The 72,089-nt window shown below is 39.3% G+C and overlaps 2 protein-coding genes across 2 annotated transcripts; both read right to left on the reverse strand.

The window, feature by feature from the left end:
- Window positions 1–18,611: 18,611 nt before the first annotated feature.
- Window positions 18,612–20,241, reverse strand: LOC104246794 (UDP-glycosyltransferase 91D2-like). Its single transcript, XM_009802680.2, has one exon. It carries the CDS (start codon window positions 20,191–20,193, stop codon window positions 18,724–18,726), a length of 1,470 nt encoding a protein of 489 aa, XP_009800982.1. The 5' UTR covers window positions 20,194–20,241; the 3' UTR covers window positions 18,612–18,723.
- Window positions 20,242–33,083: 12,842 nt separating this feature from the next.
- On the reverse strand, window positions 33,084–35,109 carry LOC104247075 (putative UDP-rhamnose:rhamnosyltransferase 1). Its single transcript, XM_009803020.2, has 2 exons — window positions 34,517–35,109; window positions 33,084–34,029 (listed from the first exon to the last, which is right to left on the reverse strand). The coding sequence occupies exons 1-2, from the start codon at window positions 35,080–35,082 to the stop codon at window positions 33,204–33,206; spliced, it is 1,392 nt and encodes a 463-aa protein (XP_009801322.1). The 5' UTR covers window positions 35,083–35,109; the 3' UTR covers window positions 33,084–33,203.
- Window positions 35,110–72,089: the final 36,980 nt, after the last annotated feature.

Genomic DNA, 72,089 nt, shown 5'->3' on the forward strand with positions numbered 1-72,089 from the left:
CTTGTGAAACTTGTCCTTGATCTTGACTGGTTCTTCCTGCAGACTCTGATCTGAATCTTGATGCTCGTTAGCTGCAACTGCTGGTTCATTCTTCTTCAGCTTTTCGGATCAAGGCGGGACATGCGAAGCTCGTGAGTTCAATCATATCTTGAACAGTCCACATCTTTCTCCATATCAACACTTTGAGTTCATTTCTTTTTGCTCCTTTTCTTCTTTTATTTATTTTGGATTGAGACTCATTCTTTTGGTTGTCTCAGACCTTGTGCCTCGAGGCCAAACCTTCTCAGACACCAAAACAAACAAACGAACAAAAATTTTCTGCCCCAGTTTTCACTAGGAAAATTTCGTAAGTTATTTGTAACTAAAATCTAAACTTTTTTTTGTTTTTGTTTTGAAAGTGGTAAAATAAGGATTGCGTGTCTTTAGGAGGAAGAGATTAGGGAATGGATCCCTTTATCTAAAATAACCTCGATTAGGGAGTGGATACCCTATGTTGGCAAAAAGGCGACTAGGGAATGGAGGCCCTATGTCTAAAAATCTCAACTCAGGGATTGGAGCCCTAATGTTGGAAAAGAAAGGCGACTAGGAAATGGAGGCCCTATGTCTAAAATCTCAACTAGGGATTGGAGCCCTAAAGTTGGCAAAAGGCGACTAGGGAATGGAGGCCCTATGTCTAAAAATCTCAACTCAGGGATTGGAGCCCTAATGTTGACAAAAGGCGACTAGGGAATGGAGGCCCTATGTCTAAAAATCTCAACTTAGGGATTGGAGCCCTAATGTCAGCAAAAAGGCGACTAGGGAATGGAGACCCTATGTCTAAAAATCTCAACTTAGGGATTGGAGCCCTAATGTTGGCAAATAATGCGACTAGGGAATGGAGGCTCTATGTCTAAAAATCTCAACTCAGGGATTGGAGCCCTAATGTTGGTAAAAGACGACTAGGGAATGGAGGCCCTATGTCTAAAAATCTCAACTCAGGGATTGGAGCCCTAATGTTGGCAATAAAGACGACTAGGGAATGGAGGCCCTATGTCTAAAATCTCAACTTAGGGATTAGAGCCCTAACGTTGGCAAAAGGCGACTAGGGTATGGAGGCCCTATGTCTAAAAAATCTCAACTTAGGGATTGGAGCCCTAATGTTGGCAAAAGGCGACTAGGGAATGGAGGCCCTATGTCTAAAAAATCTCAACTCAGGGATTGGAGCCCTAATGCTGGCAATAAAGACGACTAGGGAATGGAGGCCCTATGTCTAAAATCTCAACTTAGGGATTGAGGCCCTAATGTTGGTAAAAGGCGACTAGAGAATGGAGGCCATATGTCTAAAAATCTCAACTCAGGGATTTGAGCCCTAATGTTGGCAAAATGCGACTAGGGAACGGAGGCCCTATGTCTAAAAATCTCAACTCAGGGATTGGATCCCTAATGTTGGCAAAATGCGACTGGGGAACGGAGGCCCTATGTCTAAAAATCTCAACTCAGGGATTGGGGCCCTAATGTTGGCAAAATGCGACTAGGGAACGAATGCCTTATGTCTAAAATCTCAACTCAGGGATTGGAGCCCTAATGTTGGCAAACAGGTAAAAGATTGATTTTGGGGCTTCTAAACTACCTTTTTTTTATTTTCTTCTTATCTATTTTCTTTCAATTCATTTTTTAGTAAAAAAAATGCAGGAAAGAATTTGGAGGAGACTTCCCTTTTGGGTTGATTATTGTTGCTAAGCTATTTCTAGCGCTTGCACATTTCTTTTTCCATTTTGGTTACACCTACTTCTTGCACTGTTGCTTTGGATTGCACCTGTTTCAATTTTCAAATAAAGAACAATTGTTAGTTTGAAACGGTGGTCGGTTTTGTGGCCTTCATTGTTTTTGATCGCTTGATCTCGGCCCAACTCTTTTGGCGAGAACCTCTGCCGCTTGCTGACTTTTCTTAAAGATTGGTCTCTCTCCTAAAACCGAGGAACTCAACTTTTCAAAATTTATCATGACGGCTCACCCGTATAGGGCTTTGGCCCTTTCATTTTAATCTGCTTCTAGGGGCTTTTGACTTTGGATTTCTTTTCATTTTCAATAACTCTGATTTCAGAGCATCGACTATCATGGCCAGTTGGGATCGACTTGATGCACCCACTGAGGCTGGGTACTTTTCTTTGGACTTGGCTTTTATTAAACAAAACCCTGTAAAACTAATCTTGCCACCTTTTCTTTGTATTAGTTTCGGAACAGAGTTAGACCGAAAGGGATTCAAGGAAAAGTAAAAAAAGGACAAGAAAAAATGAATTTAAGGAGAAGCGTCCCTTTTGGGGGAAAGAAGGACTTATCTGGGGTGCATGCAGACTTCAATAGACATGACATGCTTCTTGGACTGGATACCCGATATGCACAACTATCCAACTCATTGTGAACCACATCTCCAAATCGAGAAACCTGGCCAGGACTCTTTCAGTGGTGGGGGTGTCTTCTTTTCGATCGACGGCGCCCTTTGCGGGTTTTCGCCAATTGACCTCTCTCATTTCTCTTCTCACCATCGCCTGATAGTACTCTTTACGAGTTTTCACTAACCAGGCTCTCTCATTTTCAATTTTTCTGCTCATCGTCGCCTTATGGTGCCCGTGTGGGTTTTCACCAATAAGACTCTCTCATTTTATTTCTATCATTTTTATTGCATCGGATCCAAGTAGCTATATTCTCTGATCTTTGAACATTCTCACCGATTGATCAAAAGGACTTGAAAGGATTTGGGTAAAAATGATTTGGATCGAATTACAACTTTGGAACCATTCAAGCGGGATTATCGCAGGACCATTACAACATCTGCCCCAATTTCACTTTTGAGGGAATTTGGATTTTTATTTTGGTGTGACTGAACCCCATAGAGAGGCTGCCTACGTATCCTTTCGGAATCAAGTCGAACGTAGTTCAGGAAAACATCTTTTTTTTTCATTTCTTCTTTTTTTCAATAACACTTTCAAATTCCAAAGAGGGCAATCAAAGAAGAGTAACCGACACAAATGGGTTTGCAAAGGGTAGATAGTGTTTGGGTAGCGAGAATAAAAGCCTTCGTCCTCCCAATCGGACAATGTTGTTGTTACAGAAAGACTAAACATAGTACCTTTTGACTGCATCCGCATTTACAGCTGCTTCAGGATCATTTCCTTCGATATCGCCCAGATACAATGCTCCTCTCAGCAATATCTTTCTGATGACGTATGGGCCCTTCCAATTAGGAGCGAATTTTCCTTTTGCTTCCTGGTGATGGGGAAGAATACGCCTTAAAACGAGTTGCCCCACTTTAAAACTTCTAGGCTGCACTTTCTTGTTATAGGCACGAGCCATTCTTTGTTGGTACAACTGCCCGTGGCAGACCACAGCCATTCGTTTTTCATTGATCAAGGTTAATTGTTCCAGACGGGTTTTAACCCACTCATTGTCTTCAATTTCGGCTTCAACAATGATTCGGAGAGAGGGGATTTCAACCTCGGCGGGTATTACGGCTTCCATGCCATAAATCAAAAGATACGGGGTGGCTCCAATTGATGTGCGCACAGTAGTGCGATATCCCAACAATGCAAACGATAACTTTTCATGCCACTGCCTGGAACTTTGAATCATCTTTCTCAAAATCTTTTTGATGTTTTTGTTTGCTGCTTCAACGACACCATTGCCTTTAGGCCGATAAGGAGTAGAGTTCCGGTGCATTATCTTGAATTGCTCACATATCTCCCCCATCAAATGACTATTCAAGTTTGCAGCATTGTCTGTGATAATAGTTGCAGGAATGCCAAAACGGCAGATAAGATTGGAGTGCACGAAATCTACCACAGCTTTCTTGGTGACAGACTTGAGAGTGATTGCTTCAACCCATTTTGTAAAGTAGTCAATGGAAACTAGTATGAATCTGTGTCCATCTGAGGCTTTTGGCTCGATTGGCCCAATGACGTCCATGCCCCAGGCAACAAATGGCCAAGGTACAAACATGGGATGCAGTTATGTGGGAGGTGCATGAATCAAATCACCGTGCACCTGACACTGATAAACACTTCTGAACGAAAGTAAACAGTCCTTTTCCATGGTCATCCAGTATAGACCCGCTCGAAGGATTTTCTTTGCTAAAACATACCCATTCATGTGGGGCCCGCATACTCCCGCGTGTACCTCATGCATGATTCTTCCAGCCTCTTTTGCGTCAACACATCTTAACAAATTGAGGTCCGGAGTTCTCTTGTACAAGACATCCCCACTCAAAAAGAAACCACTCGCGTGCCGTCTAATGGTTCTCTTTTGGTCTCCACTGGCTTGCTCGGGGTATTCTTGAGTTTTCAGAAACTTTTTGATGTCATGGTACCATGGTTGGGTATTTGGTGCTGCTTCAATTGTATTACAGTAACCATGCCTTTCCCGGATTTGAATTTCCAAGGGATCTATGTGAGCATTGCCTGGATACGGCAGCATTGAGGCCAAAGTAGCAAGTGCGTCGGCTAATTCGTTGTGACAACGAGGAATGTACCTGAACTCTATTGACTTAAATCGCTTGCTGAGGTCTTCCACATGCTTCTTGTAAGGGATAAGCTTAACATTTCGGGTTTCCCATTCTCCTTGGGCTTGCCGGATAATCAGATCTGAGTCTCCCATGATCAACAACTCTTCGACATTTTGGTCGATTGCCATGTTTATACCCATAATGCAAGCTTCATACTCGGCGGTGTTGTTTGTATAGAAGAATCGAAGCCGAGCTGTGGCTGGATAGTGCTGACCAGTGGGTGAGATCAAAATTTCCTCAATTCCAACACCTTTTGCGTTTACCGCCCCATCAAAGAACATTTTCCAAACATGAGTGTCTTCAGATATTGCCTCAACTGAATTTACTTCTTCATCTGGGAAATAAGTTCTCAAAGGTTGGTACTCATCATCAATCGGGTTCTCAGCCAAATGATCTGCTAATGCCTGGGCTTTCATTGACGTGCGAGTGACATAGACTATGTCAAACTCCGTGAGCAAGATCTGCCACTTTGCTAATCTCCCAGTGGGCATTGGTTTCTAAAATATGTACTTTAAAGGATCCAACCTGGTTATGAGGTAGGTGGTGTAAGCTTGCAAATAATGCCTCAGCTTTTGAGCGACCCATGTCAAAGCACAGCAAGTTCTTTCCAATAAAGTGTACTTGGCTTCATAACTAGTAAACTTCTTGCTCAGATAGTAAATGGCCTACTCCTTTTTTCCGATCACGTCATGTTGCCCGAGGACACAGCTAAAAGAATTTTCCAAGACGGTCAGGTACAAGAACAGAGGCCTCCCTGGCTCAGGTGGGACCAAAACTGGCGGATTTAACAGATATTCCTTGATTTTATCAAAAGCTTCTTGGCATTCAACTATCCATTTGATTGCCGCATCTTTCTTTAACAACTTAAATATGGGTTCACACGTGGAGGTCAACTGAGCAATGAAACGACTGATGTAATTCAATTTTCCCAACAAACTCATAACATCTTTCTTGGTTCTTGGAGGAGACAAATCCCAAATAGATTTTATCTTTGTTGGATCTAACTGGATGCCCCTCCGACTGACTATGAATCCCAAGAGTTTGTCGGATGGTACCCCAAATGCTTTGGCTGGGTTCAGCTTCAAATCATATTTGCGTAGCCGCTCAAAGAATTTTCTCAAGTCCCGAACGTGGTCGTCCTGGGTTTTGGATTTGATGATTACATCGTCCACATACACCTCTATCTCTTGGTATATCATATCATGAAAAATAGCAGTCATGGCCCTCATGTAGGTTGCCCCGGCATTTTTCAGACCAAATGGCATGACTCTATAACAGTAAGTGCCCCAAGGTGTGGTAAAGGCTGTCTTTTCTGCATCTTCTTCATCCATCAACATCTGGTGGTATCCTGCATAACAATCCACAAAAGACTGTATTTCATGTTTGGCGCAGTTATCAACAAGGATGTGGATGTTTGGCAAAGGGAAATTGTCCTTGGGGCTTGCTTTGTTCAAATCTCGGTAGTCAACGCACACCCGGATTTTCCCATCTTTCTTTGGCACAGGAACTATATTAGCCAGCCATGTGGTGTATCGGACCACTCGGATCACTCCCGCCTTTAACTGTTTTGTGACCTCTTCTTTAATCTTGTCACTGATATCAATTTTGAACTTCCTCTATTTTTGTTGGATAGGGGAATAATCGGGGTAGGTTGGCAACTTATGGACCACTAAATCGACACTTAATCCTAGCATGTCATCGTATGACCAAGCAAACACATCTTTGAATTCAAACAAAAGTTGGATCATTGCGTCCCTGGTTCTTTCATCTGTATGAATGCTTATCTTGGTTTTTTTGACTTCTTCAGAGCTACCCAAATTAATCGGCTTGGTTTCATTTAAGTTTGGCTTAGGTTTATTCTCAAATTGTTCCAATTCTCGATTTATTTCCTTAAAAGCCTCTTCTTCATCATATTCCGGTTCTTGGTTCATTATTTCACAGTTAGACAGCATGTTTGGATCTGGGCATGAAGTCCGCAAGCATGGCATGTTATTTAAAGCCACATTATTAGAGCTGAAAGAAAAAAGAGAAAAAATAACAAAATCAGAAAGAATAAAGAAGGATGGACGATGAAATATGATTTCATTTCTTTGAATTTGAAGATAACAGGGTTTACATTGGAAATTAAAAGACAAGAAACTAAAGAAAAACATCCGAGTTACACCCTGACATAACTCGCGATGCAGAAAAAGTGGCAGGACAGGTCTACCGGGTCTCCTGCCTGATTGGGAATGGAGTAGCCTTCCAATTCTGCAGCTTGGCATTGGGTCCCATATACAGCACCTCAGCGGTGCTTGAGCCCTCCCCTGGCTGGACCATGTGGGTTTCATATAGTATCTTCCTCATTGCCCCACAGATCTCTTCAATCTCTTTTGCAGTAAAGGCCTCATCCTCTTCTTTCTTCTGGTATTTTGGCTTGACAAATGTTCTGTACAGATGCGGAACCGGCTGAGGCAAGACCCAACCATCATTCTTTCTATCATCTGCCCATCTTATATCAGCTGGAGTGGGTCGGAAGCCTACCCCGAAGAACTTTTCACTGGTGGGCAGGGTGATAAGTTCAACTATCCCTTGCAATGATTTCCCAAGTCCCTTCCCCAGTTTGAAGCCATGTCGGATCATTTCTTTGGCTACCATGATTGATGCATTAGAAAGTAAGGGTTGGGGGAAAGGGTTTCCTTCTTTGTACTGGTTTGCAACCACAATTTCAAAAGCCTGATAAACTATGTGCTCACTCCCCTCTCTTGCTTCAAGACATGGGACTGATGGGTCCCGATAAATTGATTGCTCATCTTCTCCGTGGACCACGATCTCTTGATCCTCATGCTCGAACTTCATCATCTGATAAAGAGTAGAGGGTACATCCCCCGCTGCATGAATCCATGGCCTCCCCAAAAGAAAGTTGTAGGATGTGTCCATTTCTAGAACCTGGAAGGTTACTTCAAAGTCTACTGGGCCGATGGTCAGAATTAGATCAATCTCTCCAATTGTGTCCCTTTTGATGCCATCGAAGGCACATACGCAGACATTGTTGGGTCGGATTATTTCGGTCCTGATTTCCATGCGCTGTAGAGTTGAAAGTGGGAAAATGTCTACTCCAGAGCCTCCGTCCAACATAACCCTTTTCGCGTAGTGCTCTTTGCATTTGACTGTTAGGTGCAGGGCTTTGTTATGTGCGGCCCCTTCTGAGGACAAATCATTTTTGCTGAAAGTGATCTGGTTGATTGCGAAAAATCTTTCTGCCATTCTCTCCAACTGCTCTACAGAAGTTTCAACAGGCACATATGCTTCATTAAGGGTCTTGATCAATACCTTCTGATGTTCGGCGGAGTTCATCAACAAAGCCAACAAGGAGACTTGTTCGGGAAATTTTCGAAGCTGGTCAATCACCTCATAATCTGCCATTTTCATGTTTTAAAAGAAAGCCTCCGCTTCTTCGGCACTCACGGGCTTCTTAAGTGGGAAGCGCTTTCTAGTAGCGTTGTTCACCTCTTCCAAATTGGAATACTTTTCAACAGGGTTATTTTCTTGAACTTCTCCTGGGATTTCTTTGCCCTTATAGGTCACCACCGTTTTGTTGTAGTTCCAGGGCACAGCAGTAGGATCTTTCATGGGCTTCTGTGGCGCACGTCCAATAACCACGGGCTCATTCAGCCTCGATGACTTAATTGGCCCCCGCATCACATAAGCCCCCTTGGGCACATACATCTGGGTTGTTTTGTTTAGCTCGAATCTCCTGGGAGGACTCAATGTCATCTGCTTTTCTTTACGGCCTTGAGGGACGTAGAGAACAACATCTTTGGGAGGCGTTGCCCCGGTCTCAACTTCAATTTTCTTCTCTAACTTTGGAGGGGTGGTTTCTTTCTTTTTCTCCCCTTTATCTTGCTTCGGGGCTGCTTTTGGTTTCTTTTCTTCGTCAGCAATGGCAATGATGGCCTTCAATGCTGGGTCAAATTCCTTATCCTCACAAATTATTCCAATTATCGGCCCATTGTTGTAGGCTGGCAGTGAGTTGTTGGTCACATTGGGAACATATTCATCCCTCAACACTATCTTCCTTTGTTCTATCAAGTTCTCCATGGCTCTCTTCAGAGTCCAGCAATCATTCGTGTCATGCCCTTCTGCCCCTGAGTGATAGGCGCATCGGGTACCGTCTTTATAAGCGGGTGATGCTGGGTTTTGCCTGGTTTGAGGAACAGGCTGTAGCAGACCCATTTGAACAAGCTTTGGTAACAGGCTGGAGTAGGTTTCGCCAATTGGGGTGAAATTTGGCCTCTTGGGCGGTTCATGAGGGTGAAAATTATTTTGTGGAGGACGAGGGTTGTAGTGGGTTTGGTAAGGAGGTTGGTTTCTAGGAAATGGAGCTTGATTTCTGTTGGCTTGTTGTTGTGGCCGGACATAAGGCTGAGCATTCATGACCGAGTATGGCTGAGGAGTATAGGCCAAGTCTTGGTGAGGGTAATAGTGTTGCGGGGACCTTTCTGAGATTAGGGATCTGGGAGTACAGATTCTCCTTGCACCCGACACTGCCATGGATGTTTCTTCCTTTTTCTTTCCCTTTGCTATTCCTCCAGACCCACCCTGAATGGCTTGGGAGGTAGCTCTGATAGCGGATTGACTTAGAATTCGACCCGTTTTCAGCCCATTTTCAACCATTTCGCCAATCTTGATAGCTTCAGCGAACGGTTTACCCATTGCGGACATCATATTTTGGAAGTAGTCAGATTCCTGAGCTTGAAGGAAAACTGTGACCATTTCAACCTCATCCATCGGAGGCTTTACCCTGGATGCCTGCTCACGTCATTTAATTGTGTACTCTTGGAAGCTTTCTGAGGATTTATTTTTCAAGTTTTTCAATGAATTCCTATCTGGAGCAATATCAATGTTGTACTGGAACTGCCTGACGAAATCTCTAGCAAGATCATCCCAGATGTACCAGCGGGATATATCCTGGTCCATGTACCACTCAGATGCGATGCCAACTAGACTTTCTTCGAAATAGGCCATGAGTAGTTCTTCCTTTCCGCCGGCTCCTCGCAGCTGATTGCAATATCTCTTGAGATGAGCAATAGGATCACCATGCCCATCGTACTTCTCAAATTTTGGGGGTTTGAATCCCAATGGTAGGTGCACATGAGGGAACATGCATAAGTCGGCATAGGATACACTTTTCTGTCCACTCAAGCCTTGTATGCTTTTGAGACTCTGTTCCATACTCCTCATCTTCCTCACAATCTCTTCTTGCTCAGGAGTTTTGGTGGTCTTTTCTTGCCCCGCAGTGAACTCAATTTGGGGTGGTTGAGGGTAAGTATAAGTAGGAAACTAAGGAGGTTCCACTGGAAAAAATGGTGCTTGAAATGTGAAGGAAGATGAATCAAAGTTAGGCCTAGGTAAAGCAGATTGTGCCGTAGCTGAACAAGGTGGCGCGGTGAAAATGTTTGAAGCCGCACTTGAAGCTAACACCTGGGGGCGAGACTCAGAAGGTGTTCCAGCAAAGTGGGCTGAAATGGTAGGATATCCCAGTGGGGTATTTGGATAACTTATGGGAATGTTGGAGGTCCCACTTGCCCTAGGAAAAAGCTCAGGGAATCTAGGGATCGCACTTGGTGGTTCTTTTCCATTGGCCCAGGCGCCCCACATTTCCATCATGCGGAGACGCAGAATTCTATTTTCCTTAGCCGTTGCTGACTCAGAAGTTGGGATGGCTGAGATCGGACTATCCTCTGGAATAGGAACTGTTGGCAGAGAAATTTCCGAAGACATTTCAACGCTTCCTTTTGACCTTGTGAAGTATGAATGTGAAGCCAGACTACCACAAAACCAACCACCTTACTATAGAACCTTTTCAATAGTAGACAACAAACCAGTTAGTTTGAAGCAATTAACACATAGAAAATCGCACGTTGGGGTGTGATGCACCTATACAGTTAAATGTGTTTCTACATGTTTCGCAACGGCTGCATGTTTCATCCCGGCTCTGCTTGTTTTCCCAATTTTCTTTTTCTTTCCACTTTTGGCTTTTGTACTTCTCCTCTTATTCCCATTTTCCACTCTTTTCTTTACTCTCTTTCCTTGCCCTTTTTTTTTCGTTTTTCTTTTGGTTTTTCTTTGGCTCTCTTTTTCACATCCCTCTCTTATTTGAGTTATTTATAAAAATCGTGGACGGATCCGATGAGTATTGCCTACGTATGACGACACCGCATGAATCAGATCATTACGTAGTTCAAGAAAAATAAGTGCAAAAATAAAGAAACAATTTTTTGGGAATTTGTAAATTTTCATTAATAAAACTCCTAAACTTTCTATTACAAAAGACTTCAAACTACTCATTTTCTTGGAATTTTAAAACTACCAACAGACTAAAAAATAATTTCCAAAATACAGACTCAATAAGTGAAAAATCATGAATACATCAATGCTTCGACTCCTGGGGCCCGTGGGACATCATTCGGTCTCACGGGCCTACGTGCGAGATCCCCTTGAAGTCGCCCCAAATCACTCATTATCTGGCGGACAAATGTCATTACAGCAGCGAAGAAAGTGGTCTGAGTCATATCCTCACATGCGTGGCATTTCATGACGATGTATTCGGCAATGGCTCTAACCCTCTCTCGGACAATACCCTTTTCCTAAAGTAAACGCCCGATTTGCTGATTCCGGGCTTCCAACACTTGAGTGTCATGATGATTTTGATTCCGTAATTGTTGCATATCTTCGTCCATTTAGGTCATCAAAGCATAACAATGTTCCCTATCAGCTTTAAAATTCCTGGCCTGTTTGTCCGCCTCATTTTCAAGGGTGATTAGCTTTCTCTTTAAATTGGCGATTGTCCCCTCATATTTTCTTTTCATTTGTCGCACAAACTCTGCCCGCCCTTCTGCATTCTCTGCCAATTGTGCTCGGACTTTTGCTAGACTAGCCTCAGATTTTTCTAGGTCATCTTGACACTCAAGTACTTTCTTTCTCAGACCGCTTATAAGCCTTTCATCTGCCCGGCTTCTTTCCGGGTTTCTAGCAGCTATTCTCATTTTATGGATTTGAGCTTTGAGAGCTTCGTTTTCCTGAGTTAGCTTTTTCTTTTCCCCTTCATCTACGGCAGCTTGGATACTGTGGCCAAATTTGAGGTCCCTGATTTGTCCCTCTAATTTACTTATCTTAGCCCTATAGCTTTCTTCTTTTGCCAACCAGCCCCACTACTCCTGCGAGTCGTTAGTGAATTGTTGGACATGAGGTCTCTTAGCAGGTCTCTCGGGCTCTCGAGGAATTTGAAATCTTTTGCCAAACCAAACCATATAATTGGGGTCCACCTCACCTCTAGCTAGATCCCGCACCATAGTCTTGGGTTCGAGAAATCTGCACTCATTCCAAACTTGGCGAACTCTTCCTTCTGGAAATACAGCCTTTGGGCCCAATTCGACGACATGTACACTCAAATCTTCGTCATGGGGGACGGTTTGAAATCTTCCTAGTTGGCGCAAAACCCTGTGAGGAGTATATGGCTGGATGCTCCGGATGCCCATTAGGAGAAAGTAACACACTTTAGCTGACATGTATATGACTTCGGTGGCAGGGAGCCATCCGAACGTCCACTCAATTTTATCCGAAGTTAAAGAACTCAAGTGGGCAAACCAAGCTTCGGTACCCTCTGGAAATTCAACCCCCGTCACTCGGCTTTCAAATTCTTCGATGCAATCCAAACCGGTCATGCCGTAGTTCATATACCCGACATGGTGGCAGAGATATTCCAGTATCCACAAGTGTAGTAGTAAGTTGCAGCCTTGGAAGAATTTTCCCCCTTCTCGACAGATGGTCAAAGCTCAGTAAATCTCAGATAAGATCAGGGGAACTAATGTGCCATTAGCTTTCTTGATTGCGACATCAACCATTCCCACGAGGCCCAATTCTATGTTGCCGTCTTTTTGCGGACATATTATAACACCCAAGAATGCTACTATAAAAACCAAACCCCGTCTTGCCTCCCATTTATCTTTATTTTCGGCATGGGTCAGACCAGTATTCGGTGCTTTGAAACCTTGGGGATTGCCATAGCGTTGGTACAGGAACTGGAAAGTGCAAAACCCTCCAGATAAATTCCCATCCTGAATATCCCGGCTAATATTCAACATATCCAGAAACTTGTGAGGAGATACTGGTCTCGGTGACACCAGGTACCGACTTCTAAGGTTTCCGCTAAGGCCAGTGTAACCCGCAATTTCCTCTAGCGTGGGTGTGAGCTCAAAATCAGAAAAGCGAAACACATTGCGAGTTGGATCCCAAAAAGGTATCAAGGCTTCAATCACGTCCAATCTTGGCTTGATGTTAAAAAGTCCGACAAGACCACCCAAAACTTTTATCACAGTTCCTCGGCTACCTTTTCCTAGGTCATTCCACCACATGTGGAGCTGTAAGAGGATCTCTTCAAGAGTTGTGAAGGGTTCGTTTTCATCTGTGCTCATCCTGCACATTTATTAGGGTGATTTAATTTAAAAGGTTATGACTCATTTTGACTCAAGAAAAGATTATCACTATTTTTTTTAAAAAAAAATTCATAAAAAATCCGGCTTTGCAAATACGGCCTTTCAGCACTTCGGGGTAGAAGATTTTAAGGCTATGTTTTCTAAACGGCCAAACCTTAAAAAAAACTACTAAAGGTGGCTGTTCTTGCAAAAACGGCCTTCCGGCGCCTTTTTGGGGACATTCAACTATTTTAGACAAGAATGACATCACCTTCTTATTTACAATCAAAACAAAATATTTTGTTCTTTTTGGGCTATTTTTACAAAAATGAAGTTGGACCCGATGGGAGTTGCCTACGTATCCCACATCCGGTGAGAATCAAACTACCGTAGTTTGGGAAGACCAAAAATAAAGTAAATAAACTAACTCTTTTTTTTTTAATATTTTAATTTCCGCAAGAAAGACTTATAAAGAAGAAAGAAAATATTTTTGATTTTAATTTTTTTTTTGGGAATTTCGAAAGAAGAAAGATTTTTTTTTAATTTAGACTTTTACTGTTTTTTTTTTTGGAATTTCAATAGAAAAAAAACTTCTAAAGAAGAAAGAAAAATATTTTTGGAATTTTATTTTGAATTTATGAAAGAAATGCTTCTAAAAAAATGAAATATTTTTGAATTTTGAATTTTCTTTTCAATTTTGAAAGAAGAATGAAAATATTTTTGGATTTTTGGAAGAAATTAAAAGAAAATATTTTTGTATATATATATATATATATATATATATATATATATATATTAAAAAAATTAGGGTCTAAAGAAGCAGTAAAAGAAAATATTTTTGTATATATATATTTTTTTAAAAACAATTAGTTTCTAAAGAACCAAGTAATGGTAATTTTTTTTTTTTTTGGATTTTTTTGAAAATTGGGGTTTAAAAAAAGACTTTTCTAGAGAGGAAGTAAAGGAAAATATTTTTGGATTTTTTTAAAAAAAATTATGGGCCGGAACCGATGAGGTTTGCCTACGTATCTCATATCCGGTGAGAATCAGACCCGCGTAGTTCGCCAGTTTTGACAGAACATTGCAGTTGAAAACTTTGGCTCATTTGGAGATGACTTTTTTTTTCCGGAATTTCGGCAGAGTTTCAGAATTTTCTAAATACCTACCTCTCACTCCTATATTATTATTATTATTATTATTATTATTATTATTATTATTATTATTATTATTATTATTATTATTATTATTATTATTATTATTATTATTTGATTTTTTTTATTTTCTTCCTCTGTTCTAGAAGCCGGTCAACATGCAAGCCGAAACAAACAGATGCGCAAGTAGCACGTAAGATGCATCAGGATGGTCTTTTTCATTTGGGTACACCTGTCCTAGACAGACCCAACCCCTGTGTTGAGTCTCCAAGGTCAAATGCACATGATGCAAACAAACGTTCCTACTAGGGATCCGGCATGAGGCTTGTTATACTAGGTTTAAAAACCCGGGTTTAATGTTCTAGACCTGGCTTACCCGAGCGGACAGCTCGAGCCGAGGGGAGGCAGCGTACCGGGAATACAGAAGGTTCACCGGCTTTGCAACTTGTCCGAACCTCGTTCTAAAATTGGGATAAGACTCCAACAGAAAAGAAGTCACACGAAGTGCACACTTCCCAGATGATTTAGAAGACTCAGGGAGAGGAGGGTTTCGTAGCAATTTATATACAGTCTAAACAATATCAAAGCGGTAAAAGCGGCATTTAGCACATTAGGCTCAACATGTAAAAATCAGATAAAACAAGCCAACTATAACAGTTATTCTAATCTCGAATTATTGAACCCTGAACCGAAGTTCTGGGTTTGGATCCCCAGCAGAGTCGCCAGAGCTGTTACACCTCCTTTTTACACACCCGAAGGTATATAAGGGAGTTTTTCCAATTTAAGTGACATTATTCGAAATGAGATTAATTATTCAATTCAGAGTCTCCACTTGGGATAGTTTATTTGGTGTCCCAAGTCACCGATTTATTTTAAATCCCAAATCGAGGAAATTTCGACTTTCCTTTTGAAGTCTGCGAACCAGAAATTATGAGTAGGGAATTCTGTTAACCCGGGAGAAGGTGTTAGGCATTCCCGGATTCCGTGGTTCTAGCACGGTCGCTTAAACTATTACAATTGGCCTATTATCCGATTTTTAAAACATGTTTTAACCTATGGTATATTTTTAACTTATTAGCCGCTTTTAATTAATTTTTTTTTTGGAAAAATTCAACGTCATATAAAACACGTATTGAACCACGTCACATGAAATGCACCCGCGGTCCACGACACATTTTACCTAACGTTGTTGAGATTTGGATTTGGGTCACATAAAATGCACACCCGAGTTTAGGAAATTAATTTTTTTTTTAAAAAAAATAGCGCGCCTAAAGCAACTACGCACTTTCAAGTTTGCGAGGGCCATGGAAAATTCAACTAAATGGCACTCCTCGATTTCTAAGGATTAAAATTAATTAAATATGGGCTATGAGTTTTGAGATTTTATTTGGCATGGCGCGCCTCGATTATTCTAAAAGGATTGTATTCAATTTAAAGCAAACAATAAATATTCATGATTATGTTTCTTCCTAAAACTACTTTGAGATTATTGCAAGGTCATGATTTATGAATATGGAATTATTATTGAAGAAATATATGATTTGAGTTATTATGGACCTAATCACCCATGTCGGTATCAAATTTGCTATTGACTTAACATCCTTTAATTTGGATCCAAGCTATTACATCGTTCTCTCTCCATTTTGAATACATTTTCCTATCTTTCCCTATGAACTACAATCTCATTGAAGAAACTCATTCTGTCTTTCACGAATTCTATTTCTTGATGCTCTTCCTTCATTTTTTTTGTTCATATCTTTCAAGTTGGTAGATAACCAAAATATAATATACAAATCAAAAGGAAATACGGTGAAAGAAAAATAATGGAAACATTGGTTAAGAAAAGAATGAACCTTTTATAGATGAAGATCTTATTCAATACATATGGAGCAAACAACCATCAAATTTAATGTGCAAATGAACCACAATCAGAGGCAACGAGCGGAAACCTTTCGAACCGAACTCGACTTCGACCTCTTCGGGCTAGTATTTTGGGCTATCTTTTAAATTGAGTTTGAAGCTTTTGGATTTGATTTTTGGTGTGATTTAGCTCCTGTTTTTGAGGTATTTTTTTTTAAAACAAGGTAATGAATGGCTATATGTTTTTTTTGTTGAAAGAAATAGGTAGAAAGAATAAAACTAGTAGAAATTCTCTTTAGCATAGAAGAAGAAAATTTATTTTCTCTCAATATTCTTCCCTCTTCTCTTCTCTTCTTTTCTTCAAATATTTCTCTTCTATTTATAGGAGAATTTTCAAAAAATTTCAGATTTTTTTTTTAATTTTTTTTATTGTTTTATTTAAAAGAAATCCCACTTACATTTTGTTTTTTTTTATAAAAAGAATTACCACCTTTCTTTAATTTTATTTTTTAAATTCCAACTTTAATTACTTTTATCTTATTTAAAATCCCATTTTTTTTACTTTTTTAAAAGAGAATTCCACTTATTTTACTTTTCTTAAAAAAAAATCCACTTTCTTTTACTTTTCTTTAAATAATTCTACTTTATTTTAATTTAAAATTTTTAAAATTTTCAGCTACGTTTATATTATTTTTTACTTCCAAATTTCTTTTACTTTTTATTTTTAAAGATTTCCACAAAACTTTACTTTTATTTTTTTAATTTTTCACTTTCTTTTACCTTTTTAAAAGAGAATTCCACCTACTTTTACTTTTTTTTTTTTTTTAATTCCATACTTCTCTTTTTCTTATTTTTTTAAATCTCTCCCGAAAATTTTAAAAAAAAATTTAATATTTTTCGGATTTTTATTATTATTTAAAAATAAGAATAAAATAAAATAATATTAATAGTAATAATTCATCTTCTAAAATTTTGTATTTTTTACCTATAATTAAAAGTATAACAAAGCTAAAAATTTGTATGTTAAAACTTCCTAAAATATTTACATAGAAGAAGTGACAAAAAAAATTAAATATTGTCAAAAATTAGGTATTCACAACGTAAACACCTGATTATTGCGGGTAGGTATTTGTCCGATTCGAAGCGTAATTGGTATACTCCTGGTCGATTTTTACCATAGTGGGGAGGTTGATAAAGATCCTAGTGCGAGTAGATTAATAAGTGTATACATGAACCTGACTTATTAAAACATAGTAGTCTTATAACTTAAAATTATTTTCATTGAATACTCGATTAAACTCTTGCGGATATTGCTAACGTAAAATATTTGTTTTTAGGAGACTTGAAATAATTTTACATATATCTAAATGGGGAAATTTCAAAATCATATTTCAAAGAAATTCTTGAAACAAAAAAATAATTGAATAAATATGAAATACTTTCCTTAAACAATGACAACTTTGGAGATTTTTCTTTCTATTTATAATGAACTTTAGATTGTGGGATAAAGGATTCTCTGTTGTGGCCACATACCCTGCGCGCACAACAAAAAGTAAGGAGTACTGTAGAATCAAGGGCGAATATATATATATATATATATATATATATATATATATATATATATATAAAATAATTTCAAATTTAATAAATCAAAAGATCTATAAATAGCATGTCAAACGTAAATTCATAATTTTTAAATTTTGGATCCGCCTCACTGTAAAGTTGGATATGAATTTTTAGAAGACACCACAAAAGGTAGCCATTGGAATATGACAACACACTAGAGGTTATTTCATGATTAATTATCTGGGGATTAGTTATTCACTCTCCCATAGGGATAAAAAAATATAATCCGTGTATAACTGATCTCGGAATTAGTTATACCACAATTTTATCCCAACCAAACGTGAAATAAACTCATCTCAAATTTAATTCTGAGACTAATTATCTTTTATCCCTCGTACCAAACGAACCCTTAGCCTTTATTGATGCATTTGCGTTGCATATACAAACTCTCACTCTAGCTAAGCTATCCGCATTTTTTCCCACTTTACTGATGCATTTACGTTGCATTTTTTTTTTTCGGTTTAGGTGGTTGTCCTGATTTTTTTACCATATTTTATTTTCTTATCTGTTGAAGAAAAGAGCAATATATTTATTATAATTGAGGTTTCCTTTTCGTAGAAGAAAATTATAAATCTCTCATATTTGGATAGTCCTCTTTTCTTGTAGGAAAATATTTGGATTTCTATAAATATATGATCCTCCATTCTCGTTCAGCAGTATCCACAATGTAGTCATAAATGGTTTGAGAGTCTTGTTAAGGGGAGAATTGCTAGACAAGTCTTAGTGTATCACTTGTATGTGCCTCTTCGTGATATTGCTCTCTTGATATATTGTACTCTCTTTTATATAGTGGATTGCACATGCCCGCCTGTGGATGTAGGACAAATTGACCGAACCATGTTAAATATCTGTATCTCATTTGGTATATTTCTCTTTTGTTGTATGATTTATCGTTGTTTAAGATTTGCTTATTAGCTTTCGAATGACATCTGATTATTTTCGGTCCTATCACAAAAGTCATAAAAATCTAAACATCACATCTAGATGAAACATCACCATTAGCACCTTAAAGAGAAAGACAAAAAAATAACAAAAATCGAAAAAAGAGTAAATTTCACCAAACTGGCTACTTTATTTTGTCTTACATTAAGATTTAATTAGATATATGTTGATTAGACACTTTCCTATGATTTTCCAAGAACTCAATTAGATTTTCTATATACTTATCATGAAGATTTTTGTTTCCAAATATAGAAATCATTTCTTTTGCTTTCTCTCGAATTATCTTTCCTTCATTTTCCACCATTACTAAATTAACCGAGTTGGCTACTGAATCACTTGTGTAGGACCCATCCTCTTCATTTCTTGGAATTTCTACACCAACCCCTTTATCTTCCAGAATTCTAGCATTCAGTCCTTGATCAACCAAAAATGGTAACATAATCAATGGATGACCAAACATTAATCCTTCTATAATCGAACTCCATCCGCAGTGAGTCAAGAATCCGCCAACCGAGTCATGACTTAATATATTCAACTGAGGTGCCCAACTCTTCCATACTATGCCGCGACCTTTGATTCTTTCTTCAAAACCCTCTGGTAACTCAATCGGGTCAGTATTTCCTGACTTAGATGGCTTCCTCAAGACCCAAAAGAACGGTGATCGAGATAACTCCAACCCAAGAGCTAGCTCATTAATATCATTCAGGCCAATGGTTACTTCACTCCCTAGCGCTACATAAACTACAGAACCTTTAGGTTTCTCATCTAACCATTCTTTAATCGACATCCAAGATTGATTATTTTTTTCGTCGTCAATATTTTTCACCATAGGTGGCATTAAACCCGAAGGAATCATCGGTATATTATGAAGATCTTCTAATAACTTTAACCACTGACCTTCAAACTCGTAACAATGACGAAAAATAGTAGCGTCAGCTCCAGTCATTGTGACCCCGTTACGATAAAGGTCCGAAACGCCAGAAACATTCTTCTGGCTGGACCCCACCATCCACCGTGCCTCGTGGCGGCGATACGCCGCCTTTGTTTCAAACGGTATCCACTTTGGTGGAACTAAGAAATCCTCCACCGTAGGCGGTGTTCCTGAGTTGGTGTTGACCATATTCTCCGTTGACCCAAAGAAAGCAATGAACCAAGCGTTAATTATGCAATAGAAAATACGTGATATTCCTAACTTGGCTGAAATTGGAGCTAACCAATATTGTGCAAAATCTTGAATAATCCAATCAGGTGAATTTTTTTCCAAAAATTTAGTCACTTCTTTTTCCATACCATCCATTGCTTTTTTAAGATAAATAATTTCTTCAGTTGTTATATCCATTGTAGCTTCTGCATTTTCTGGTAAACCATCAACTTTAGGAAGTGGGATTTTGACAAAAGTTATGGAATTGGAAAATTCAAGGGGAAGTTTAGGGAGACGATCAATGTTTTTTGGGGTTGAAATGAAAGAGATTTTGTGACCTTTTTGAGCAATGAATTTGGAAAGTTCAAGAAATGGTATAATATGACCAAAAGCTAGCCAAGGAAACATAACTACGTGAAGTTTATCAGTATTTCCTTCATCTCCATTGGCCATGGATTTGATGAGAAGTTGAGAATCCATGGCTTACAACGAAGCTTTTGGTTATGCTTTTCTCTGTTGGACCACTATATAAAGAGTATTGAGATCATATTCCTGACTGCAGAGGTGTATCCGGTGGGTTTGAATATATAACTTTAAAAATATAATACATTCAATATTAAGAACGGTTAAGATTGAACGCATTAAAATTCTTCATTCGACTCTGTTAAGAGGATATAATAATTATATCTCAATCTCAAACAAGTTAAAGTTGCTAATATATATATATATATATATATATATATATATATATATATATACTACTAAAACACATACTGTATGTGTGTATAATATAATAGTAAGTAGTAGTAATAGTAGTAGTAGTAGTGATAATAATAATAATAATAATAATAATAATAATAATAATAATAATAATAATAATAATAATAATAGTAGTAGTAGTAGTAGTAGAAGAAGAAGAAGTTGGCGTAAAAGGAGTGATGGGTCGTTTGGTTGGAATACGATTTATATCGGTATAAATTATGCCGGTATAAGTTATACTGTGATAAGTTATGCTGGGATTAGTTATGCTGGGATTGTTGTTTATTCATTGTTTGGTATATTGTATTAAGAATGATAATTGCACAATTTCTAAGAAGAAGATATAAGTTATATCGGTGCTAATTATTACCCCACCTTCTATATGGTATAAGTTATCCCGGTGTTAAACTTAACACCGAAATAACTTATGCTTGATTTGCTAACCAAATCTCGTATTAATATGGTATTAAATTTTTATACCACCCTTATACCTTTTTATACCTCTATGTCAAACGATCGCTGAGAGTTCAATTTACAGTTACAACTATTGGGACAAGCCCATGTGATATTATGTGTGTGATAATGTGTTAGGATTCTTCAATTTTCTTTTTCCTGCCTATATATCGTCAATATTTGTCTGAAGAAAGAACATGTACATCACGACGTATTATATCGTAATTTTAAAGCTAAGAGTAAGAGAATCTTATAGCTGGCCACAAGTTTATAATAACTTATCAGTAAACGAAAATATAATGTAAAATAACTAATAAACTTATTGTCATCAAAATAAATTGCTGTTTTCTAATGAGAGTTGCATTTGACTAATTTGGATATGACTCAACGGCTGATGTTTGATTTTTTCCACTAACTTATACGTTCATGTTACGAGATTGATAATTAGACTTTAATTAAACTTCAATGATTTGAATTTGCAGACATAATGCCTTCTCTAAAATAAAACAATTAGGATATGCAGCATTGTCTGATTTATTTGAACTCAGTATTTTTAATGTGGTGCATAATTTACATATAAAAACACATTAAAACTACTATAAATATTATATATGACCCCCTAATTTTTAAAATATAATAGGTTTAATACTAAGAACCTACAATATCAGCAGTTTCTTAGATTAAACATTAACTTATCTAATCTTAAGGCAGATTTCTTCTGAGAACGAAATAGTGTTCATGTCCAAAGGAGGATAGAGCCCTAATTTCGAAAGTTTGTTGCTTTTCCTAAGTCGGAGAAGGGCTTATAATTAAAGGCGGATCCAAGATTTAAATTCTATGTGTTTAATTTTTAAGATTTTTAGTCTTGAACCAATTACATTTTTAAAGTTATAGGGTTCATAGCTACTATTTATTGTCATCCAATGAATTTTTGTGCTTAGATTTGTCCTCCACGTCGAAACTACTAAATTCAAATGAATCCGCTCATGCTTATAGTCTTATATAATACTGCTCAACTTTATTTGATATATTCATTCAGTACTTATACAACTACCAAATTAGCAAGACCGCCATAAAAGCTAGAAGTAGCTAGCCTATAATAATCTGCCTAACTGGAAAAGTAGCCGGAATTAATTTAATTTCTAGAGGTGGCTTGGTTAGGAAATAAGTTATCCCATAATTAATTATTGGGGATTAGTTATCCTATCCTCCCATGAGAATAAAAAAATACTACTATCTTGAAATAATTAATTTCGAAATTAGTTATACTGTAATTTTATTCTATCCAAACATGGGATAAACTCATCTCAAATTTAATTCTGGGATTAATTATACCTTATCGTGGTAGCAATTTAATGTTGTTATTGTTAGGACCGAAATAATCAGGTGTCATGCGGAAGCTAGCAAAGCAGACTTGAACGACAATAAGTCCGACAACAAAAGAGAAATCTACCAAAAGAGATACAAACATTTAACGTGGTTTGGTCAACTGACCTACATCCACAGCGGAGATGAGCAATCCACTATATAAAAAAGAGTACAAAATATCGAGAGAACAATCTCACGAAGAGGCAAACACAAGTGGCACACTAACACTTGTCCCGTAAAGTTCTCCCCCTAAACACTACTCTCAAGCCCCTATGACTACATTGTGGATGCTACTGAATGAGAAGGACGGATCTTCAATTTATAGAACGCCAAACATTTTCCTACAAGAAAAGGACTAGCCAAGTATAGGAGAATTATAATTTCCTTCTACAAAAAGGAAAACCCAATTAAGATAATTATATTGCCCTTCCCTTCAACAAATAGGAAAATCAAATATGGTAAGAAAATTATGGCAAACACCTAACAGTTATTACTAATGGCAGATTTGGAATGGGGATATATCTGATTATTGGGATTTATTACTGTTTATCATTTCCTTCAATATATAGGCGCGTTGCTAATACAATGCCTCACCAATGTTATTTTGTGGCCCTCCCTACATGTTGAAATTAGGATTTGTACTGTTTTTAGTGCCCTACTAAAATCTATTTGTGGATATTATGGAGGTTTCTATGTTTGGTTAAATGTTTCTTTCACTCACTAATATATCAGCTGAATCCTTAATTGTTTTTACCAGGACGCCATTATACCTTTTTAATATGATACCAGATACCATTACATTTTTCCTTTCAATACGTCATAGGAGTAATTAAATATTTTATTAAAACAATTTTATATTTTATCCTCTGAGGAATATGATTTCAACACTTTATATAGTGGTGGGTAGGAATGAAGCATATGCCAACATAAACAATATATAGTGGTCCAGCAGAGTAAAGCATAAACAAAATCTTCGTAAACTCAGGGTGTGTTTGGTAGGCAGAAGATGATTTCCGAAAAATATTTTTCAATTTTCAATGTTTTGTTTGCTTAAATATTTTGAAAAATATTTTTTTTCAATAAGAGGAAAATTTTTCCCCATCAAAAGAAGGGAAAATATTTTTCAAAACTCTTTTCCAAGCTTCCCACCTTATTTCCCATTCCCATCAACCCTCACTCCAACCCTGCCCACACCCACTTCCCCCTAGGGGTGGGCATATATCGGGTAAAACCGATAATCCGAACCGTTAATTCTTTATTGGGTTATCGATATTGGGTTATTGGGTTAACGGTTCGGTAATGAGTTAAATTTTATTTTTATTGGGTTATCGGTTCGGGCTCGGTTTGCATTTTTGTTATTGGGTAAAAAATCGATAACCCAATAAGAATGATATAATTTACTAATTTACCCTTAAGTATATACTAGGGATATTTATTTTCCTAATTCTCTCTTCACTCTTCAGTCTTCAGTCATTTGTCTCTCAGTTCTCATTCTTGTTTCCGTCGCAGCCTCCAAGAGTCAAGACGCAAGACTCACCACCAGTTCTCCGCCAGACATCAGTAGATACTGCACAGAAGTGGGAGCGTGCTTTTGTTAAGAAACAACAAAAGTTGGCAGTTTACACGTTCTGGCAGTTTGATTTCTTTGTTTTATATATTGCAAATTTTTTTAGTTGTTTTATGTTATCGGGTAAACCGATAACCGAACCGATAACGATATATAACCAATTAACCGATAACCGATAACCTATATCTTATCGGTTTGGTTATCGGGTTATGATATTTGTAAACCGATAACCGATAGGCAAAACCGATAATGTTCAAAACCGAACCGAACCGACCGATGCCCACCCCTACTTCCCCCCTTCCCCCCGAAATAGAAATATTAATAATAGTACTCTATTATCATGTTGTAGATAGAATAATTTCTTTCATGATGTAAAAAGTATTTTCTTTCATCTTAATTTAAAAGTACTTTCTTTTCATAATGTAGAAAAAAAATATTTTCTTTCATTTCAAAAAAATAATGTAGTGAAAAGTATTTTCTTTCATTTCAATAAAAAGAGTATCTTCTTTTTATGATGTAAAAAAAGTATTTTCTTTCATTTCAACAAAATGAGTATTTTCTTTTCCTAATGTAGAAAAAGTATTTCCTTTTATTTCAACAAAATAAGTACTTTTTTTCGTGTTATAGAATGAGTACTTCCTTTTTCAACAAAAAATAGAGTATTTTTTTTAGTTATGGAGCAAAATTTTAGACTACTAGAAATTTGGCCAAAATCGACCGTGGCCGACCGACAGACTTCGTTTTGTCAAAAAACCGACCGAAATTATTTTTTTTTTTTTTATGAAATCGACCAACTTCGGTCGGTATTTTTTGGCGTAAAAAAGCAAGAAACTATTTTTGCATCCCACGAAATTTATATTTCAAGAAACCTACCAACTTTGGTCGGTTTTTTATTAAAAATAATTTAAAATTAATAGTAAAAAAACCGACCGAAATTGGTCAGTTATTTCGGTTGGTCATATTAAAAAACCAACCAATTTTGTCGGTAATTCTATTTTTTAATAAAACTGACCAAAATAGGTCAGTTATTATCGCGCAAAAATATAATTAAAGAGTATAAATAAAATAAAAGAAAGTCTTAAACCAAAATGTACCAATGTCTAGTGATAAAATAGTATCCTACCACACTATAGACCCCGGTTCGATTCCCGGATGGTGCATTTTTTAGTTACATAATTAAAAGTACCAACTGATGTCACGACCCAAACTGGAGGTCCATGACTAGCACCCGACCATACTTGCCAAGCACCAACGTACATTTCATCTAACCTTCATTATTATCTTTTAGGGATGACGAGATCAATATAAATGGTAGACCTGGATCATGGACAACCAGCAATAAAATATGACGGCATGAACATACATAGCAGGGGATGACCCGACAATCAAGAAACTACATATAAGGTATGAGCTACCACGCTACCATGAAAGACTATACAACATAAACCAGCCGACAAGGCATACCAAACTATACATAAGTCGACACTTGTCTATGAGCCTCTAAATGAACATAAGTGCTGCAACATAGCCGGAACAGGGCCCCGACATACCCATAATGTCTATAACAGAAATGCATACCAAGACCACGACAAGTCCGGATAAGGGATCTCGCCAATCACCGCTGAACTGGACAGCCTACTGTGGTGGAGGAGCTGCACCTGCCTGTCTATCAGGGCATGCAGCACGACATGCAGCGTCCACAAACAAAAGGACGTCAGTACGAATAAAGTACCGAGTATGTAAGGCATGGAACCATAAATACGATCAATAATGTAAGCAAGGATAGAGAATATACAACCTGTAACATCTTAGTACCTTTGAGGGCTACTGACATGAAATGCATGATACATATGTATAAATACATAAACCTTTAAAACATTCGCCTCTGTGGGCATCATCATCATCATATCGTACCCGGCCATAATAGGCTCGGTAAAAACGTACCCGACCATCATAAGGCTCGGTAGAATCGTACCCGGCCACGTGGAGCTCGGTAAAACCCAACTGATCAGTGGTTGCACAATAGGTGCCGTACCCGGCCAACTATAGCGTGGCTCGGTAGAGTAAAATAGATACATATATATAATGCATGCTCGACTCATGGAATCACATTCTAAACCTTTCGGAGTGACGTAAGGTCGGTATCCTCTGTACACGTTATTAGGACTAACTCTTCACTATGAACCTTATAAGAATCAGGAAGTACCAACAACATTGATAACATAAGAATAAGAGAAGCAACATTAACATCAATCGTTCCATAAGAGGGAAAACAATGTAAGTACTGCTAGCTTCTAAGAGTAGAGTATCTTGGAAGCTCGTTCATTACATTATGTACAATCGGAGTCGTGCAAAAGAAGGAAAGGGATAGCCTCACATACCTTGTATATACTTCCCCAATCTCAAGCTATGCAATTGTCAAAACTCCTTAGTCTACAATAAGAGAAACGATACTATCGTTATCATTTAACACCCTCCCCCCTTAGGAACATTCGTTCTCGAATGTAAGGGTTCACGGGGAGTTTAAATCATCGTGGATTCCAATGGAAATTTCCGATCAATTTTCCCCTATAAAGTGGTCACTAGAAAAACTTGCAAGCAATTAAGCCCAACATATGGCTTCACAAGGCTACACAAAGCATTATGCATATTTACATTATCTACATATCACCATTTTGTATTAAGGAGGAGTATTCTCAAATTATTGCTTACCTCATAGAGCCGTTTCACCTTCCAATGTATCCTGTCTTCCACCAGCATCCTTGTTATCTTCATTCTGGAATAGGTAAGGGTATTTAGACTTCATCTCCTCTTCTGCTTCCCATGTCATTTCTTCCATATTTTTGTTCCTCCACAATACTTTGACGGAAGCTACATCTTTTGTTCTCAGCTTGCGGACTTGTCGATCTAATATCGCCACTGGCACTTCTTCATATGATAGGTCCTCTGTAACTTGTACATCTTTGATAGGGATGACTCGAGAAGGGTCTCCAATACATTTCCTCAACATAGATACATGGAATACCGGGTGGACAAATTCCAATTCGGATGGCAATTCTAACTCATAAGCAACCTGTCCAATCCGTCGAAGAATTTTATACGGCCCGATATACCTTGGACTCAGCTTACCTTTCTTCCCAAAACGCATAATACCCTTCATTGGTGAGATCCTCAGGAAAACCCAATCACCAACCTCAAACTCTAGATCACGACGTCGGACATCAGAATAAGATTTTTGCCTGCTTTGTGCCGTCCTCAATCGCTCCTGTATCACTTTCACCTTCTCAATAGCTTGGTGAATCAAATCTGGCCCATATAATTCTGTTTCACCGACTTCGAACCATCCAACTGGTGATCTACATCTCCTCCCGTATAGTGCCTCGTATGGGGCCATTTTAATACTGGAATGGTAGCTATTGTTATAGGCGAATTCTATGAGTGGAAGATGATCATCCCAATTCCCCTTAAAATCTAGAACACATGCTCGTAGCATATCTTCCAGTGTCTGAATGGTACGTTCAGCCTGTCCGTCAGTCTGCGGATGAAATGCAGTGCTGAGATTCACTTGTGTGCCTAAACCCTTCTGAAAAGACCTCCAAAAGTTAGCTGTAAATTGAGCTCCTCGGTCTGATATAATAGATACCGGCACACCATGAAGCCTAACAATCTCCTTGATATACAACTTCGCATAATCTTCAGCCGTGTAAGTTGTCTTAACTGGCAGAAAATGGGCACATTTTGTAAGTCGATCAATTATCACCCAGATGGAGTCAAACTTATGATAAGAGCGAGGTAATCCAATAATGAAGTCCATATTAATCACCTCCCATTTCCAGGTCGGAATCTCTATATTCTGAAGCAATCCACCGGGTTTCTGATGTTCTATCTTTACTTGTTGACAATTGGGACACTGGGCTACAAATTCTGCAATAGACTTCTTCATATTATCCCACCAATACTGCTCCTTGACATCATGATACATCTTTGTCGAGCCGGGATGGATGGAATATCGGGATTGATGAATCTCATTCATAATCTTCTCTCGCAACCCTGCCACATTAGGCACACACAATCGGCTCTGGTATCTCAGTGCCCCATCTTTTCCGATCCCAAAAGCCATACTTTTACACTGTTGAATGCTTTCTCTTAATCGTACTAAGATAGGATCTTCATATTGTCGTGCTTTTACCTCGGCTACCAAAGATGATTCTGATGTATTCTGTACAGTAACACCTCCGTCATCAGAGTCTAACAATCTGATTCTCATATTGGCTAGCTGATGAAGCTCTTTAGTCAACCCCCATCTACCTGCCTCAATATGTACTAAGCTTCCCATTGATTTACGGCTGAGAGCGTCTGCCACAACATTGGCTTTACCGGGATGATACAATATCTCGACGTCGTAGTCTTTCAATAATTCAAGCCACCTACGCTGCCTCAAATTCAACTCTTTCTGCTTGAAGATGTATTGTAAACTCTTGTGATCTGTGTAGATGTCAACATGGACGCCGTATAAGTAGTGTCGCCATATCTTCAAAGCATATATTACTGCAGCCAATTCCAAATCATGGGTTGGATAATTCTTTTCATGCTTCTTCAATTGTCTTGATGCATAAGCAATCACCTTCCCACGCTGCATCAATACGCACCCCAAACCTATACCTGAGGCATCACAATATACCACATAACCTTCTGTTCCTTCAGGAAGAGTGAGCACTGGTGCGGATGTCAATCGATTCTTCAGCTCCTGAAAACTACGTTCACAAGTGTCAGACCACTAGAACTTGGTAGCTTTCTGTGTTAACTTAGTCAATGGTGATGATATAGAGGAAAACCCTTCCACAAACCGCCTATAATATCCTGCTAGCCCTAGGAAGCTGCGGACTTCTGATGGTGTTGTAGGTCTCGGCCAATTCTTTACTGCATCGATCTTCTGAGTGTCGACACTAATACCCTCGTCAGATATCACATGGCCAAGGAACGCTACTGAGTTCAGCCAAAATTCACATTTGGAGAGCTTAGCATATAACTTACGATCCTGAAGCGTCTGTAATACTATCCGCAAGTGGCCCGCATGTTCCGCCTCCGAACGAGAATATACTAGAATGTCATCAATGAATACAATCACGAACACATCAAGATAGGGCCTAAATATAGTATTCATGAGATCCATAAAAGCTGTTGGGGCATTTGTTAGCCCGAACGACATCACCAAGAACTCAAAGTGCCCGTATCTTGTCCGGAAGGCCGTCTTTGGAATATCCTTCTCCTTAACCCTCACCTGATGATACCCTGAACGTAAATCAATCTTGGAGAAATACTTGGCACCCTGGAGTTGGTCAAACATGTCATCAATTCTTGGAAGTGGATACTTGTTCATTATAGTAAACTTATTCAACTGTCGATAGTCGATACATATCCGTCTACTAATCGTTTGCTTCCTAGTCGAAGGCATCACTGAAAAAAAACAAGGTGAATATTAGAGACAAACACTTACGACTCAACTCTACGCACGATCTAGATTCAGGAAGAAGGTAACAACCCTAGATGTCATGTAGCCTCCTGATTATAAATGTGGCGCGCTACACATCCATAATCAAGACTCTACTAGACATGGCTCATAGACAATCCCTAGGACAGACTTGCTCTGATACCAAGTTTGTCACGACCCAAACTGGAGGGCCATGACTAGCACCCGACCATACTTGCCGAGCACCAACGTACATTTCATCTAACCTTCATTATTATCTTTTAGGGCTGACGAGATCAATATAAATGGTAGACCTGGATCATGGACAACCATCAATAAAATATGACGGCATGAACATACATAGCAGGGGATGGCCAGACAATCAAGAAACTACATATAAGGTATGAGCTACCACGCTACCATGAAAGACTATACAACATAAACTAGCCGACAAGGCATACCAAACTATACATGAGCCGACACCTGTCTATGAGCCTCTAAAAGAACATAAGTGTTGCAACATAGCCGGAACAGGGCCCCGACATACCCATAATGTCTATAACAAAAATTGCATACCAAGACCAAGGCAAGTCCGGAGAAGGGATCTCGCCAATCACCGCTGAACTGGACAGTCTACTGTGGTGGGGGAGCTGCACCTGCCTGTCTATCAGGACCTGCAGCACGACATGCAGCGTCCACAAATAAAAGGACGTCAGTACGAATAAAGTACTGAGTATGTAAGGCAAGGAACCATAAATACGATCAGTAATGTAAGCAAGGATAGAGAATATACAACCTGTAACATCTTAGTACCTCTGAGGGCTACTTACATGAAATGCATGATACATATGTATAAATACATAAACCTTTAAAGCATTCGCCTCTGTGGGCATCATCATCATCATATCGTACCCGGCCATAATAGGCTCGGTAGAATCGTACCCGGCCACGTGGAGCTCGGTAAAACCCAACTGATCAGTGGTTGCACAATAGGTGCCGTACCCGGCCAACTATAGCGTGGCTCGGTAGAGTAAAATAGATACATATATATAATGCATGCTCGACTCATGGAATCACATTCTAAACCTTTCGGAGTGACGTAAGGTCGGTATCCTCTGTACACGTTATTAGGACTAACTCTTCACTATGAACCTTATAAGAATCAGGAAGTACCAACAACATTGATAACATAAGAATAAGAGAAGCAACATTAACATCAATCGTTCCATAAGAGGGAAAACAATGTAAGTACTGCTAGCTTCTAAGAGTAGAGTATCTTGGAAGCTCGTTCATTACATTATGTACAATCGGAGTCGTGCAAAAGAAGGAAAGGGATAGCCTCACATACCTTGTATATACTGCCCCAATCTCAAGCTATGAAATTGTCAAAACTCCTTAGTCTACAATAAGAGAAACGATACTATCGTTATCATTTAAGCGTCATAACTATTATGTATCGACCACAACCTATTTTACGATGAAACGGATAGCACCTCCCCTATATATATGACCTCACACCATTCAAAACAGTCACCAAACAGCCCAAACAACATCAATAATAAACATATTGAGCCTCCCAAAATAGTCCACACACAGCCTAATCACTCCATACATACGACGACCACCGTAGTCGTGTCAAACAACCTGGAAATGTTACGAATAACTATCAGCCCATAACCCTACATATATATGGTGTTTCTCCACACCCTTCCTCCTCCAAAACTCCACAAGATAGTAGTAAAATACGCAGCCCAACAACAACGCAAAACAGTCCACAAAACAATAACATTACTACCAAGCCTTTCGATATATATTTCACAAGTTCTAGCTTCAATGGCTTAGCCGCAACTTGGATAATCTTAAATACATATAGAGTAAGAGGTTCCTTACCTTTATACAGAAAGAACAACTCCAATTTGACCTTAAATTTCCATGAAATATCCCTCCAATGCTGCCACAACAACAAAAAAGCGAAACTAGCGATCAATTAGTGTTTTTCGGCACTAGAATCACTTTAGAAGGCTTGAAATCACCTAGGATTGATATTAAGAACATGAGGGAGTATTTACAGAACATAAACCCTTTAAAACAACCTCCCACACGAGCTGGAACGACACAAAAATGAGCAACAACAAGAAGAACAAGAGACTTACTAGCGCCACGGAATTCCCGACACTTGATTTGTGTTGTTTGCCCTTTTTTTGGGTCTTGAATCTTGAGAGAACCTTGAGAGGATGTTCCTAGGGTTCTAAGGTCTGAAAATAGTAAGAAGAAATGACTTAAAATGGGTTGGAGGCATCCTATATAGGTCCAAATATCTTAAACCGCCTTAGTGGGCCCCATAGAGAGGTGCTTGGCGCAGTCTCGCAAAAATGCGAATATCTCTATACTCCGAGATCGTATCGATGAACGGTTTAATGCGTTGGAAACTAGACTCATAGATATTTAATTTTGTTGGTAGATCACCCCGTAATTCCTTGTAAATTAGGAGAAAAGATTAGAGACATTTGACCTAATGTTTAAGTAACATTATGAACCTAAGTTTAGACAACTTTTGTCGACTTTTGTTTCATAACTCGTTTGACTTCAAGACTTATGATACGGATATTATATGATTAAAATACCTTAATACATGACCTCTTGAGTGTATTAAGCACCGCTAGATTTACCTGAAAATACGAGTTACAACATCCTTGATTCATTTAACTTCTAATACTTGTTAATCACCCTTGTACACTCTTGTATCACTTAAGACCAATAGGATTGACTTCTTATCATCTCAAAGATAATTCCTTCTTGGATTTATGTTAACTAATATATGGCATGAACTAACACATGTGGATATGGGTTGTAACAACCGACTTCGGTAGATTTTTTGGTAGATTTTTTCTTTTTTGATCATTTGTGGAATTTAATTAACCGGCTAAAATCGATCGAAAAATATCGACCAAAGTTGGCTCTACGGACCACTCCATTACCGACCGCCACAAATCGATCGGTTTTCGGACGATTTTTGCCAATTACCGACCAACATCGGTCAGCTTTGGCAGTCGATTTTCCCCTCTTTTTAGTAGTGTTTATTGTTATTTTTGTGTGAAAAAAGTAAAGCATCACATTAGTTCATTTAGGTTTGGGTGAATTTTTAGAAGAATAATTAAATTCTTGAAAAAAATAGAGTATTGAAAACATTAGGTATTTGGAGGGGGGGGGTGAAGAGAGTAGCATATAAAATTATTTTCCTAAAAGTATTTTCTACTCTTTAATTAAACACTAGAAAATATTTTTTGGTAAAATTTTTTTACTCACCAACCAAATAAGAAAAACTAAATAATAAAATCAATCATTTTTCATGAAAATATTTTTTACGAAAAATATTTTTCTTCGTACCAAACACACCCTCAATGTCAAAATCACAGTAAATATTATACTTTTAATAAGTAATAGAAGGAGTAACTTTCACGATAAAAATTTCTAATTTCTACACACAACACTAATAGCTAACAATATATATTTTTAAAAAATAATGGCAAGAGAATTAATTCGTTTCAATCAAAAGGAATATATTCATGTGGATCTGAATTCAAATTGCTTTGACGAATCAGTTCTTTCGCCACTAAGACATATCTTATACACTCCAGCACTAATTCAAGAAACCTTTCTCAACATTCTTTTATTGCTCTTTTTTAGCATAGTTTTCATATTTTAGATGTTATTTCATTTGTCGAGGCTTCGATGCAGGTACCAGATATCGGGTAGAAAATAAAAAAGATTATTTATTTAATTTGTTTTATTACACCAAGGGAGGGAAAAGAGAAAAGAGAAAGGTGAATGGTAGGTACAATATTTTCATCTATGATAATCCACTCTATTAATCTATACAATTACTTCTGTTCTTACGAATTCAATGAAGTCATCTATGTAGTTATCACATAAATCTCTGTTTCCAAATATTTTTCTCATTTCATTTGCTTTCTCCCAATAAATCTTTCCCTTCTCATCATTCATCACTAATTTGAGTGACTCAGCCACTGAGTTCCGAGTCAAAGACCCATCCCTTTCATTTCTTGGAATTTCTAATCCCACCATTTTTTCTTCCAAACATCGAGCATTTAGTGCTTGATCTCCCAAAAAAGGCAACATAACAAGGGGTTTTCCAAATTGAAGTCCTTCTATAATAGAACCCCAGCCACAATGAGTCAAAAAACAACCCACTGAGTCATGTTCCAATATCCTGAGTTGTGGAGCCCAACTCATCCAAACTATACCTCGAGTTTTGGTACGTTCCTCGAAACCTTCGGGTAATTTTAACAATAAAAAATCATGTTGTTTCCTTAGAGCCCAGAAAAATGGCAACCCGGATAACTCCAACCCATGAGCCAACTCAGTGAGTTCCTCTTGACTCGGAGTTGCCTCGGTTCCTAGGGCTACGTAAACAACTGATTTTTTACGTTGCATGGCTAACCAATTATTAATAAAACCCCATGCATAGCTTTTGTCACCTTCCGTATCTTGTACGGAAGGTGGCAACAGGCCGACTGGCACGATAGGTTTCTGATGAAGCTCTGGAAGAAGATCTAACCATTCTCTCTCTAACTCGTTACAACTACGTACAAGAAACACATCACAACCGGACACTGATTCTCCAAACCGATGCCAATCGGAGACGCCTGAGACGTTCTCTTGCCCATGGCCAAAATACCTGTTGAAAAATTAAGTAGAATATGAACAATTGAAATAAAGAGAGCATAGAGAACGTTGAAAACTAAATTGCTAACGCCATAGAAAATATAAGTGAACATGCCTATTTATAGACTTGCATAGTTGCATTTAACCCCGCTGCCCACAGAGGCGGATCCAGAATTTGAGGCTTATGGGTTTCTACCGTAATTTCAGATTAATATGCAATAATAACTGGGTTCACATTTAGATATTTACTAATATTTAGTGAATTTCTTAATATAAATACAGGATCTATGCAAGAGTTACTGGGTTCCCGAGAACCCGTAGCCTATGCACTAGGTCCGCCCCTAGATGCCCATAGTCGCATTTAACCGAAAAATTCTCAACTACTTGGAAAATTTAAGCACTTATTCTATTCTTATTTTGACTAACAATTTGTGGAAAATGGGAAATACTTTACCTAATAAAAAGGATAGGAAAAACTTTGAATTATTATTCAATATTACCTGTTTATTTCATAGAGACGGAATGCTATATTGGACGGAAAAGGGATCCATTTTGGTGGAACAGTGAAATCCTCAGGCTTGGTCCGTTGAATATTACCGTCAATTACGTCTTTTGCCGGACCAAAAAATACACTAGACCATGCATTAAACGTGCTAAAGAAGGCACGTGAAATTCCAAGTCTACCCGCGATCGGGGGCAACCAATAAGGGGTAAAATCGTAAATGATCCAATCGGGGACTGAGTCCTCGAGGAACTGAGTCAACTCGGATTCGAGTCCATCAAAAGCCTTCTTGAGGTATTGAACCTTGTCAAGTGGTACATCCTTTGTGGCCTCCGCGTTTTCTGGTAGACCTTTGGTTAAAGGTAGAGAAAGATTAACAAAATGTATGGAGTAATTTAACTTTTGAGAAAATTTTGGGAGTCGATCGATGTTTCTAGAAGTTGAAATATAGGAAACTTTGTGACCCTTACGTGCAATTTGTTTAGCAAGTTCGAAAAATGGAATTAAGTGGCCAAAAGCTAACCATGGAAATAACACAACATGAAGCTTCTTTGTTTCAGCCATGGTTTTTATTACAGTGGAATGAATTTGTTGTTTCTATAGTTTATGTAACATTATAAACTTGTACTAAATTAGTTTAATATTCATGTTTTTTATTGAGATGATGGTGAAGACTATGTTCTGTTCTTGTTATAAAATTACCTATTATTTTCATAAAAGACATGTTACATATATTGATTGATTTTTTCTAATTTATTTAACACTATAACCTTGTACGTGGATTAGCTTAACATTCATGTCCTATATTGAGATGAGTGTGAAAATTTTGTCTTATTCTTGTTATAAAATTGCCAATTATTTTCATAAAAGGACATGTTACGTATATTGACTGAATTTGTCTTTTCTATTAGGCTGAAAGAAGAATATTCTGTAACAATATGGTCCTTTCTTCTTGAATATATTTGAATCATTAATGTGATCATGAGGTAAGAAATTTGGATGCCGACGTGGCCAAGATATCAAAATAACTAAAAATGACTAAAATGGTCCCTCGGGTTTACCATGAAAAACTCTACCGAGTATTTATATTAATTATATTATTTATTATGGTTGTAAAAAAATTAATGTGTTAATTAGTTAACTTTAATGGTGATAATAATATGTGTGAAGACACATCTTATGAATTAATTGAGTTGACGTAGACATCCAGTGTAAATAATTCTTTTTCGTCTTCCCTTCCCTATACGAACAGAAGTGTTTTCTTGGTTGGAGAAAAATTTAAGTACATTCAGTAAGAACCTAAGCTATGGTTAAACCTAACTTTTATTTGCATCCAAATATATTTAATTTATGTTAAAGGGCCAAAAGAACCCTTCACTATGTTACGAATACTAAATTTCAGAGGAAGAAGAATCTGACTAAGCCTAAGCTAAAACTAAGAAGAAAAGAAAACAATGTAAATAAGATAAAGGTTTTTTCATTCATCCTTCAAAATGAGCTATTGCTCAAGACATGAGCAATGACCTAAGGACCAAAAAGAAATAATGAAACTTACAAGGGGTAGTAAAGTAATAAGGTAAACTAGCTTAGTGGATTAAAATGTAAAAAATAAAATTTGTGAACTAATTAGCCGACCTCTTTCATTAACTTCACGGTGTTTAACCAAAAAATAAAATTTTAGTCAAAGCTAGAATTTAGAAGAACACGAGTTACTGATAATCAAAAGAATGTATAAAAGGAAGTAATTTAGGTAGCAAGAGAATAATAAAGAGAAAAACAAGTAAACCAAAGTTTTCCAATATCTCATATTTATAATCTCGGGATTATTTAATCTACGTGCCAAACGACCGCTAGAGTTGATTGCCCAGTTTACATATACAACTACCCCAACTCCCACTTCTATGAGATATTTTGAAAGTCAAGGAAGCTAAGCTCCACCATTTTTATTATCTGCTTCCTTGTTAGTATGGTTGATGGTGATTGGTGACCGTCCAGCTAGGTTGAAAGAGCACATGAAACACGAGTGTAAATTAGTTCAAAAATATTTTTAACATCACTACTAAAAATCATTTGTTTACCGACGTAAATTATCGACGGATATCCGTTGGTAACAAGGCTTTATCGACGGAAGCCCGTCGGTAAGTGGTTGGTAGGTAAATCCTTCCTCGATAAAATATACCGACGGAATCCGTCGGTAAGTTACCGACGGACCCATCGGAAAGCCATCGGTATATTTCTAACGATAGCTGGTCAAATAATTTTACTTATCTGTCGGTATATTATAAAATAATAATAATATCAATACCAACGGATATCCGTCGGTAAATTAAAAATAATAATTTAATAATACCGATGGACACCATCGGTAAGTTTAGAATTTTAATTTAGTAATATAAAAATTAAAAATAAGAATAAATTCATTTTCCGATGGCTATCCGTCGGTATTTTCAACAAAATCTAAAAATTTGGTTCAAGCATACCGACGAACTCCCTCGCTAATTAAGAATTCTGGATTGAAAATGAATAATTGTTCCGACGGACTCTGTCGGTAAGTCCCTCGGTAAATCTGGTATATTTTTGGCAGGCAGTGCTTATTTTTTGTTGCACCACCTGCTAGCAGAATATTACAATACAAACTAAAATGCAACCACAATAAAACTCAACTTAACAACAAAAAAAAACTTTATAAACTATATCTAAACATCCAAATTATCCCATCAATCATCCAAATATCCAAATTATCCTATCAATCATCAAAACTATCTAACCAAACATCAAAATGTAACATTCAAAGTTAACATCCAACTAAACAACAATCCAACCAAACATAAAATCACTCATCTTTGGGTTCCCCCTCATCTTCTTCATTATTTGTATTATTTCCATCACTTTCATCCTCTTCATAAATGTGGCTTTTTGACGGAGAGCGGGGCAAGCCGATTAAGTGATTCACTTGAGCCCTAAGGGACTCGATGTCATTCCTAAGTGAATCTCTAATCTTCTCTCCATGCTTTCTTTTTCTCGTTCATCCGCACAATTCCTAGAAAGTTGTTGAATTATTCGCCGCATCTCCTCAAGGTCCTCAAGCACAGTGGCGGATGTCCTAATACCTTGTAATCCACAAAAGAGAAGTGGAAAACACACACGAACAGTTAGAATTGAATAATTCAACTCCTAACTTCATAAACTTCAACTAGGTAAATATAAACTTCAAAAGGCAATAGCAAAAGGAGATGTTTACAACTTTGGAGTTATTTTACTTGAGCTTCTAACTGGGCGAAAGCCAACATATGAATCATTTTTAGAGGAAGGAACCAAGCTTGTAACCTGGGTAAATTTTTAGTTCACTTTTTTTTCCTTTTACATGCTAGCTGGCTTTACTCCTTTTACATAGGAATATTTCAAAGTATTTACACTATCATAATTGTAATGTACAATGTGCTTATCAGTGAGGTGCAAATAGTTTTTACACTATCAGAATTGTTATTCACATGCTCTTCTTCTTGTTCTTGTTCTTGTTGTTCTTTGATAATATATGATACTTCACTAATTTCTTCCTTTTTGTAAAACAAAGGTTTGTGTACAAAAGTTGACTTAAGTGGTTGTTAAGAATTGGTTTTCGATACAAAAACAACAGAATGGAAGAAGAAAAATTAGATATGAGATTATCAGAAAAGCTGATAATACAAACAATCAAAGCAAAAGAAAGAATAGAAAAAAGATGAAATTTTTTTGTTCTACTGATTCTGTAGTAGTCAAACATCTTCACCGTTGGAATAGTACTACTTTTTGTATATTGCTATAAAAAAGTGATGTAACATATTAAGGAGGACAAAGAAGAAATTAAAGATAGGAGAAGAATGAAGGTTTGAATTTGTGCAAGTTAGTTTATAGTTATACGAATTTGAACACTTCAAATGTTATTTAATCACCAAAAGGTTATGTTGTCATCCTCTGCTTAAATTTTAATAATTCAAATAGAAGGTTAAGGATATCTAATTGAATATCTCTAAGGGTTCTCATAGAAGACTTAAAACATTTAGCTGGAAAGGATAGCCTATAAAGTAGTATTTGCAAACCTTAGAGTTTCTTAACAAAAAGAAGAGCTTATTAACCAAAAAAGCATATACCTTGTATAAGCACGTGATTTTTGCCCTATGAAAGAATTACTCCCAAAAAATTCAAAATAAAACGATTTTCCTTGGTGCGCAATTTTGAGAATTTTTGTGGCATTTTGGATAATTATTTGTATTTGTCTGTGCATGTTTATTTGTTAAATTAATAATAAATAAAATACAAAAATATGTCGCATTTGCATTTAGGATTTAATTCTACAATTAGAAATAATTAAGCTTGTTTTACAAGAATGAAAATTACAAAAATATGCATCATTTGCATTTTTAGCATTTAATGTCCAATAGTACAATTTTATGCTTAATTATTACTTAATTGTGCGTTAATTGTTATTGGGAATTAATTTGTGCTTTTATAACTTAATTTAGTTCTATATAATAATTTAAGGATTTTTAGAATTTAGTTTTAGAAAAATAAAAGAAGAAAAGAGAGCAAAAATATAAAGAAAATCGGAATTGGGTTCTTCTTCAAATTCAAGCCACAAGCCCAAAAAATACTCTACCTTCCCCATGACCCGGTCCACTTCAAACCGGGTCGACCCAGTCCATAACCCAAATACCCAACACCCCTATCTTCCTATCTTACACTTCACAAAACAAAACAAAAAAAAAAGAAAAAACCACAAAACCTAAACTAAACCCATCCGCCACCCCCTCTCTTCTTCTCCAAAAAACCTTCACCCCAAACCCTAGCCAACCATGGCTGCTCACCTTCACACACGCGCACAACCCCTCCATCGACTGCTCTTTCCCCGTCATCGAACCTCCATAGACACACCAAACGACCCCGCTGCCACTACTTCGTCTTCTCCGTCGTCGAGCTTGAGCTCGACATCTATGGCTGCTTCAAGACTGCTGCTTCGTCGTCGTCACGTTAGCTCCCTCCTATAGCTTCCTTGCCTTCACGTTGTCGATTGTGTCGGAGGATTCGACCTCAAGGGTGATGGTCTTACCCGTCAGGGTTTTCACGAAGATCTGCATCTTTGTTGTTCAATAGCAAAATGGTATTACTATGCCTCATCTTCTTTAGTCATTTCCTAGAAGCTACATCACGTCCAAACAAATCCCATGGCTGTTGGTCGATGCCCCTAGCACCTCCTTTCTGTTGCTTATGCTGTTGCCTCGTCGCCTTTGCTCCGAAACTAAGCTGCTTCTGCTGCAGCCTCGTCGAGCAGCTGGTTCGAAACCAAACCCCATCGCCACCCTCACGTCCATACATGACCAAACAAACCAGCCACCTCCCCTCCTTCTCTTCTCCGCGAGCACCAAGGCTGTTACTTCCTCGTCGATCTCCAGCAGACCCAAACGTCTCACCTTCCATGCTGCCTCGTCGAGCAGTTGGTTCAACAACGAGACTCAACCATCTCGTTTGTTCGAGCTTTGGTCGGGGTTTGTCGAAACAGTTCATACACAGCGCATCGAGGTTGCCATTCGAACCCAGGTTCTTTGTTTGTATTGGAGAAAATTTGTGTTCATGTATTTTTTTTAAGTTTGTTGCTTTTGAATTTTTCAAGTGTGTTCATAATGTCGAGTGTTTATTTTAGTTTGAATCATTCATCTTTGTTATGATGTTGTTAGATTTAATTTGAGGTTCAATTATTTATTGAAGTTTAGTGATTTGAATCTATTTGCTTGTTATGATCAATTGTTATGTTTGCTAAATCTGAAAGTAGGAGTGTTGTTAAAAATTGTTCAGTCAAAATAATTCCTATTTTTGTTGTTCATCATATGATTTCAGTCTGCATTTCGTTTCCGTTAATTGTGATTCATGTTGTTCCAGTTTATTTTTGTTGTTAGTATTGTTGTCTCCTTGCTCATCCATTTTTGGTCTAAGTTAACCAGGATTGGTTCCCAATATGGTTAATTTATTCCCATTAATTTGAAGCTGCATGATTCATCTGTGTTCATGAGATTTGTTGTTGAATTTGTTTAGAAATTGGTCATATTTGCTGTATTTTGGTTGAGATTGATTAGGTGATTGGTTATAGCTGATGGGGTAGTTTGGTAAATTGCAGTATGTTCAGGGGTAAAATGGTAATTTCAGTAAGGTCGGAGGGGTATTTTTGGAATTGAACATTTGAACAATTATTTAAGTTAAGCATGAGGGATAAGATGTAATGGGGTGGGGTTGATATAATTATTTAATATAATGGGGGACAAGACATAATGTAGTGGGTGGAATAATGTAATTGTTTATGTTAAGCATAAGGGACAAGATGTAATGGGGTGTGGTTAATATATTTATTTAATATAGTTGGGGACAAAACATGTGGGCATGGGGGACAAAAGTTTAAAATAAAGAAAACATTAAGTAGTGGGGACAAGGCATGCAATTGGGGGAATATTTCGGGTTGGGGATTCAAGACAAGAGTCTTGTTATAAATAGAGTCATTTGACAAATTATTAGGGGGAACACTTGAACTTGAAAGAGAACTTGAAGGATTTTTGGGGAGAACATTTTTGAGAGAGGAATACATTTTGAAAATTTGAAGAGAGTGTGATAGAGTTTAAAAAGAGAAAACAAAAACAAAGTGAGAAACGAGTTTAGTTTCGGGTTTTAATACACGCGTGGGTTGTTGCTGTTTAGTTTGTTTACAAACTTTTGGGTTTGTTCTATTGAGTTGTTCGGTTTTTCTTCAAAGTTTTCTGGATCTTGAATCTGGTTCGAATTGTTGCTGTTGGGTTGCTGTGTATTTACACTACTGCTGCTTCTACTGATCTTCATCTTCTTTCCTTGTTTTTCAAATACCAGGTACACAAACTGATACACTGGTTCATCTTGTAAGCCACTCGAAGCATGAATGCAAAAATGAGAAAGATTTGAAGTTGTAGTTTAATGTTGTCTTTTCTTTCTTTTATTGTCTGTATATAGAACATTATATCCGTTGTCCATGTAAACTCTTTAAACGACTCACTTTCGAAACTTGACAATAATAACTCGAAAGTATGTAAATAAAGTAGGACCTTTTCTTCATTTATTTTAGAAAACGAAAAAATAGAAAATGTAGTCATGCTAAGATTATCCTTTTAAAAATAATGAGACGAGCCTCGCCAAATAAAAAATGCAAATTGCGGGGCCCTTAATAATTGGTCATAATAAATACTTAGAATTTGGGATGGACTGTTTAGTGAATTTCACTGCCTTCCCCAAAGATAATGACGCGTTAGACTCTTTAGACGCGATTTAATTAAATTACATTGTTAAACTCGGGTGCACATTTATGTGACCCAAATCCAAATCTCAACGGAGTCGAAATGTGTCTCTAATCACAGGTACATTGATTGTGACGTGGTCCGAGATTCATGTCCATGACATTGCCAATTCCTTTTAAAAATAAGAATGAGATGAGCCTCGCCGAATAAAAATACAAAATTGCGGGGCCCTCGGTAAATATTTGCTTTAAAACTGCTTAGACTTCGGGATGGACCGTTTAGCAAAATGTCACGGCCCTACCCAAAGTAAATGATACGCTAGTCGCTTTAGGCGCGCCTTTAATAATTTAATTTTCTTAAACTCGGGTGCACATTTATGTGACCCAAATCCAAATCTCAATAGAGTTGAAATATGCCAACAACCACGAGTGCATTGATGTGACGTGGTTCGAGATGTGTTTCCACGATGTTGCAATTCTTGATAAAATAATAATAATGACAAAAGCGGTTAAAAGTTAAAATTCGCACATAGGTTCAATATGTATTAAATCAGATAATCAAGCCGAATATGACAGTTGAGCGACCGTGCTAGAACCACGGAACTCGGGAATGCCTAACACCTTCTCCCGGGTTAACAGAATTCCTTATCCGGATTTCTGGTTCGCAGACTGTAATACAGAGTCATTCTTTTCCTCGATTTGGGATTAAATTGGTGACTTGGGACACCCTAAATCTCCCAAGTGGCGACTCTGAAATAAATAAACAAATCCCGTTTCGATTGTTCTTTAATTGGAAAAACTCCTTCACCCCTCGCGGGGGCGGAAAAAGGAAGTGTGACAACTCTGGCGACTCTGCTGGGGACGATTTGACCCAGAACCAATCGTTCATTGTTAGAAATTCGAGCTTATATAAATTGTTATATTTGGTTTTATCCGATTTTGTTACATGTTTGGGCTCAATGTGCTAATTGGTTGCCTTTTACCGCTTTGATATTACGTGAACTGTATATAAACTGTGCCGAAACCCATATCCTCTCTGAGTCTTCTAAATCATGAAGAAGGGTGCACTTCGTGTGACTTCTTTTCTGGTTAGAGTCAATCCCAATTTAGAACGAGGTTCAGACAAGTTGCTAAGCCGGTGAAGCTTCTGTATTTCTGGTACGCTGCCCCCCCTGGCTCGAGCTGTCCGCTCGGGTAAGCCAGGTCTAGAACAAACACCCAGGTTCTGAACCTAGTATAACAAAGCCACATGCCGGATCCCTAGTAGGAACGCTTATTTGCATCATGCGCATTTGACTTAGGGGACTCACCACAGGGGTTGGGTCCGTCTAGGACTAGCAACCTGAAGTGAAAAGACCATCCTGCTGCATACTGTGTGCTTTATGCATTTACTTGTTTCAGACTTGCATGCTGACCGGCTTCGAAAAATCGGGAATATTGGAAAATTGCGAAAAAGAGGGAAGTAACTGTGTAGAGAGTTAATTACCTATTTTAGAAAGAAAAAAACCAATGCCCCAAATAGTGGCGAAATTCTGCCGAAATTTTGGGAAAAATGAAAAAAAAGAAAAATATTTTTTTTATATAGTTTGTTTCACTCAAAAAAGCAAAAGAAAAAATAGAAAAGAGTCTCTTATTTTTAGGTTGAAGAATAGGTTGGTCATTTTGGTGAAACGAAAAGGAAAAAAAATCTTCACTTTGTCTTGTTTTCAAAATAAAGAAAAAAGAAGAAAAAGAAAAATAGTTTGTCTTGCCATGAAAAATGAAAATGAAAAAAGAAAATATTTTTCTTTATATATATATAAATCCAAAAAGTAGTTTTCTTTATTTCCTTTCTAGAAAAGTTTTTTTAGACCCCCAATTTTCAAGAAAAATCCAAAAATATTTTCCATTATTGATGCCTTTAGAAAGTCATTTTAATTGTTTTAAAAAAATATATTTTCTTTTAATTTCTCCCAAAAAATCCGAAAATATTTTCATTCTTCTTTCAAAATTGAAAATAAAATTCAAAATTCAAAAATATTTTTTAGAAGCATTTCTTTCATTGAAAGTAAAATTCCAAAAATATTTTCTTTCTTCTTTAGAAGTTTCTCTTTTAAAATTCAATTTTTTTTAAAAATCTTTCTCTTTAGAAATCTTTCCTTGCAAAAATGCTCTCTTTCTTCTTTATAAGTCTTTCCTTCAAAAAATAAATTAAAAAAAAATAAAAAAGGGGGTTAGTTTATTTACTTTATTCATGATGTCCCGAACTATGCGGGTTTGATTCTCACCGGATGTGAGATACGTAGGCAACCCTCATCGGGTCCAACCTCCCCTTTTGCTAAAATAACCAAAAACAAATAAATAAACAAAAAAACATGTCAAAATTTTAATTTTGTCATAAATAAGTCGTGTGATGTCCAACCTCCCCTTTTGCAAAAAAAAAATAGCAAAAAACAAAAACAATAATATATATATATATATATATATATATATATATATATATATATATATATATATATATATATATATATATATATATATATGTCAAATTTTAATTTCATCATGAAGAATGTCGGGTGACGCTATTTTGTTAAGACATAGCCGAATGTTCCCGAAAGGGACGCCGGAGGGCTGACTTTGTATAAACAGCCACTTTGGGTCATGTTTAAGATTTGGTCCAGTTCACCCACACAGCCTTAAAAATCTTCGTCCCCGAGGCGTTGAAAGGCCGTGTTTGCAATATTGAGTTTTCTATTTTGAAAAACGATAAAAAGAGTCATAAATAAGTCGGGTGATACTGTTTTTGTCAAAAACAGCCGAATGTTCCCGAAAGGGACGCCGGAGGGCTGACTTTGCATAAACAGCCACCTTTGGGTCATTGTTTTAGATTTGTTCCAGTTGGCCCACACAGCCTTAAAAATCTTTGTCCCCGAGGCGCTGAAGGGCCGTGTTTACAACACCAGGTTTTATTGTAATTTGAAAAAAAAAACAAAGAGTCAGCGGTCAGGTGAATACCGTTTGGATTTTTAGTTATACGAAAGGCTATTTTCGTAAAAGAACGGACAAGTTTGTAAAGTGTCATAAAATAATCCCCCCCAGCCTCAAAATTGATGTGAAATTTGGAAGGGGCCACATTTGCAAAAATAACCGTTCGGTTGCATTTGTCAAACGGAGAAAGGAAGCTGACCATTTGTTTTTGGAGTTTGTAAATTTTTTGATTAGAATATATGGGTTGTTTGATTTTCGAGTTTGTAGGTCATCTTCAAACCCTTGAAACCCAGTTTGTTTTAATATGAAAATTGAAAAAAAATGTTTATTATTATTTATCTTTTATTGGTCCGAACTACGCAAGGTCTGATTCATGCGGGGTCATGATACATAGGCAATCTCCATAAGATTCGACCACAACAAAAAAAAGGGGAAAACATGAAAAAAAATCAAAAAAAAAGAAAAAAAAGAAAAAAAAGGGAAAAAGATGTTGTTAATATTGAGGACCGACTGAGTCCATTCTAACATGTTTTGTTTTGAATCACAAAGAAAGTTAAGGTGGTTGGTTTGTGGTAAGCCGGAAATACAAGATCCAGAAGCACACTTTGCGGGGATCAGGCCTGATGACAGAAGCACTCGAGTCCTATTGGGAACTTGTTGACTAAGGTTGATGATATTGAAGTTGGTGATGGTCTTGGCAATACTGATGCGAGGCTCAGTGGCTAAGATGCCAGTTTTGATAAAGTGGGAGGACGCTCCGTTCCTTGGTTAGCAAGAGAGAAGCTTTTGGTGGCTTATTTTGTTGTCATTTCTGTTGTCCGAGTTATTCTTAGGATTGTAATACGGATGTTGTCTTGTGTCAAACCTTCTTATCTTTCCATTTTTGTCATAGCGGTTTGTGTAGTTTTGTCCAGGTTTGTTTTAGGATTTTATTCTGGTTTGTTTTTGTTTGTTTTGTTATTCAAACCATTTCACCGGTAGTCTAATGCAAAATCCGGTCTTTTATTATTTCCAGTCATCTTTTTGTTTGGTCCTTTTATCATTTTTGTTCAGCGCCGATTCTAGTGACATGACATGCGCACACAGTTTGGGCCTAATCTTAAAAGTTAATCATAAAACCCCGGAAAGGTGATCAGAACGTTTAAAGGAAATAAGGACGGTTTGAGATTATTTGGAGCTCGAGTCATGTGAAACTAGGGCGAGTAAAACGCAAAGAAAACCGTTAAAAGCAAGATTCGCCAAATTGGCATGAGGATCGTTCATAATAATGAGGGTGAGAGTGTCGCCCAACAGTGCTTTAGAAATGACAAATGAAAAGCAAAAATGTGAATATAATTGTCAAGTCCAGCACTATCAGAAGAGACTACAAATCTTTGTTTAATTGTGTTGTTTGCACTTGGCATGTTTTTAAGACTGGAATGACGAAGACATTTTGTTCTGCTACCTAAACACTTTATCCTTCGTTACCCCTTTTGAACCTTATTTATTTTTCTTTCGTACCCCTTGTTCAGAATCAGTAGCAACGACTAGAAAACACAAGCATGGCAGGAAAAAAAAAGAGAAAAAAAAGCAACAAAAACAACAAAAGAGAAAAAAAGAAAAGAAAAGAAAAGAAAAACGATAACAAAAACAAAAGAAAGTCAGAAGAAAATAGAGGAGTTAGGAACTACGTTTGACCTGATTCCTCAAAGAGGATACGTAGGCGCTTCACGGCTCCGTCATAATGGCCATAATGATCATAGTGTGCATAGTGTAACATAGTATTGTCACACTTCCTTTTTGCGCGCCTACCTCGAGGGATAAATGCGCGAGAGAGTTTTTCCAATTTAAGTGACAATATTCGAAATGAGATTATTTATTTAATTCAGAGTCGCCACTTGGGAAAGGTTTGGCTTTTGGTGTCCCAAGTCACCGGTTTATCTTGAATCCCAAATCGAGGAAATTTTCGACTTTCCAAATGAAGTCTGCGAACCAGAAATTCTAAGTAAGGAATTCTGTTGACCCGAGGGAAGGTGTTAGGCACCCTCGAATCCCGTGGTTCTAGCACGGTCGCTTAAATTGTTATAATGGCTAAATATCTGATTTAAATACATGTTATGACTTATGTGCTTTTATTAAGTTTAAACCGCTTTTATTATTATCATTTATTTTTTATAGAATTGCAACGTTGTGAAAATGCATCTCAAACCACGTCACAATCAATGCACCCGTAGTTGTTAACACATTTCGACTCCGTTGAGATTTGAATTTGGGTCACATAAATGCACACCCGAATTTAAGAATGTAATTTAATTAAGTCGCGCCTAAAGAGTCTAACGCGTTATTATCTTTGAGGAAGACAGTGAAATCCACTAAACAGTCATTCCCAAATTCTAAGTATTTATTATGATCGAACATTGAGGGCCCCGCGATTTGCGTTTTATTTGGCGAGGCTCGTCTCATTTATTTTAAGGATATTCTAAGGTGACTACATTTCTATTAATTTCGTTTCTAAAAATAAGAAGAAAAAAAAAAGAAAGAAAATCTTACTTAGCTACATGTTACAAGCATAACATATTACGTACTAGATCAAGACAGACAAGAAAATTACTTAAAATTTGAAATTATAAATAAATACAAAACTCGACAGAATAATGTAGTCAAAGAAGATTGATTATCATATAGCTAGATTAATTCCGCATAATTATGTGAATAGACCAATAATCATTTTTTACTAGTCAAAATAAACATCAAACTTGGTCTTAATACTTATTCGAGAGTTTATTAGATCCAAATTTTAACCATCTTGCTAGATTCGCGTCTATTAGATTAAAGCTCTTAAACCCCGCACCATTGACTCGTATTCCCTAATATGTAAAAGCCTGCCTATTCTATAGAGTTGATAGCCGTTTTATTTACATGGTAAGCTGATGCTAACATTAATTATTAAACTATACTATTAAACCTATGTTGAAACATGGAATTCAAACAAGAGAGTTGACATTAATGGTTAATCCGTTGGCATTAACTAACATAATATGAAAGTTTGCTTGAAATATTGTATTAAAATCAAACTGGATCGGGCCATGACAAAACGACTCGAAGGTCCAATGGGATACATACAAATGCCCGCTAATGTCCTGTGTTATATTATCGTCACCGACCAAACTAGATTGCTAAGACATGTGGAAATATGCCTAGTCGATCTAGCACCATGCTATTTAACAGTCCCCAAAATCGAGTTCGAATACGTTCTAATTTACACAAAAAATAAATACAATAGGAATGAGCTTAAACAATCACAAACTATTTTATCATTCATCTTATTGCTACATCTTGAGCATAGGTACTGTGAAGCAAACGAGCATTCATTTCTTTCATTTCAAACTCCAACCTCAGGCTTAACATCAACACATGGTGTTAGAAATATGTACCTGGAAATGCTTTCAAATGAAGAAGAAGATGGAAGCAGAAAGTCAGCAACAACTCAAACGGCAGCAGTGACCACAGATAACAACAACGAACAACAGCAGTAATAACAAATAACAACAGAACAAATTCCAGTGCAAGATGCAACTATAACCAATGGAAAACAGTAGCAAAAAATGACAGCAGCAAACAATAGAGTAGAATCAGACCCCAGATGGACCAAAACCAGAAGCAAACTAACGACACAAGCGCCCAGTACACTCAGTTGGGACTTGGAAGTACCACTGTTAATCAATAGGTCAAAAGGTGAAATCAAGACAACAATGGGAAAAACAGTTTCTAATTTTGTCTGTGTGTTTTCTACTTTTCTCTATGCGTATCTCTCCTGTCTCTATATATCTGTCTTTGTATTTCTTTCTCTCTATCTGTCTATATCCGTGTGTCTGTCTATGTGTGTCTATCCTCAACTAATGGAAAAGACCCCTCTATTTATCCCCTATCAGACCCTTTAACAGCCTTTTAGACAAACTGAACCCCCTCCCATGTGGCCTCTTTTGTTTTTCCACTCACCAGCCTAAAAGAAAAGATAGCCCATCCGATTCCCCCGACAGACCCTCTCCTCTTATTAAAATGGTTTATCATTTTATTAATTTGAACAGGTATGGGCAGCAGGGGTGTGTTCTGACAGCACATGCTATCCATTTTACTCTAATTCCTTAACAGCTGACAAAGCACATGCTGCCCAAAACCTAAACTAGGTGAACATTCTATCAATTTAAAACAAAGTCTGAACTGCAACTATAACCCCACCCTTAAATGTTTCTGATTCAAATTGAACACGCTAACAAGCAGCTATACTCAATTCATAATTGGATTCAAACAAAACTTCAGCAGAAAATCCAATAACATGGATCAGATTATTACCATTCGAAGCTGAACTAGTTGACGACATATATCGAATCGACTACGCGAATCACAACACATACAATCGAAGCCAATGATCAGAATCCAACAGTATTAACATGTGATTCAAATTGTACTGACCAAACAAAGTTGCCCTGGAAACTAATTAATCGACCAAATTTAATTTCAGTCGATTGCACAGTTTACACACATACACGATCAGTAAATGAAGAAAAACTTGACCAAATACAGAAGTCTGGGCAAAGTGGACAGGACGGTCGACAAAAATTCAAAATAAATCAACTAAAACATTTGGCCATATGAACAGACATTTAACTATAACCAACAATAAAATGAACTGACAAAGAAAAAGAAAACAAAATACCTTAAAGGCTTGAAAAAAAATCAGAAAGCCCTAGCCCAGATTTGAATCGACCTTTCTTGGGGTTGAACGGACTTTAATCGAAGTGTTCTCAACTGAGAACACTTCGATTAAGGTTCATTAGACCCTAATCTTCTAGTTCAAACGGACACAAATTGAACTCAAGACTTCTCGGGTTCCTAAAGGCAGATTTGGGATTCAGGTTGTCCTGGTTGGATTCGGACCAAACCAAACCTGGTTTGGTCTTGGGGGAGGTCAGGGGAGTGCCTGGCATGGATTTGGGGTGGTTTGGTGTAGATCGAGGTCCGGCTCGAATCTTCAAATGAAGATTCGAGATGGTGGGGGAGGATTCGAGACCCACGGTTAGTGGATCTGTGTTCAGGGGGTGGAGGAGGTCCTAGGGTGTTAAGGTGGTGGTCACCGGCGTCCTTGCCGCCGGCTTTACGGTGAAGGTGCACAGGGGCGGCTAGGGTTTGGGAGGTCCGTGTTTGGGACGATGAAGGGGGGGTGTTTGGATGGGGGCGTGGGGTAAGGTTTTGGATTTATATAGTTAGTGAGTGATCAGATCCTGGCCATCGGATGAGGCGAGATGAAGGGTCAGGATCTTTCAGCTGGTGAGGAACGGTGTCGTTTCAAATGCAAGGGGTTGGGTTGGTCCGGGGTTGAACCGGTCGGGTTTGAATGTGGGTACGGGGGATGTGATCTTGGCCGTTGATCATTCTGAGATCAACGGCCCAGATCAGGCATGACCAAAACGACATCGTTGGGATACCCCTGAGGCCAAACTGACCTGGACCGGGCACATCAGTATTTTTTGGGCCTGATTCTGGGTCCAATTTAATGGCCCAAATCTGATTTAACCCATTTCTTTTTTCCTTCTTTTGATTTAAATAAAATTCCTAACTAAAATTGTAAAATTAAAAATAAAATTATACAAATATTAATTAATACTCAAACAACAAACATCACTCACATTAACATTTAATTAAAATAAAATCATTTAATGACAACAAATAGAATAAAAGACGTATATTTTATGATTTCCCTTTTAATAACCGGATTATGGTTCGATTAATTCCTAATAGTAGAATGATATCCTAAACTTACGCACGACCTATATTTTTTTGTATTTTTTGTTTGATAAGACTAAATAGACACGGACAAAGCCACAAATAGCTAACAAAAAATGTCACGTAAATTCCGAAAAATGGCATGGCGAGACCGTTTGTTATTATTTTGATTTCTTTTGGAGTGATTATCGCGTAAAAAAAAATCATGTGCTCACAGCTGCCCCTCTTTGTCCGAAAACACGAAGAGTTTTCGTGCAAAGATAAAGTGAGCGGATATGAACGATTTTGCCTATTGGAATACTCCGTGCGAAGCACATTTTGAAAGATTTGACCGAATCTTTGCTTCAAAGATTTCCTATATATCCTGGGCTAAACAGGAATCATGTCAATGTAGTTCAGGAAATTTTGGTAGCTGGGACTACTGTAAGCACGTGATTTTTGCTTCACGGACAATCGCTCCAAAAGAAAATAAAAATAGTGACAAATGACTTCACTGTACAATTTTTCGAGTTTTCCGTGACATGTGTTGTTAGTCATTTGTGGGTCTGTCCATTTTGCATTTAATCATTATCAAACAAAATACAAAAAATATGTATGCATTTCTAGATTGTAATTTAACCATTTAAAAGTTTTATATATATATATATATATATATATATGTGTGAATAATTGTGTTAAGTGTTGATTAATGGGTATTTCAAATTCATTTTTAATTTCGTTGTATTTCAAAAATTAGAAAACAAAATAAAAAAAAAAGTGAATGAAAATCAGTTTGGGCCCAAGAAATAAAACAAAAATAGGCCCAAACCAGCACAAGTCCAGCCCAGACTAGGCCTGCCCTGACCACCTCCCGAAACGACGCCGCATCATGCGTCTGATCTGAGCCGTTCAAACACACCCATCCAACGGTCCACCTCAGCACCCGTAACCCGACCTGTTTAGCCGGTCCAACCCAACCCATCACTTAAACCCAAACGACCTCGTTTTAATACCAAACGACCTCGTCTCACCCCTCACCATCAGATCCAAGCCGTTGAGATCATCTGATCCAACGGCTCAGATCTAAACCCCTAGACCATATATAAGCTTTCTATCACACCTCACGCCCCCTATCCGAACCCCACTTTCACTAATCTCCTTCCCCAAGCCTGAAACCCCCCAAACCCTAGCGCCGCCCTGATTCCTCTTTCACCAGAACCCGGCGGCATGAACGCCGACGACCCCCTCCTGAACACCCTAAGACCCCCTCACTCTCCTGAACATGGATCTATTACCCCTAGCCTCGAATCCCCTTCCTTCATCTCGAATCTTCATTCGAAGATTCGAGTCGAACCCGGACCTATGCCAAACCTCACCATATTCATACCAGACAATCCCCTAACCCCCCTCGTGACCAAACCAGGCTTGGTTTGGTCCGAATCTACCCACAACTCTTAGAATCTCAAATCTGAGAATCCAAAACCTAGAACATGAATAGCCTTGGAAACCATCCAGTCGTAACAAGGTTTGAGGTCTAATAGACCTTAATCAAGGTATTCTCACGTGAGAACACCCTGATTAAAGTTTGTTCGGCCTCAAGGGGTCAAAATTGAGTCAGATTTGGTTCAGTTTTGTTTGGACATTTTTCGGTAAGTTTTCTTTTCCTTTTTGTTTTATTCAACTGCTAGTTAAGTTGTCAGCATGTTTCGTTGTGTATGTTTGTTATTTTCTTTTGTTATTTTCCATTCGGATTTCTTCCATCTATGTCAAAGACCTTTTATTGGGTCAGTTGATTTTCTGTGTGTTCTGAATGTATTCTGTGGTATACATGATCGTCAATTAAATTAGTCGTCAAATGAGTTAATTCATATAGGTTCCCAGTGATTGAACAAAGTTGTCTGAAGTCATTCGGGACTCTGTACGTGTTGTTTATATGAACGATTGATTGTTATGTGTTACGATTAATATAGTCGAGTCGATGTATGTCGTCAATTAGTTTCAGTCATTAATGGTAACAACTTGATCCGTGTTGTTTATTTCTACTGTGATCGTATTTGAATCCCATTAGGAACTGAATTGTATTGCCTATTGGTTTTGTTCAAAGTTGAATTAAAAGAACATCTAGGGGGTAGGTTATAATGGCAGTTCAGACTTTGAGCTTAAATGGATGCCATGTTCACTTAGTTCAGATGGTGGGCAGCATACGTATGGTCAGTTGTTTTGGATTAAAATAGCCTGACAGCACATGCTGTCAGATTATATTCCTGCTGCCCATACTTTGGTTAAATAAACAAGAGATTAGGACACTTTAACAACAAAAAGAGAGAGGGGCTGTCAGGGATTTCATGGGAGTTTTGTTATTTAAAATGAGTGAGTGGAAAAATAACAGGGAGGGGGAATTTTGAGTGGTCAAACAGACTGTAAAGTGTTAAGGTTAGGCTATAAAAGAGGCAGACTTTCCATTAGAAGGGGGATTCTTTTGGAGCCTAAAAGAGAAGGTTCTTCTGGAAAAAAAACTTAGTCTTGAGAGAGGTCTTGTAAGTTAAAGGAAACTGAAAAAATATAAGGAAATTTCCAGAAATACTGTAACCAAACACTGTCTGAAAACTACAGAAGAATTCACATTGGTCAAACTGTCTTGGCCAAGTTCTGTTGTTTGCCCTGATTGAGCTGCTTGTGATTGTTGAACTGTTGGTGTATCGAATACTCTGTTATTTCTGTTGTTTCACTACTCTTTTCTGGGATTACTTGTTTGGTGCTCGACCATCTGTTGGTTTTCTTTGTTCTGGAAACTGTTGCTGGTTGTCTGTGGACTGTGGAAAACACTTGTGGTTGTTGGTTTGTTGCTGTGTTGTTGCTGTGTATCTGCTGTTGCTGTGTTTGTTGCATACTACCCAGCTGATCATTCCTTTCTTCTTTTGTTCTCTATACCAGGTACACAACCAATACACTGTCAAATGTAATTGGAAAATTGAGCATGAATACAAAAAGAAAAGACCTGAAGTTGACTTTCATACATAGATTGTTACATTAGATATCATGTACTGTATAATAATTTTCATTCATGTGTTGACAATAGAAGTAGCCTGTATGCCCAGTGTATATCAATATAGATTAGCTGAATGATAGTTTATATATGTATGCTGATAGGTGAAAATATTCCCAATGAAATAGGTTGTATCTTAGACTTAGTTTAACTTTGTAGTATGTCCTTTAATGTAGGCCAAGCATGAAAATCGTACTCTACTAGTTAAGTTCTTTCCTTTCTGATAAACTGCTTCATATAACTGGTAAACCATGTTTTAAGACAAAGAACACGGAGACTGCAATCTCAACCTCACGAAGGTCGAGCCCAGGTCGAAACAGACCAAGCAGGCCTGCATCGAACAAACAATGGCCCAGGTCTGGTCCATCACGCATGGGCTGGATTTGGGCCCTTAATTTTTGCTCGGCCGACTGTGTACGTGGCCGTGCTTCTGATTTTGTGCAAGCACTCGGAATTCTGTATAGATAACTTGCAAGCATGTAATTAACTAGGGCTATCTACTGTTTTCAATTAGTAGAGACAAACGCAACAAGAAACGTAGTTGCTATAGGATATCCTTTTAAAATAAGGACGAGATGAGCCTCGACAAAAAATAAAGAAAAACGCACAAATTGCGGGGCCCTTGTTAAATATATATATGTTGAAGCATTCAGTCCCTAAGGTGGGTCGTTTAGCAAATCTCACGACCCTCCCGGAATAATAACGCGATAGCCTCTTTAAGCGCGTATTTAATAATTTTACCTTCTTAAATTCGGGTGCGCATTTATGTGACCCAAATCCAAATCTCGACGGATTCGAAATGTGTTTCTAATCACGGGTACATTGATTGTGACGTGGTTCGAGATGCATGTCCATGACGTCGCAAATTCCTTTTAAAAATAGAACGAGACGAGCTTCGACAAACAAAATGTACAAAGCTGCGGGGCCCTCTAGATGTATGTATATATTAAAGTATTTAGAATTCGGGATATGCCGTTTAACGAATTTTTACGACTTTCCCCAAAATAACAAGACGCTAGTTGCTTTAGGCGCGCCTTTAACAATTTATTTTCCTTAATTCGGGTGCACATTTATGTGACCCAAATCCAAATCTCAACCGAGTCGAGATATATCGATAACCACGGGTACATTGATGTAACGTGGTTCGAGATATGTTTTCACGACGTTGCAATTCTCGTAAAAATAATAATAATGACAAAAGCGGTTAAAAGATAAAATTTGCACATGGTTCATAATTGTATTTAAAATCAGATAAATAAGCCGAATATAACAGTTGAGCGACCGTGCTAGAACCACGGAACTCGGGAATGCCTAACACCTTCTCCCGGGTTAACAGAATTCCTTATCCGGATTTCTGGTACGCAGACTGTAATATGGAGTCATTCTTTTCCTCGATTCGGGATTAAAATTGGTGACTTGGGACACCCTAAATCTTCCAAGTGACGACTCTGAAATTAATAAATAAATCCCATTTCGATTGTCCTTTAATTGGAAAAAACTCCCTTGTACCCTCTCGGGTACGTAAAAAGGAGGTGTGACAGCTCTGGCGACTCTGCTGGGGACATCTAAAACCCAGAACCACTGGTTCAGGGTTGATAATTCGAGCTTAGAATAATTGTTATTATTTGGCTTTGTTTATTATCTGATTTTATTACATGTTTTGAGCATAATGTGCTAAATGCTGCTTTTACCGCTTTGATATTATTTGAACTGTACATATAAACTGTGCCGAAACCCTTCTCTTCTTACCTCCGGGGAGAAGCTCGCTGGTCGAGACTCCCTATTCTGTTAGTGTCATACCCTGAAATAAGAAAGAGGTCGGACAAGTTACAAAGCCGGACGATCTCGCGGGTCCCCGGTACGTAGCCCCCTCCTCGACTCGAGTTGTCCGCTCGGGTACACAGTCTAGAACAAATACCCAGGTTGTGAACCTAGTATAACGAAACTTCATGCCGGATCCCTAGTAGGAACGCTTATTTGCATCATGTTGCATTTGACTTAGGGGACTCAACACAGGGGTTGGGTCCGTCTAGGACTAGCAACCTGAAATGAAAAGACCATCCTGCTGCATCCTATTTGTTTTGCGCATCTATTTGCTTCAGTTCCGCATGCTGACCGGTTTCTAAAAATAAAAGGGAAAAATAGCAGCGTAGGGAGATAATTACTTCTTTTGGAAAAACCAATGTCCGAGTAGTGTCGAAAATAATATAAAAATTACTTCTAGTTGGATTTTTTTTTTTTAAAAAAAATAATATAAAAATTTTCTTTTTATCACTTTCAAAATTAAAAAAAAAGAAAAGAGAAGGTATTTATTTAAAAGTAAAAAAAAAACGGAAAATTCATAATTCAAAAATGTTGTTTCTTTCGTAGTACCCCTTTTATAAACTCATACTAATAGTCCAAATATTTCCTAAAAAAATAAATATTTTCTTTAGTCTTTATATCTTTTCAAAAGAAAAAAAAAATAATAAATATATATTCTCGTTTTCTAGGTTTATTTGATTTTCTCTATTCACGATATCCCGAACTACGCCGGTTTGATTTTCACCGGATGTGAGATACGTAGGCAACCCTCGTCGGGTTCAACCCCATTTTTGCTAAAATAGCCAAAATCAATAAATAAAAAAAATAAAAAAAGAAAAGATGTGTCAAATTTTAAAAGAGTCATAAATAAGTCAGGTAGTGCTGTTTTGTCATAAATAGCCGAATGTTCCCGAAAAGGGACGCCGGAAGGCTGACTTTGCATAAACAGCCACCTTTGGGTCTTGTTTAGCATTTTTGTCCAGTTGACCCACACAGCCTTAAAATCTTCGTCCCCGAAGTGTTTAAAGGCCGTGTTCAAAACTTGATCCCCTTTGTAAAATATTTTTGAGTCAAGTCATTTTGTTAAAATCACCTTAATAAATGTGCAGGATGAGCACGATGCAAAATGAACATTTTTCAATAATGACCAAAATCCCTGTCAAGTTACGGCTATGGTGGAATGATCTAGGTGTTGAAGGACAAAATGAGGTCAAGAAATATCTGAAAGGTCTCGTGGGTTTGTTGGAAATCCAGCCTCGGGGAGATATCATAAGAGCTTTGGTTACCTACTGGGACCCGGCACACAATGTTTTCCATTTCTCTGATTTTGAACTCACCCCGACTTTGGAAGAAATGGCCGGGTACATCGGGAATGCTGAACTTCCGTTGAGGCAAAAATACTTGGTCGCCCCAAGAGTTGTCACGGTACATCGGTTCCTAGATTCATTGAAGATACCCAGAACGGTCCACAACCCGGATCTGGCAGCCGGATTTTGTACTCCATGCTTCATATATGATAGGTACGGTCATGAGGGGGGATTCAATAATCCAATCAACAAACTGTGCAGCAAAGGTGTTCGTCAGAAGTGGGACAAACACAGACGGGTAGCTTTCATGATGATGTTCCTGGGCCTTCTGGTATTTCCAAGGAAAGACGGAAACATTGATTTGAAGATATCCGGGGTCGTCAGCACTTTACTCACGCAAAATGACAGTACTCTCGCACCTATGGTGGTATCTGACATCTTTCGAGCTCTTACAGCTTGTAAAGCTGGGGGAAATTTCTTCGAAGGTTGTAACTTGCTCCTACAAATATGGATGACCGAGCACCTCTGCCATCATTCCGAGATTTTGAGCCATGGTTCCCCAGAAAAGACTTGCATAGAAGAATTTTACACGAGAACCAAAGAGATCAGTTTGCCCAAAGGAGTCCTGGCATGGACCTCGTTCTTTCAAGCTCTTACTGCCAGCCAAATACAATGGACGCTAGGATGGTTGCCTGTTGATGAGATCCTATATATGTCGGCAGCTAAAACTCATTTCTTACTGATGGGGCTTAAGAGCATTCAACCTTACGCACCCTGCCGAGTTTTGAGACAGTTCGGAAGATGCCAGACAGTACCTCATGAGGAAGATCTTAGCACTCAAGCAGTTGAGATAAGTCCTAACGGACAATTCCCAGAAGCGAAGATTCGCCAAATCTGGAGTGAGTGTCAATATTTGAAATCAGATACTTGCGTGCGGGATCGAGCCAAAGGAGAGACGGCGCCAGGTTACCTTGCATGGTATAGAAGGGAATTTGAGCATGAAAGGCCGGCTAAGAGACCCCACATCCGGAATTTCACCGAATCATCGCAAAGGCAGTGGGATTGGTTAGCGAAGGAAAGAGGCTATTGCGCCGAAATCAGCAGGTTGAAGCGACAAATGGAAAGCTTGAAATATGAGCACAATGTGCAAGTTGCTACCAATCTGGGAGAGCGGAACAGGTTAATTCAGGAAAACGAAATGCTCAGAGCCAGATCAAACAGATAAGGGTGGATGCGGATAAAAAGCCAAGGCATCAATCAGACGAGCAGCTGATAAAAAGGCTAAAAAGTGAAATCAGGGAATGGCAAGATGGTTTGGAGAAATCCGAAAACGTCATAGCAAAGCTCAGGGCACAGTGGGATACAAGAGCAGATAAGCATCGCCGATACCTAAATCAATTGGAAGGCGACCACGAGAAAACTGTTGCTAAAATGAAGAGAGAGATGGCTACACTTGAAATCAAAGCAGCTAATCAGGCCAAGGGTCTCCAAATTGAGAGCAGATACTGGTACGACTTGTTGGCTCGAATGAAGTTAGAAGTACGGCAACTGAAGAATCAGCATATCCAGGATGCTCAGGTATTCAAGATGTGCAACGATCAGATAAAATACCTACTTATAGAGAAGAAGCAAACCAGAAATAGGATCAAGGCCATTGCCCATGCCATCACCCGACGATGTCTACGATGTGAGAACATGACCAGCGTTACCATCCTCTCGGCAGTGATGAGTTATGTCAAGAAGACCATGCATGAGCTGGAGCAACTTGAGAGGGATCTCGCACCTAGGACCGCGGCAAGGCCGAACGACGCCCCGCGGACACCAATTTTCAAAACCATAATGTACTCATAAGTCAAAGTCTGTATCTTAGCACTTTTTGCTTGTTTTTTTATCAGGGTGATTTCTGGTCTATTTTTGAGTCTAGGCTTATTTTCAAAGTTTGCTCTTTCGTTTGCAAATGTAGTTTGTAATAGGCCATTTCAACAATAAAAGGTTGTTTGCTTTTATGCTCATTTGTGCAGAACTACGCCTGGTTTGATTCGCGCGGGGACGTGATGCGTAGGCAATCCCCATAAGATTCGACCGCTCTTAATAAATAAAGAAGAGAAAATACAAAAATAAATAAAAAGGGAACAAATGAGCAAACCGGGATGACGCATGTTGTTCGAAGCGAAGCATGTAGAAACGGTTAACTGCCTAGGAGCATTGCATCCTCTATGTGTTGTGATCAAATCTGTTAAGCTCTAACGCTAACAAAGTTTGTTGTTGTCTGATCCAGACAAGTTAGTTGTTAAAGAACTCTGGCAACACACTCCTATCAAACCAGATCCAAAGGACCGATAGCAACAAGCATGACTACTTCAGAGAATAGTAATGAGGAAGAGAGGCCGATGAGCCAGTTGCTAAAAGAAGCGATGGAAAAGATTGAAAGGATGGGACTAGAGATGAATGCAATGCAGCTAGCCATAGCCAAAACACAAAAGAGCCCTGAAACACTGGGACACATGCCAGAATACCCTCACTCCGGCCCTTCCACAAGCCGCCCAAATCCCCTTTATCATCAAGAAAGAAGCCCTCATGATTCCCAAGCTCCACCACCCCATCAACCTCTCCCAACACCCAATATTCCCATTTTTGTGGGACCAACATCAGCCCCTTTGCAAAGAACGACCAGTGAGCCATTGTTTCAGGCTCACGATACACAATACTATCCCCCCGAGCCTACGTTTCATGCCCCCGAACCACAGGCTTACAATCCACATTTGGAAGTGCCGGCAGAGATTGAGAAGCCGGCTAAGGCCCCTGAACAGGATGAAGTATTGAGAAAGTTCAAAAGCCTGGAGCAGTCCTTCAGGAACTTGCACGGGCTGGGCAATCAAGTCAGCGTAGCATACAAAGATCTGTGCCCTTTCCCAGACGTCCAACTCCCGGCTGGGTTCAAGATGCCTAAGTTTGATTTATATGAAGGGCACGGTGATCCCATGGCACATTTGCGGGGATTCTGTAGCAAAATGAGAGGGGCAGGCGGCAAGGATGAGCTGCTGATAGCTTATTTCGGCCAAAGTCTGAGCGGATCTGCACTAGAATGGTATACCAGGCAGGATTCCAGCAGGTGGTACACGTGGGATGATCTGGCGCAGGCTTTTGCAGGTCATTTCCAGTACAATCTCGAGATAGTCCCTGACCGTCTCACATTATTGAGAACTGGGAAGAAACCCGGGGAAAGCTTTCGCGAGTTCGGATTCCGTTGGAGAGAACAAGCAGCTAGAGTCGATCCTCCCATGAGAGAGGGAGAGATGGTGGACTATTTCTTACAAACATTGGATCCAACCTACTTTGGCCACTTGGTGACAACAGTTGGAAAATCTTTCAACGAGGTGGTCAAGATAGGGGTCATGATAGAAGAGGGTCTGAGGTCTGACAAAATCTTGAACTATTCGGCACTCAAGGCCACAACCCAGGCTATTCAAAGCGGCACGGGAGGTGCGCTGAGAAGAAAGAAAGAAGAGGTTGCCTCGATCGAGGCAGGCAGTTGGTCCAGGGCTGGCCGGCCACACTACAACCAACCCAGTCCTCACAGGTCAAACTACCCATACAACCCACCACAAAATTTCTATCCACCTCGAGAACCACATTGTTCCGTACACCAGGCCCAAGCATACACTCAGCCTCTGGTTCGCCCGCAATGGCGCGCGCCGGTTCCCCAGAACATATATACGCCACCACAAAACACCTACCCTCCACCAAGGGCGTATAGAAACCCTCCAGGGGCAGGCTTTCGGGGAAATCCAAATGCTAGGAATGACAGGTTGCGGAAACAGAGAACTTTCACGGAGTTGGGAGAAACCTACACCGCTTTGTTCCACAAGCTGAGGCAATTGGGTTTGGTTAGTCCTGTCCAGACTCGAGAACCAAATCCCCCACCTCAGAATTTGGATCGATCAATAAGTTGTGAATACTGCTCAGGGATGCTCGGGCACGATACCGAGAAGTGTTGGAAATTGAGGCATGCCATACAGGATCTTATTGACACCAATAAGATCGAGGTCCAGACACCGGAGGCTCCTAACATCAACCAGAACCCACTACCAGCGCACCACGAGACTCACATGATTGAGTTGGTATATGAGGGAGGAGAGTTGAGAAAACCCTCACAAACAGTGATGATGATCCAGGCCGCCCCGAAAGAAGTCTCAACCAGTGGAGGAATGAGTGTACAGTCGCAGGGAGAAGGCGTCAAGCCGGTAGTGATATTGGGAAAGAGCTTGTCCGCCATAACAAGCAAACCCGAGCCAAACAAGCTGGTAATATCAGGGATTCCGCCCACACCTGCTGTTGTGTTAAAGGGGGCACATAGAGAACTGGTCACCATAAAGCCTGTAGTCCAGCTGCCGATGATTGATAGCAAGGTTGTACCTTGGAAATATGAAAAGGCGGTGGTGATGTACAAAGGAAAACAGGTGGAAGAAGTCAGTTGTGAAGCGCAAGGGCTGACTCGATCAGGTCGTTGTTTTGCTCCGGTGGAGCTAAGAAGAACCAACCCAGTTGCAACCAAGAAACCTGTATCCGAAGAAGAGGCTGAGGAGTTCCTGAGGAAGATGAAAGTGCAGGACTACTCCGTGGTCGAACAGCTGAGAAAAACACCGGCCCAGATCTTACTGCTGTCATTACTGATCCATTCTGAGGAGCATCGACGGGCTTTGATGAAGATATTGAACGAAGCTCATGTACCCAACGAGATTTCTGTAAACCACCTGGAAACCATTGCCAACAAGATTTTCGAGGTGAACAGGGTAACATTCTCAGATGATGATCTGCCGGTGGAAGGTACGGAGCATAATAAAGCTCTATACCTAGCTGTCAAATGTGAAGACTCGGTGGTAACTCGAGTATTGGTGGATAACGGCTCAAGCGCCAATATTTGTCCACTATCTACCCTGAACCAGTTAAAGATCGACCACGGAAGGATCCACAAGAACAGTATCTGTGTCCGAGGGTTCGACGGAAATGGAACAGCCACTGTGGGGGATGTTGTACTTGAACTGACCATCGGTCCAGTCCTGTTTACCATGGAATTCCAGGTGTTAGACGCCACAGTATCTTACAACCTGCTGTTAGGACGACCATGGATTCATGCAGCCAAGGCGGTGCCCTCCACCCTACATCAGATGGTGAAGTTCGAGTGGGAAAGACAAGAGGTCGTGTTACACGGCGAGGATACGACGTGCACCATGGGCGGAGCCATTGTACCTTTCATAGAGACCGCTGATGACAAAGGTCCTTGGGTCTACCAGATTTTCGATACAGGGTCGGCCAACAAAATTTCTGAAGGAGAAATCATCCCGCACCCTAGGGTAGCTGCCGCAACAGTCATGATGGTCTCAGAAATGCTGGGTAATGGATTTGTGCCAGGAAAAGGCCTGGGAGTCGAGCTTCAAGGGATTGTCCAACCTGTCTCCCTTCCTAAAAATCTGGAAACTTTCGGATTGGGGTTCAAACCAACCGCAGCAGATAGGAAGCAAGCGCGAAAAATGAAGAAGAGGGTCTGGTTTCTGCCTAAGCCGGTGCCACGTCTCTCAAGGTCTTTTGTCAAAGCAAGTGCCAGGGGGTCACCGGTCCCGAAGATTCTAGGACCAGTGATCGGTATAAATGAGGACCTAAATCAGAGTTTTGAGAGGCTATTCGCTGATGTCAGTGTGGTAGAAGCTGGAGAAGGTTCCAGCAGAACAGAGATACAGTTTGTGGGGCCTGAGGCCAAGACCAACAATTGGACAGTTACTCCTCTTCCTGTCCGAGGGGAGTCTTGGTAGTAGGCTTTGATTTATGTTTTGTGTGTTTTGTTTTGTCCGGATTATTCCAGGGTGTAATCCAAATTTTACGTTTGTCTTGTAAAAGTGTGAACCCTTTTATCCCGCAAGTTTAATAAAGTTCTCTCTTTTGTCCTATTTTAATTTTTGTTTTGTTCTTTTTTTCTTTCTGAACAGTTCTCTTTTTACTAGTTCTAATGACATGGCATGCACAGCGGATCTTCGACCTAGTCTAATAAATCAATCTGAATCCGACTCAATGATGCGAGAGGTCGTTTGTGACGATGAATCTGAATGTGACGAAGGTGAAGCCTTCGAAGAGATAAACCGAGAACTATGCCAATTTGAAGAGAAACCCAAGCCTAACCTAAATGACACTGAGGCTGTGAATCTAGGAGACGCTGATAACGTCCAAGAGACCAAAATTAGCATCCACATTGAGCCGAATGTCAGGGAAGAATTGATCAAAACCCTCATGGAATTCAAAGATGTTTTTGCATGGTCATATGACGATATGCCTGGATTAAGCACCAATTTAGTGGTTCACAAATTGCCCACTGACCCGGCATACCCTCCGGTCAAGCAAAAACTAAGGAAATTTAAAACAGAAATGAGTGTAAAGATCAAAGAAGAAGTGATTAAGCAGTTGCAGGCGAAGGTCATTCGGGTCACTCGATATCCCGAGTGGTTGGCCAATGTGGTACCAGTCCCAAAGAAGGATGGAAAAATCAGGGTGTGCGTCGACTACCGCAACCTCAACAAAGCAAGTCCCAAGGACAATTTTCCATTGCCCAACATCCATATCTTGATCGATAATTGCGCTGGGCGCGAGATCGGATCCTTTGTAGATTGCTATGCGGGTTATCATCAGATCCTAATGGACGAGGAGGATGCGGAAAAGACAGCGTTTATTACGCCATGGGGAACTTACTGCTATTGGGTAGTGCCGTTCGGATTGAAGAACGCCGGGGCAACATACATGCGAGCAATGACTGCTGTGTTTCATGACATGATACACAAAGAAATCGAGGTGTACGTCGATGATGTGATCATCAAATCTTGGCGTCAGGAGGACCATGTAACAGACCTAAGGAGATTTTTCCAAAGACTCCGAAGGTATGATATCAAGCTTAACCCGGCCAAATGCGCATTCGGGGTTCCATCAGGAAAGCTGCTAGGATTCATCGTCAGTCGACGGGGGATTGAGTTAGACCCATCCAAAATTGAATCCATCCGAGATTTGCCACCGCCAAGGAACAAAACAGAGGTAATGAGTTTGCTGGGTAGACTCAATTACATCAGCAGGTTCATCGCTCAACTCACCGCAACTTGTGAGCCCATATTTCGGCTGCTGAGAAAGGATGCTGCGGTAGGTTGGACGGCAGAGTGTCAGGAGGCCTTCGACCAAATCAAAGGGTATCTGTCTAATCCACCCGTATTGGTCCCGCCTAAGCCAGGGAAGCCCTTAATTCTTTATCTGACGGTCTTGGAAAATTCATTTGGTTGTGTGCTGGGGCAACATGACGACACAGGAAGGAAGGAGCAGGCCATCTACTATCTTAGCAAGAAATTCACAGTACATGAGGTCAAGTACACTCAACTCGAGAAAACATGTTGCGCCCTAACTTGGGTAGCTCAGAAGTTGAAGCACTACCTGTCTTCATATACTACTTATCTCATATCCCGTTTGGACCCATTGAAGTATATCTTTCAGAAACCTATGCCCACGGGAAGGTTAGCAAAATGGCAAATTCTGCTCACAGAGTTTGATATCGTCTATGTGACGAGGACAGCCATGAAAGCCCAGGCGCTGGCCGATCATTTGGCAGAGAATCCCGTTGATGAAAAGTACGAGCCCTTAAGAACGTACTTTCCCGACGAAGAGGTAATGCATACAAATGAGATGGAATTAACTGAGGAACCGGGTTGGAAGCTTTTCTTCGACGGAGCTGCAAATGCAAAAGGGGTTGGAATAGGAGCAGTACTCATTTCTGAAACAGGACGCCATTATCCTGTTACGGCTCAACTACGCTTCTATTGCACCAATAATATGGCCGAGTATGAAGCTTGCATTCTGGGTCTGCGCTTGGCTGCTGACATGGATGTCCAAGACGTCTTGGTCTTGGGAGACTCGGACCTCTTGGTACATCAAATTCAGGGCGAATGGGAAACACGAGATCTAAAGCTCATACCATACCGACAATGCTTGCATGATCTGAGCAAGCGATTTCGATCGGTGAAGTTCAAACATATCCCGAGAGTTCACAATGAGGTTGCGGATGCCTTGGCCACCTTAGCATCAATGCTGCACCACCCTGACAAAATGTATGTTGATCCTCTGCACATCCAGGTCCGTGATCAGCACGCTTACTGTAATGCCGTAGAAGAGGAGCCAGATGGCGAACCCTGGTTTCATGATATCAAGGAATACCTCGGAATGGGGACATATCTAGAACAGGCCTCTGGAGACCAAAAAAGAGCCCTTCGGCGTTTGTCGAATGGTTTCTTCCTCAGCGGAGGAGTGTTGTACAAAAGAACCCCGGATTTAGGATTGTTGAGATGTATAGATGCCGGTCAAGCCACGACGGTTATGGCAGAGGTATATGCTGGAGTTTGTGGGCCACACATGAGCGGATATGTATTGGCAAGGAAAATCCTTCGAACAGGGTGTTATTGGCTCACCATGGAACACGACTGTATCACTTTCGTAAGGAAATGCCATCAGTGCCAGATACATGGAGATCTGATCCATTCTCCGCCAACATAGTTACATACGATGTCAGCACCCTGGCCGTTTTGTAGCATGGGGCATGGATGTCATTGGACCTATCGACCCAGCAGCATCCAACGGCCACAGGTTCATTCTTGTGACCATTGATTACTTCACCAAATGGGTTGAGGCTAAAACCTTCAAGTCGGTAACCAAAAAGGCAGTGGTGGACTTTGTTCACTCCCATATCATCTGCAGATTTGGAATCCCAAAAGTGATCATCACGGATAACGGTGCGAATCTTAACAGCAGCCTGATGAGAGAGGTATGCCAACAATTCAAGATTACCCACCGCAATTCCACCCCATATCGTCCCAAGGCGAATGGAGCGGTCGAAGCAGCCAATAAGAATATCAAGAAGATACTGCGAAAGATGGTGGAAGGGTCCAGACAATGGCACGAGAGATTACCCTTTGCTTTGTTGGGTTACCGCACTACCGTCCGGACTTCTATAGGTACAACTCCTTATTTGTTGGTGTACGGAACTGAGGCCGTAATACCAGCGGAGGTCGAAATTCCATCCCTCCGGATTGTCGCTGAAGCCAAGATTGATGATGATGAATGGGTCAAAGCTCGGTTGGAACAGTTAAGCTTGATAGACGAGAAAAGATTGGCGGCAGTGTGCCATGGTCAGCTGTACCAGAAGAGAATGGCAAGAACATACAATAAGAAGGTGCGCCCTAGGAAGTTTGAAGTAGGGCAGCAGGTATTGAAGAAGATCCTCCCGCATCAGGTCGAGGCAAAAGGCAAATTCGCCCCAAATTGGCAAGGGCCTTATATCGTGACCAGAGTATTGTCCAACGGTGCTTTGTGTTTGACAGATATCGAGGGGAGATGTGTCGACATGGCTATCAATTCTGATGCAGTCAAGAGATATTATGCGTAATTTCTTTAATTATGGCAATTATTGGTTCGTTTGTTTGTATTTGGCATTTATTGGATAATGAGATGACGGAGGCAATTCTTTCTTCTATCCAAACACTTTTAACCCTTGCTTCCCCTTTTGAGCCTTAAGTTATTCTTTCATACCCCTCTTTTGGAATCACTAATGGAAAAGACATGGAAAAGAAGAAAAAAAAAAGAAAAGAAAAAAAGAGAGAAAAAGAAAAGAAAAAAAAATCTTCAAAAGAAAATGAAAAGAAGGAGAAAGAAAAGAAAAAAAACAAAGAAAAAAGAAGATAAAATCATAAGAAATGCAAAACCGTGGGAACTACGTTTGACCTGATTCCTCAAAGAGGATACGTAGGCGCCTCACGGCTCGGTCATAGTATGCATCATAGTGAATATAGGATGCATAATGTACATAGTGTGCATAATAGGCACAGTGTGCGTAACGCACATAGCGCAACATAAGTATAAAAAAATAAAATTCCCCAAGCAAGAAAACTGGGGCAAAGGTTATGTTTTAAGTTCCAACAAAGGTTTGATTCCGAAAGTTGTAGCAGATCACCCATCAAATTATTTCATTTTTGATAGCCTTTCTTTAACCCCGCACCAAAACCAACATCGACGTCCAAAAGACCTCCCGATCAATATCCAAGAGATGCCAAGTCAGGCAAATAAGGCCGAGAATAATGCACCGATCCCCAGCAAAGAAGAGGATCGTAAGACTGGGAATGAATTGATGGTCAAAGGAATCTCCAGAAGAGAGGGTCGTATCGACAACACCCCGATTCCTCGATGAAAAATAAAATGAGAGAGTCTTGGTCGGTGAAAACCTTCACAGGCACCGAAAGGCGACGTAAGATGAGAGATATGAAATGAGAGAATCTTATTGGTGAAAACCTTCACAAGCACCATAAGGCGCCGGGAGATGAGAGAAAAGAGAGAGTCTCATTAGTGAAAACCCCTCGAAGGGCACTATGAGGCGACAAGACAGATCAACAAAAAGCGACCACATTCGTAACGAAATGCACAATCATTTATCATCCCCAGCAAGTCAGACCATCGGGCAAATCGATTGATACAAATAGACTGGGTCGGGAATCTAGGGTGCACGTCATGAATCACGGGGACCAGCCATGTCCTCCAGATAAGTTCTTTTGAGTTTCTTCTCCCACCAAATATTGGTTCAGAAAGATTTTCTCCTTTTTCTATCTTTTATTTCTCTTTATAAAAAATTTGTCTTGAAAAGAATTTTTTTCAAAGCTTACTACCAGAGACCGAAGGGGAATTCAGTCAATGCAGGATAACACAAACAGACTTAAAGGCCGGCCCCAAGCAATGCAATGATCGCGCCTGGAAGTTTTGGAGAAAGTAAGCTCCTAAAGGGAGTGGTTTCGGGAGTAAAAACAGACTCCCACAGCATGTGCTTAAAGAGAAAGCAGGAAAGGGGATAAATTGAAAATCAGCCCCAGCAGGCTAGAAACCCCCAGCAAGCAATTTCGTCCACCAACCAATTATGGGGACATAGAGCAAGCAAAGGGGAAGAGAGGAAAAATCATCCGCCGGAAAGGCACCTCCTACCACCACGATTAAAACTAACTAAATCCTTTTGTCTACTGCAGGATTGATGATGGCGGCAAGACGCAACGCCAGGGAAACCACCAAAAACCGGGGCAGAAAATATTCTGCCGATTGTCGAAAATTTTCTCGGAAGAACGGGGAAACAATTTCAAATACATTTAAGTTCTAGGTCGCCCACCAGTAAAATGCGGGAATACATTTAAGTTCTAGGTCGCCCACAAGTATAATGCGGGAATACATTTTAAGTTCTAGGTCGCCCACCAGTATAATGCGGTAATACATTTAAGTTCTAGGTCGCCCACCAGTATAATGCGGGAATACTTTTAAGTTCTAGGTCGCCCACCAGTAAAATGCGGGAATACTTTTAAGTTCTAGGTCGCCCACCAGTAAAATGCGGGAATACATTTAAGTTCTAGGTCGCCCACCAGTATAATGCGGGAATACATTTAAGTTCTAGGTCGCCCACCAGTAAAATGCGGGAATACTTTTAAGTTCTAGGTCGCCCACCAGTATAATGCGGGAATACATTTTAAGTTCTAGGTCGCCCACCAGTAAAATGCGGGAATACATTTAAGTTCTAGGTCGCCCACCAGTATAATGCGGGAATACATTTAAGTTCTAGGTCGCCCACCAGTAAAATGCGGGAATACATTTAAGTTCTAGGTCGCCCACCAGTATAATGCGGGAATACATTTTAAGTTCTAGGTCGCCCACCAGTATAATGCGGGAATACATTTAAGTTCTAGGTTGCCCACCAGTATAATGCGGGAATACATTTAAGTTCTAGGTCGCCCACCAGTATAATGCGGGAATACATTTAAGTTCTAGGTCGCCCACCAGTATAATGCGGGAATACATTTAAGTTCTAGGTTGCCCACTAGTATAATGCGGGAATACTTTTAAGTTCTAGGTCGCCCACCAGTAAAATGCGGGAATACTTTTAAGTTCTAGGACGCCCACCAGTAAAATGCGGGAATACATTTAAGTTCTAGGTCTCCCACCAGTATAATGCGGGAATACATTTAAGTTCTAGGTCGCCCACCAGTAAAATGCGGGAATACATTTAAGTTCTAGGTCGCCCACCAGTATAATGCGGGAATACATTTTAAGTTCTAGGTCGCCCACCAGTAAAATGCGGGAATACATTTAAGTTCTAGGTCGCCCACCAGTATAATGCGGGAATACATTTAAGTTCTAGGTCGCCCACCAGTAAAATGCGGGAATACATTTAAGTTCTAGGTCGCCCACCAGTATAATGCGGGAATACATTTTAAGTTCTAGGTCGCCCACCAGTATAATGCGGGAATACATTTAAGTTCTAGGTCGCCCACCAGTAAAATGCGGGAATACATTTAAGTTCTAGGTCGCCCACCAGTATAATGCGGGAATACATTTTAAGTTCTAGGTCGCCCACCAGTAAAATGCGGGAATACATTTAAGTTCTAGGTTGCCCACTAGTATAATGCGGGAATACTTTTAAGTTCTAGGTCGCCCACCAGTAAAATGCGGGAATACTTTTAAGTTCTAGGTCGCCCACCAGTAAAATGCGGGAATACATTTAAGTTCTAGGTCTCCCACCAGTATAATGCGGGAATACATTTAAGTTCTAGGTCGCCCACCAGTAAAATGCGGGAATACATTTAAGTTCTAGGTCGCCCACCAGTATAATGCGGGAATACATTTTAAGTTCTAGGTCGCCCACCAGTAAAATGCGGGAATACATTTAAGTTCTAGGTCGCCCACCAGTATAATGCGGGAATACATTTAAGTTCTAGGTCGCCCACCAGTAAAATGCGGGAATACATTTAAGTTCTAGGTCGCCCACCAGTATAATGCGGGAATACATTTTAAGTTCTAGGTCGCCCACCAGTATAATGCGGGAATACATTTAAGTTCTAGGTCGCCCACCAGTAAAATGTGGGAATACATTTAAGTTCTAGGTCGCCCACCAGTATAATGCGGGAATACATTTTAAGTTCTAGGTCGCCCACCAATAAAATGTGGGAATACATTTAAGTTCTAGGTCGCCCACCAGTATAATGCGGGAATAAATTTAAGTTCTAGGTCGCCCACCAGTAAAATGCGGGAATACTTTTAAGTTCTAGGTCGCCCACCAGTAAAATGCGGGAATACATTTAAGTTCTAGGTCGCCCACCAGTATAATGCGGGAATACATTTAAGTTCTAGGTCGCCCACCAGTAAAATGCGGGAATACATTTAAGTTCTAGGTCGCCCACCAGTATAATGTGGGAATACATTTTATGTTCTAGGTCGCCCACCAGTAAAATGCGGGAATACATTTAAGTTCTAGGTCGCCCACCAGTATAATGCGGGAATACATTTTAAGTTCTAGGTCGCCCACCAGTAAAATGCGGGAATACATTTAAGTTCTAGGTCGCCCACCAGTAAAATGCGGGAATACATTTAAGTTCTAGGTCGCCCACCAGTATAATGCGGGAATACATTTAAGTTCTAGGTCGCCCACCAGTAAAATGCGGGAATACATTTAAGTTCTAGGTCGCCCACCAGTATAATGCGGGAATACATTTTAAGTTCTAGGTCGCCCACCAGTATAATGCGGGAATACATTTAAGTTCTAGGTCGCCCACCAGTATAATGCGGGAATATTTTTAAGTTCTAGGCCGCCCACCAGTAAAATGCGGGAATACTTTTAAGTTCTAGGTCGCCCACCAGTAAAATGCGGGAATACATTTAAGTTCTAGGTCGCCCACCAGTATAATGCGGGAATACATTTAAGTTCTAGGTCGCCCACCAGTAAAATGCAGGAATACATTTTAAGTTCTAGGTCGCCCACCAGTAAAATGCGGGAATACATTTAAGTTCTACGTCGCCCACCAGTAAAATGTGGGAATACATTTAAGTTCTAGGTTGCCCACCAGTATAATGCGGGAATACATTTTAAGTTCTAGGTCGCCCACCAGTATAATACGGGAATACATTTAAGTTCTAGGTCACCCACCAGTATAATGCGGGAATACATTTAAGTTCTTGGTCGCCCACCAGTATAATGCGGGAATACATTTTAAGTTCTAGGTCGCCCACCAGTATAATGCGGGAATACATTTAAGTTCTAGGTCGCCCACCAGTAAAATGCGAGAATACATTTAAGTTCTAGGTCGCCACCAGTATAATGCGGGAATACATTTTAAGTTCTAGGTCGCCCACCAGTATAATGCAGGAATACATTTAAGTTCTAGGTCGCCCACCAGTATAATGCGGGAATATATTTTAAGTTCTAGGTCGCCCACCAGTATAATGCGGGAATATATTTAAGTTCTAGGTCGCCCACCAATATAATGCGGGAATACATTTAAGTTCTAGGTCGCCCACCAGTATAATGCAGGAATACATTTAAGTTCTAGGTCGCTCACCAGTAAAATGCGGGAATACATTTCAGCTTTAGACTTTGGAATCAGTAACCCCACCTGAAGGCGGAAGGTTACAACAGAGATCCCCAAGCAGGAAACAATAAAATCCCCCAGCACCAAGAAGCAGAAGGCTGCAAAGGCAAGCGCGCGATTCAAAAGGAAGAAGGAACGCATCTCAAAAGAAGCAGTTTGGGAACGTTATAGCATGCCCAACATAACAATTTTGTTGAAGAAAGCTATGCCACTGAAGAAACCATTGAAAGGCTTAAAGAAGAGAGCCATGTTCCCAGCAGAGCAAGCGAAGGGATGAAAACTGGCATTCAGAAAAGGCGAAGGACCAGTATTATTCCCCAAGTTCACAAAATAAAGGCATCAGAGGAAAGCGTTAGCCGACAAGAAAGCAAGGCAACAAGAACAAGTTGAAGATAGATGAGACCTCATGATCTATAGTCTAGCTTAGCTTCTTGTTTTTCCTTTCAGAACAATGTAACAGGGAGATCGGTTGAGCGGTAGCATCCTACAGCAGCATGCAACAGCGCACAATAGCAGCGAGCACTACAATCACACGGTAGTCCCAACTACCAAAATTTTCCCGAACTACATTGACCTGATTCCTGTTCAGCCCAGGATATGTAGGAAACCTTTGAAGCAAAGGTTCGGTCAAATCTTTTTCAAAAAATGCTTCACACGGAGTACTCGGACGAGCAAAAATCGCCCGCTTTATCTTTGCACAAAAACCCTTCGTGTCTTCGTGCAAAGAGGGGCAGCTGTAAGCACGTGATTTTTGCTTCACGGACAATCGCTCCAAAAGAAAATAAAAATAGTGACAAATGACTTCACTGTACAATTTTTCGAGTTTTCCGTGACATGTGTTGTTAGTCATTTGTGGGTCTGTCCATTTTGCATTTAATCATTATCAAACAAAATACAAAAAATATGTATGCATTTCTAGGTTGTAATTTAACCATTTAAAAGTTTTTATATATATA

This window comes from Nicotiana sylvestris, chromosome 5 (assembly GCF_000393655.2).
Source record: "Nicotiana sylvestris chromosome 5, ASM39365v2, whole genome shotgun sequence".
Lineage (NCBI taxonomy): Eukaryota > Viridiplantae > Streptophyta > Magnoliopsida > Solanales > Solanaceae > Nicotiana > Nicotiana sylvestris.

Excerpts from the sequence above, each read along its gene's own strand:
- LOC104246794 (XM_009802680.2), bottom strand. The coding sequence starts at position 20,193 with ATGGATTCTCAACTTCTCATCAAATCCATGGCCAATGGAGATGAAGGA.
- LOC104247075 (XM_009803020.2), bottom strand. The coding sequence starts at position 35,082 with ATGGCTGAAACAAAGAAGCTTCATGTTGTGTTATTTCCATGGTTAGCT. Across the intron at positions 34,030-34,516 it reads CGTCTCTATGAAATAAACAG|GTATTTTGGCCATGGGCAAG; the intron begins GTAATATTGAAT and ends ATTTTTCAACAG.